At 47.4% G+C, this 62,849-nt stretch overlaps 1 protein-coding gene and 1 pseudogene across 2 annotated transcripts; both read left to right on the forward strand.

The window, feature by feature from the left end:
• The first annotated feature begins 4,330 nt into the window (after positions 1-4,330).
• Positions 4,331-44,117, forward strand: LOC129564048 (melanoma-associated antigen 10-like; annotated as a pseudogene). The gene is made up of 5 exons (XR_016036979.1): positions 4,331-4,480; positions 7,983-8,049; positions 21,469-21,528; positions 23,443-30,132; positions 43,459-44,117. The product of XR_016036979.1 is annotated as a melanoma-associated antigen 10-like (transcript).
• A 5,437-nt stretch (positions 44,118-49,554) lies between these two features.
• On the forward strand, positions 49,555-50,349 carry LOC148773503 (melanoma-associated antigen 8-like). The gene has a single exon (XM_088834135.1). The coding sequence runs from the start codon at positions 49,555-49,557 to the stop codon at positions 50,347-50,349; it is 795 nt and encodes a 264-aa protein (XP_088690261.1).
• The last annotated feature ends 12,500 nt before the right edge of the window (positions 50,350-62,849 follow it).

Genomic DNA, 62,849 nt, shown 5'->3' on the forward strand with positions numbered 1-62,849 from the left:
GGACTAGATGTGATAGACAAGAGTGCCTGATGAACTATGGAAGGAGGTTTGTGACATTATACAGGTGACAGGGATCAAGACCATCCCCAAGAAAAAGAAATGCAAAAAGCAAAATCGCTGTCTGAGGAGGCCTTACAAATAGCTGTGAAAAGAGGAGAAGTGAAAAGCAAAGGAGAAAAGGAAAGATATAAGCAACTGGATGCAGAGTTCCAAAGAATAGCAAGGAGAGATAAGAAAACCTTCCTCAGTGATCAGTGCAAAGAAATAGAGGAAAAAAACAGAATAGGAAAGACAAGAGATCTCTTGAAGAAAATCAGAGATTCCAAGGGAACATTTCATGCAAAGATGGGCTCAATAAAGGACAGAAATGGTATGGACCTAACAGAAGCAGAAGATATTAAGAAGAGGTGGCAAGAATACACAGAAGAACTATATAAAAAAGATCTTCATGATCCAGATTATCATGATGGTGTGATCACTCACCTAGAGCCAGACATCCTGGAATGAGAAGTCAAGTGGGCCTTAGGAAGTATCACTACGCACAAAGTTAGTGGAGGTGATGGAATTCCAGTTGAGCTATTTCAAATCCTAAAAGATGATGCTTTGAAAGCGCTGCACTCAAAGTGCCAGCAAATTTGGAAAACTCAGCAGTGGCCACAGGACTGGAAAAGGTCCGTTTTCATTCCAATCCCAAAGAAAGGCAATGCCAAAGAATGCTCAAACTACCGCACAGTTGCACTCATCTCACACGCTAGTAAATTAATGCTCAAAATTCTCCAAGCCAGGCTTCAGTAATACGTGAACTGTGAACTTCCAGATGTTCAAGCTGGTTTTAGAAAAGGCAGAGGAACCAAAGATCAAATTTCCAACATATGCTGGATCGTTGAAAAAGCAAGAGAGTTCCAGAAAAACAACTATTTCTGCTTCATCGACTATGCCAAAGCCTTTGACTGTGTGGATCACAATAAACTGTGGAAAATTCTGAAAGAGATGGGAATCCCCGACCACCTGACGTGCCTCTTGAGAATCCTGTATGCAGGTCAGGAAGCAACAGTTAGAACTGGGCATGGAACAACAGACTGGTTCCAAATAGGAAAAGGAGTATGTCAAGGCTGTGTATTGTCACCCTGCTTACTTATATGCAGAGTACATCATGAGAAATGCTCGGCTGGATGAAACACAAGCTGGAACCAAGATTGCTGGGATAAATATCAATAACCTCAGATATGCAGATGACACCACCCTTATGGCAGAAAGTGAAGAACTAAAGAGCCTCTTGATGAAAGTGAAAGATTAGAGTGAAAAAGTTGGCTTAAAGCTCTACATTCAGAAAACTAAGATCATGGCATCTGTTCCCATCACTTTATGGCAAATAGATGGGGAAACAGTGAAAACAGTGGCAGACTTTATTTTTCTGGGCTCCAAAATCAGTGCAGATGGTTATTGCAGCCATGAAATTAAAAGACGCTTACTCCTTGGAAGGAAAGTTATGACCAACCCAGACAGGATATTATAAAGCAGAGACCTTACTTTGTCCGTCTAGTCAAGGCTATGGTTTTTCCAGTCGTCATGTATGGATGTGAGTTGGACTGTAAAGAAAGCTGAGCGCCGAAGAATCTGTGGTGTTGAAGAAGACTCTTGAGAGCCCCTTGCACTGCAAGGAGATCCAACCAGTCCATCCTAAATGAGATCAGTCCTGGGTGTTCAGTGGAAGCACTGATGTTGAAGGTGAAACTCCAATACTGTGGCCACCTGATGTGAAGAGCGGACTCATTTGAAGAGACCCTGCTGTTGGGAAAGATTGACGGCAGGAGGAGAAGGGGACAACAGAGCATGACACGGTTAGATGGCATCACTGGCTCGATGGACATGAATTCGGGTAAACTCCGGGAGTTGGTGATTGACAGGGAGCCCTGGCGTGCTGCAGTTCATGGGGTCGCAAAGAGTCGGACAAGACTGAGTGACTTACCTGAACTGAACTGAATGTATTCAGAGAACTTGCTGTGTGCCTGGACTGTTCTAATGTTGAGGTTTATTCATCAGTTACATATACATAATCCCTGTTCTCCTGAAAATTATTCTCAAAGGAAGAAAACAGGTATTATTCATTTGGAAAGATGTGTAATTGTTAAATGTTAGGTGACATAAAGAAAAAGTATAAAAGGATAAGCTTCTGTAAGAAAGTGATATTTGAGCTGAAATCTGAAACATGAATAAGAAGTGCATGTCGTTTATTCTTGAGTTGCTTGTCTAAAAGACACATGAAAGGGATGGTATTAAATTTCTTTTTCTTTTTTTGACAAATGGTGCCAACCATGTCTTACTGTGAATGGCTTTGCTTTTGTCTAGAAGCTGAGTTGGATCAGAACTGGTAGACTGGCTTCTGTCCTTTCATCCAATGTAGATCTATGCCAATAGGGGTCTGGCAGCTCTTGCTGGACATGGGAATTCTGTCATCAGGTTAGTATTTTGTGTTCTCAGGGCACAGAATCCTGAAGCTCTTAAGCTGCCTGACCAAAATGTGTTTGATTTTCTAGATTATATTGTAATCTAGATGGAAATTGTTTTTGCTGGTAAATATTTGTGTTCTCTTATAAGTGAGAGTGGTAGGTCATCTTTTGTTATTTCTTACACCTTTTGGTACTTGCTGATTCATTAACTACAACCTGTAAGAGTCTTTCCCTTACCCCATCTCTTCTCTACTCAGAATGATGCTCACATTTTTAAAAAAAGATCAGTGGACATCTTTAGTTGCTCTAAATGTGTGATTTGTCTTGCTATCCTTAGAATACTTATCAGAAACTGACTATATGAATAGAAGGTGTATGCCGGTTTAATTGTGTAAGGAATCATGAACAGCTAGAAATAGGATCTATGAAAATAAACTGTTTAAATAGAAAATTGATGTTAACTAGACACTAAAATTGGAGAAGGAAATGGCAGCCCACTCCAATATTCTTGCCTGGAGAATCTCATGGACAGATGAGCTTGGCGGTCTGCAGTCCATGGGGTCGTAAAGAGTCAGACACGACTGAAGTGACTTAGCACAGACACTAAAATAGATGGCGAATATCTCTTTTCTTTGTTGAGTCCAGGGAATTGAAGAATTAGAAGTTTAGCAGCCTGGATTCTTTATTTAGCTCTACCACACAGGTGCTGGGTCACTGGGAAGCTCTTTTCTTCTCTAGGTTATACATATTGAGGGTCAGAGAACAAAGTAAGTTGCAGAAAGGCATACCCAAGTCCTGCTGTGGGAAAGTGGTACAGATGGGGATGTGGGTATCATCTTAGTTGGTCATACCTAGCACCTGATGCTCTTATTTAGAAAAGCGGTTAACTGCCTTTGCTGCTGCTGCTGCTGCTAAGTCGCTTCAGTCGTGTCCGACTCTGTGCGACCCCATAGATGGCAGCCAACAGGCTCCGCCGTCCCTGGGATTCTCCAGGCAAGAACACTGGAGTGGGTTGCCATTTCCTTCTGCAATGCATGAAAGTGAAAAGTGAAAGTGAAGTCGCTCAGTGTCTGACTCGTCACGACCCCATGGACTACAGCCTACAGTAGGCTCCTCCGTCCATGGGATTTTCCAGGCAGGAGTACTGGAGTGGGTTGCCATTGCCTTCTCCGAACTGCCTTTGAGGATTATAATTATCAGCTTGCTTGTGAGGTTCAGGTTTCTGGTTTGCAAAACATTTTATATTAGTATTTTTAGGAAACGTCTCCACTTCTTGATCCCAGCCTTGGTAGTGTTGGTAGTTTCTGCCAGATAATTGTTAGTTGTGGGGGCGGGGGGCTGTCTTGTACATGATAGGATGTTTAGTAGCATCCCTTTCTTCCAGTCTCCAATGCCAGTAACACCTAGTTTTGGCAACTCAGAATGTCACCAGACGTTGTTAAATGTCCTTAGGGAGGGGAACAGTTGCCCCTTGTTGAGAACCACCTATCTGAAACGTGGCATAGTTTTATATTGTGTACCATTTAAGTAATGAAATGTACTGCTTTGGGACACTAAAGAAAACAGAAAGAAATTGCTTATACTTCCCTGGGATTGCTATTGATTTCACCTGTCCCTGAAGCAGAAGAGTTGTAAACTCCATGTGAATGTGCTGACTGAAGTTTCAAATAATAAAAATAGCTTGGTCAGTAAGTCCCTTTTCATTCAGTGTGATTGTGAGCATGAATGGACTTCATTATGGTCCTATCCCTAGCTTCTCCCTAGTAATTAGTAGGCCTTTCAATTTATTACTTGGTTTATGACTCTCTAAATAATATGCTTTAGAAAACTGATCCTCACCTTTTTTGCTTCCAACAGTGGGCCAGCATTTATACTTTCAGGACACTTATGTTTTCTAGCCGTTTTCGTCTGGTGAGTGTAGCTACTCGTACTGGGAGTTTGAAGGAGAAGAGGCGTGCCAGACCGGTGTCAGACTCTTACTGCCGCTTGTTTGTGCCTCTCATTCCCAGTCAAGCTGGCATCTGTGAACTGTAAGTAGATGCTGTTTTGTTCCATCGTAAAATTATTCTCACTTCGAGAACTGTGCTCTGCTTTTTAAGACCATCTCATTTAAAAAGTAATTGTTTTATTTCCATTTCTCAGATGTCGGTTCAGAAAGGTAAAGTGATGAAAATTCAATCCAGCTAGTAAATGACTGTTCAGTGTTCAAACCCCAGAAGTCCACACCCTGCCAGCTGCACCATACTGCTGCTAAGTTAATCATTGCTGTATGAGTAGATGATCCAAGTTGGGAATAAACATGATTTAGCTGAAGTTGCAATAAAATAATAACCAACATCTTATCCTGTAGCTAGGTCATGACTTTCCTAAGAAAGAGCTCAACAGACATTTCTGCAAATAATCTAGAAGCAACATTTGGCAAATTAAAACCCATGAACCATTATCACATGAAGATGCTGAGTCACTATATGATTAAAATGAATTCATCAGAGGAGGTTTGGGAACAGGACCTGAGTCATGATATGATGAATCTGACATGCCTTTGTTTATCGACAGCATTCATGACAAGCTTATTTCAGTATAATCAATCTCAGATTAAAATTTTATTTAGTAACTTTTGTATATTCAGTTTCTAGAATACATTGAGATTAGAGGGCAAGAGGTATTATCCTCATGAGTAAGAAAGATAGGTTCAGGGAGAAACACCTACAACCATGGCAAAGATGAATTACTCTTGATTCAAAAAAACAATATTGAACAGTTAATACAGGCTTTTAGAAAAGTTAGAAATATCAGGATAAGACACTAACAGGTTGATTGTAGAGAATATACTTTGTGTCAGGAACTATGCAACATGCTTTATATTTGTTATTTCATCTTCAGATGACTTGTATAAAGCAGTTTCTGTTATTTTAAAGTGAGGAAACTGAGGCATACAGATCAGGTAACCTATCTAAGGTCACACACGTGGTGTGTGGCATGTCCCATGTCTGTCTGGCTGTCACACCCATGCTGTTAACACCTGCTAGAGTGTTTGCCTAGGAGTTATGGGGGTCATTCTAGCTTCCCTTCTGAGATGTGATAATCAGAAGCTATAAAAATGTTAGACTGACTCTGAAATGGTTATGAATTCAGTGCCTCTGGCACCGCTGCTTTTCATAGAGGACCTTGTCATGGTAAAGCAAATTCAAATAGAACGCGTCATTCGACTAAGTAGGGAAAATGTCCCCTAATGAAATATACTTTTCATATATGCCACAACTTTCCCAGGAAAAGTCAAAGAGCATTTCAGTAAACTTTAAAAAGCTTTCTGAGTAAGCTAGAGGTGGCTGTGACTTTCTGTGAGTCCATGGACTGGCATTCTCTGGCAGCTTTTCTTAACCATTTCCTTTCCTGAACTCAGAAGTGTGTGCAGTCCTGATGGGTGTACCCAGAGTAATGGGGGCATAAGGGGGTCTGCAGTAAACTTGCAAGCAGTCCTCATGGTTTTAGCTCCACTCCTTTCTCCCCTACGCAGGAAGCAGATTGGAATGCCAGTGAGAGGACCTTGTTACAGGGAAACCCTAGGTCTGATGCAGGTTCTAAAAATGAAACTCTTTGAAAAAATTTGGTTCCTAATATTAACTGCATATTACATGCAGTCTTTTGTCACTCCAGTCACCGTACATAGTGCCATGCCTTGGAGTTGACAGTCACTGTAGCGTGCCTTGTCAGCACATTCTTTCTCTCTCGGTGTGATTGTGCACATTTGGGAGTGACAGTTCCTCTGGGAAAACTGGCAGTGGGGAGCTATAGACCTGTTTAATCCCATAGCATAAGTACAAACTATGAAAAGACAGAATGACTGAACGCACTGCAAGTCTCTTCTGGAGAGAATATATCTTTTTTTTTTTTCCCTCTGTACTAGAGTTATAAACAAACTTCTAAGCTCTGGTAAAATGTGTTGGGCCAAATTTTTTTAACGTAATCTTTCCAGATGTGGAATCAGCTATGGTCAGAGAAAAGGAAGGTGTCCAGGAACATCATCCTCTTCCAGTTGTGTTGTCACAGCCCTTCCTACGGTTCAGTGCACATGATCCCATCATAACTTCTGTTCTAATCTGGTGATGTCCGTTCGTTGTAGCCTGAACCCCACAGCTGTTTATTCCCTCATGTCCTTGTGAGGTTCTGCGGTTTCCTTGTCTGGTCAGGTTCTTCCCACCCCTCAAGGGGGAGCCCAAGTCCTGCCTTGACCAGAGAGCTTCCGTGATGTCTGCAGTCTGTGGCAGCCTCGTGTAGTGTAGTGTGTGCGTCAGTCACTCAGTCGTGTCCGACTCTTTCTGACCTCATGGACTGTAGCCCACCAGCCCCTCTGTCTGTGGAATTCTCCAGGCAAGAATATTGGAGTGGGTTGCCATGCCCTTCTCCAGGGGATCTTCTTGACCCAGGGATGGAACCTGAGTCTCCCACATTGTAGGCAGATTCGTTACCATCTGAGCCAACAGGAAAGTCCTCACTTTTAGTACTTTACTGCTCTCGCTGTTTGTATCAAATTATTTTTTCCCATTCAGTATAGTGTAGTATCCATTACACTACATTATCCATTCATTTTTACCCATTCTAGTGAAATGTCCTCTAAAGTCCTCTTGACTCATTAACTCACATTGTCTGTTCACAAGCTGAAAACCCAGTCCTGTGGTTCTTTTAATAACTTTTTTGATATCTGAAGGCTGCGAAGTTCTGCCTGTGTAGTTCCACACTGGAGTCTAATTTGCTGTCTTCTCTCTAATCCCTTTAACACTATGTGAGGAGACTACCTCCTGTCTCTTTGTAAATACGATTCTGTTCTTTAAGGATGCATTTTTAAAAAGAAAAAAAAACAGATTTTTTTCCATTTAAAATAAAATGTTTAAATCAGGAAGGAAAATGGAACTCTTGCAGGATTTTAGGCTTATGTGAAGAAACAAAATTCCTCTTCTATACAAAATAACTCTTGTATCTAAGCTGAGTAGATCATTTGGAAGAAGTGAGTGCATTGGTTATCAAGGGTAATCTCTGGGGAAAGAAAGAACAACTGTGGTAATTATTCAAACTGAAAGCCAAATCAAGTAATCCAGAATGTACTTTTTTATAACTCTTTTTTTATTGGTGTGGGGGGAGGAAAAGTGAGTGGGGAGCTTAGGAATACTGAAGTCACAGTGTAGGGAAAGGCAGCCTAATAATTCCTTCAGGACAATTAAGACATGTTTCTCTCTTAACACTGACTTGTTGCAGAATTTAGGCTGTGTGGGATCTTGGCTGTTTGAATTCAACCACCTGTGTTACAACCCTCCCAGCTTGCCCAGAGGAGGGAGTGGTGGTGCTCTGAATAACTGAGTCTGTGAATCATGGTACATAAAACTGTATTCTACCAATTACAGGGCAGCTAACATTTATGCTGCTGTTAAAAGAGTCACAGAGGACTGCTAAAATTTAAATCATGCTGCACTCAGGCAGGTAAAGATAAATGTAACTTTGTTTTTCTCTAAGCGGTCTGTTGTTTGTTCCCCACAGGAGCCTCCGTCCTGCTGGATCACCAGAAAGAAAGAAAAGTGAATCCCCATAATTTTAACCTAATCGAGTAAGTAAAATTATTCTAGCAAGGGAATTTTAAAACATTTCTTTGATTAGCTCCAGAGCATAGTTTGTTAAAATGTTCAGTCTGTCTATGCCCTCTCCTTGCTCCTCAGCAAGACAGCCTTTGGGGATATGGTGGGTGCTGTGGGCCCTTGACCCTGTGATCTCCTGTCAGGGTGGCCCTTTCCCATGCCCACTGATCTTGCCTAGTGACCCTGGAGTGTAACTTGGGTAAGCTGTTATTGTGGAGCCAGGGCCTGGCATTGGGTCTGTCTCTCTGGGCTTTATCAGTGCCCCATGGTCCTGGCCAATGTGCCCTCCTGGATGTGTGCTGGCATTCTGGTGCTCCTGAGGCCCACAGACCTCCATTCATTCACCTACCCTCTGCTCTCTATCCCTGACCTTCCCTCTGTCCTGTTTAAAAAACCATGCCTGTTCATTGTTGTTCCTGTTAGTGAGCAGAGCACTTAATTGGATGGCACCTTCAATTCCTCACTAACCAACTGTAGGGAAAGCTCAGGCCAGTGGGTTAAGAGGATTTTGTCGATATTCATGACTCCATGTTCTAAATATGAAGCAGATGGGTGGGTGTTTGAGGTAGATGGTACAGTTAGGAGAGCAGGAAGTCAGGAAGATGGGTGGCATGTTGAGACAATCCAAGGCAGCTTGATATGTCTGGAGCGGTTGGTCACAACCAGTGGAACTCAGAACCTTAAGAGGAGTGGGGATCAGACTCAGATTGGTTACAGGGGTCTGAAAATCTACAGGGAAGCCAAGCATTATCTTTGTATTGAATAAAGAGAATGACTTAACTGTATATAGATGCTGCTGATAAAAGTAAGATACAATTTACTTGAATACATGGTAATATTTTGGTCGTATATTTGCTCAACAGGTACAGAGTTTATGTGTCTTTGATCTATTTCTATGCTAAAGGGGACCCCCCACACACACACTCTAATAAGATGGACTTCCCATCTTAGTGCTTCAGTGATAAAGAATCCGCCTGCCAGGGCAGGAGCCACAGGAGATATTGGTTCGATCCCTGGGTGAAAAAGATCCCCTGGAGAAGGGAATGGCAAGCCACTCCAGTATTGCTGCCTGGAGAATCCCACAGAGGAGTCTGGTGAGCTACAGTCCATAGGGTCACAAAGAGTCAGACACATCTGAGCGACTGAGCACAGCACACAACTACTTAAAAATGGGAAACAAATGGCTTGGGCTAACCTAACCTCCGTTCAGTCGCTCAGTCGTGTCCAACTCTTTGCGACCCCATGGACTGTAGCCTACCAGGCTTCTCCGTCCATGGGATTCTCCAGGCAAGAATACTGGAGTGGGTTACCATTTCCTTCTCCAGGGGATCTTCCCGACCCAGGGATCAAACCCGGGTCTCCCGCATTGGAGGCAGACGCTTTAACCTCTGAGCCACCAGGGAAGCGGTGACAATAATAATAAAATAGCAGTAATACTTAACACTTACATGTACTTACCACATTCTGAGCATTTTACGTGTGACTCATTTAATGCTCACAACGTTTGGAGCTGTTCTGATTTTACAGACGAGGAATTATTAATATTGTGTAACTTGCCCAAAGGGCAGACCTCTGTACTTGGTGGCAGCAACGTGAACTGAAGGCAGAAAGCAAACCATGGTTTGCAACCATGATACCGTAAAAATTAAGCAGATATAACCTGAGATCTACTGAATCGAGTTTGGGTTAGAGAGATAAGACAAGGATGTCAGTACTTTTTTTTTTTTTTTTAAGAAGAGGCTGAGGCACACCAAGGTTGAAATCCATTGTTCTATGACATTAGTCCTAAAGAAAGAGCTCCGCTAAATGGCAGGGGATGTGAAGGTTAATTAAATCACAGTCTCACAACAACAACAAATAAATAAATAAATCACAGTCTCAAAATATTATGTAAAGAAGCCAGATTAATTTTATCAGGACATAAAGATTTTTATTGAGCATGATACCTGTCATAGTTGGCTGACACTTCTGAAATTCTGTAAATTTAGCTTCATAAACATTTATATCTGGAAAGGGACTTTCTAGGTAACTGAATTTGCTCCTCTTAGTTTTCAGGTAGGGAAAAGGGACAGGAAATAGAGAGTCTAAGAGAAGACACCCCCTTGTCACAAAGACTTTCCACTGAGTGACTTACTTAACAGCATTTATGTACCTTCAGGTTTGTGTTAATAACTGTGCTAAAGCCTTGTAAGAAATGTGACCACATATATGTAAGTAATGGAAGGCCTTTTATGAGATCAGTGTTATTATGACAAAGTTAAGAAAAGGAAACTGAGTGTAAACATGAAAACTGTAACAAATATTACTGAATGGGATCTGGCAATATATAAAAATGATAATACATCATAAAATGATATTATCCCAGGAATATAAGGGTGATTCAACATCTAAAAATCACAGTATAATCCACCATATTCAGTCCAAAAAAGAAAACCAAAAGTATATGACAAACTCTGCAGATGCACGAAAGCATTTTTAAAAATTCAACATTAATGATAAAAAATTTTCAGTAAACCAAGAATGTAAGAGAATTTCTTCAATCTGGTATAACCTTACGTAAAACATATAGCTTACATCATACTTAACAGCAGAAGACTGAATACTTTTCCACTAAGATTGCGAACCAGGCTAATATATTGCCTTTTATCGCTGTTTCCAACATGAGCCAGTGCAATAAGGCCAGACAAAGAAAGAAAAGGTATACAGATTAGAAGGAAAAAAATAAAGCCATCTTTCTTTGTAGATGACCTAATTATAAACATAAATTATATACAGAGACGATCCCAAGGAATCCGTGAGAAACCCACTAGACCTAATAAATGGTTTAGCAAGATCACAGGCTGCACGATCAATGTACAGAATCCCATTTCTCTGTACTGGTGCAGAAAAGAACCTGTGAAATGCTTAGGTGCAAGTCTTATGAAAGTGTATGTCACACGCTTCATAAGCCTGATTGTAAAAAATCAGGAATTAAGTAGGGGATCTATTCATGTTCATGGATTGGAAGATTCAATATTGTTTAGATATTAATTCTCCCCATATTGACCAATCACTTCTATGGCTGTCATCTCCTGCCCTGTTGCCCTCGCTATACCTGCATAATATAAAACCCATGTTTAGAAACATTGACCTCTAAGCAGGGAGTGTCTGGAGCTCAGTCTTCTTTTTTCTGCTCTCTCTCTGGATGCACCGTCACTCAGTCATGTTTTTAATATCAGCTCCACAGTGATGACTCCCATAAGTCAGATCCCTGTCTTCTCTGAGGACTGTATATACAATAATAGCATCACCACCAACTCCTGCATCACCTCTGACCCCTTTATTCTCCTTATCCTGCCCAACTTGTCCTTTTTTATCTGACATGTTTAAGCACCATGAGAAATCCATTGGCATCCTTAATTTCTGAGATGGTGCCAGATTAACCCCTTCTAACTGGAAAGATCAACTGCAAGTCTGCATTCCTGCTTCCCCAAACTGCACTTTGTATTCTTGACTTTTTCTGGTTAGGCTCTCATTTTATGATCCTTTGAGAGGACGAAATACTGGATGAGTAAACAAACCTTTTCTGAGTATCTCTCAAAATTTTTTTCATGATGAAACTTGGCATAAGTTTTGTATTAGGGTCATCAGTTCAGTTCAGTCGCTCAGTCGTGTCCGACTCTCCGCGACCCCATGAATCACAGCACGCCAGGCCTCCCTGTCCATCACCAACTCCCGGAGTTCACTCAAACTCATGTCCATCGAGTCGGTGATGCCATCCAGCCATCTCGTTCTCTGTCGTCCCCATCTCCTCCCGCCTCCAATCCCTCCCAGCATCAGAGTCTTTTACAGTGAGTCCACTCGTCGCATGAGGTGGCCAAAGTATTGCAGTTTCAGCTTTAGCATCAGTCCTTCCAATGAACACCCAGGATCGATCTCCCTTAGAATGGACTGGTTGGATCTCCTTGCGGTACAGGGGACTCTCAAGAGTCTTCTCCAACACCACAGTTGAAAAGCATCAATTCTTCGGCGATCAGCTTTCTTCACAGTCCAACTCTCACATCCATACATGACCACGGGAAAAACCATAGCCTTGACTAGACGGACCTTTGTTGGCAAAGTAATGTCTCTGCTTTTTAATATATTATCAAGGTTGATCATAACTTTCCTTCCAAGGAGTAAGCGTCTTTTAATTTCCTGGTTGCAATCAGCATCAGCATCTGCAGTGAATTAGGGTCATAGGTGAAGAAAAATTTCCATTTATCCCTAAATTGTTTGCATAAAAAATCTTATGAAATCAGCCGATTTCAGTCTTTGTTATTACTCATCACTCCGTCTCCTAAGGAAAAACCAAGTCCTCCAGAATTTCCGTTGTTTACAGATGAGACTTGCTCCAGGTGTGGAAACAGGCTGCTTATCTCTATCAGAGTACATCAGTTTAGGAACAGTACAGGTATTTTAACAGGTATTTAAAAATTAAACTTTTAGGCTTGCTTGGGCCGGCATTTGAAATGTAGCTCTTTAATTAAATAGTAAACATTAGTTCTCAAATCTTCAGTGTGAAAAAGTGACATCAGTGATATTTTATTCAGTTTTAGGGGAATGTGTATCTATATGTCCTGGACCCTTAATGAAACCTGTCACATTCACAACTTTCTCCTGTTTGGTAAATTTCCTCTATAAGCATAACTAGTAGCCTGTTGCTATGAAACGTCACCTTCTCTTGAGAAGTTTGAACAGGTTTTTGTATTCATGATATCAGTGATTTCAAATAAATAAAATCCAATTGTCACGCAACCACCATCCCCCCCTTTTCTTTTTATTATAGGAATTTGCTTTGTTAAGCAAAATAAACCTATCTGGTTATAGGTGTTACGGGAAGATCTAGGTGGGATAGTACTTGAGTGTCAGATATCCTCTTGGGGGCCGTAGGTGTTGGATGTGGTAGAGATTGACTGTGTGCCCCTTGAAGAACATTCTGTCGTGGTGTCGAGGACTTGGTGGCAATGGTTTCTTAGGAAAAAAAACTAAACTGGCCCAGGAAACATTTCTGGAAAAAAAAAAAAAAGGTCCCTAGTGCTTTTCGTTGCCTGACATTCAACAAGGATGGAATGGACTCTGGGTTGCTCAGGAGAAGTTGGATTCTGGCGTTGTCCGCTGACCTGTCATTTCTTCCTGACGTGAAAGGGACGAGTCCCTTCTTCTGCTCCAGACTCACTCTTCTGCCTGGGCTGCAGGTTCTGCCCCTCCTTGGTGACTTCCCGTGCCTGCTTTCTCAGTTCCTCACCCTGTCAGTATTCTCCTTACTTTCGCTTCTATCCTGTTCGCTTTCAGCCAAACGCCTCAGCATAACACCCAAACTCATTAGCAGTAGCAGACGTGCCCTGACTGTCCTGGCCTTGGCTTTGCCTCTCGCCATTTCCCACTTCCCTGTGCTGGTCATCCTGCGAAGTTCCAGGGCCACTTCTTTTCCATCAGAACCTCACCTTGGATATCACTTCTCCCAAGACACCTCTGAATCACAGATCAGGCTAAGTGACTTTTGCTCGTTTTGGCAGAGTATTTCAACGATGGGTTTTTCTAAGCCAACTCAATAGTCTGTAGGTTTTGCTTTTCATATATGTGTGTGCTGTGCATCTTCTGTTTGTTGTGCAGTCATGTTTGAAAGATTCCTGTATAGTTTGTCTTGGTTCTGGTTTGTTCCATGCCCTAGAATTTCACCAGCCTCTCGCTGGGGTCGTTGAAGATTCGACCTGAAAGCGCGCTTTTCCTCAGCTCTTTCCAAACAGGGCAGGGCAGTGGCAGCCTGGCTCTGGGTGGGAGATAGGGACAGGCTTGCCCCAATTCCCTAGGCACACCGTCTTCCTGACAGAATTCTGATTTGGAGACAGATGTGTGCACCACCTTCACTAAGTCCCAGTCTAGATTGTTTAAGGGGAAGGTTGATGTGTACTGTGTGTGTAAGAAGCACTCAGAAGCTAATGACAGGCCCTGGGGTGGCACTAATGGCAGCTTAACATAGAAACTGACTGAGGCCACGTCTCACATTGTTAGCGCCCTCTGTGGGGTGCAGCGCGCCCATGCCCAAGATAGTGCTGGCTCACGTGTGCATGGAAGGCCATGTGTGGCACCTCCACTGGATTGGCATGCGCCAGTTATTCATGGTCTACACCTCTTGAACCACTAGACTCCAAACCTTTGTCTATTTTATGGCTGTTGGATGCATTTAACACATTTTCTGCTAGGAACCGTGTTATGTGTGGAGAGGTAGCTCCTGGCAGCTCGGTGAACATGCTATGCATGTTCATGAGAGAGATGTAGATAAGATTTGTGCATTTTTAAAGTTATATCAATATACAAATGTAAATTGGTATTACTTGGAAAATATTTCTGTAAGAAATACTTCCAGTTTACATCCTGAAATTCCAGGAAACCTCTTCCACTGTTGAAAAGAAAGTAGAGTTTTCCAACTCCAAGATGATACTGGTTGCTCTTGAACCTTGAGGCACAAGTATTTTGGAGAAAACCTCAGTAAAGTATGTGGGTTTTCTCTCTTATATGGAAGATTTATGGTAGCTTCATTTTGAAAGACTTCATTTGAAAAGACTTAATTGGAAACCCATTACGCTAATTCTCATGAAGGAATTTTCACTAAGAGAGTTCTGGGAACCTCTGTAGGGATAGCAGTTAAACTCTAGTTTCTAGAAATTGTGCTAAACCTAACTGGTGTAAAACAAAGTCTATTATCCAGGTAACGTCTCTTGTGCCTTGCTGCCTAAGGCTTTTTGTTGAAACTAAACACCACTGACTGTTTAGCCCTCTCAGGGCTGAGAGTCTCCGTTGGGAGATCTCTTGGGGTGGGGAATTTTCTACTTCTCTGCTGCAGCATGAATTGTGTAGATGATTGTCAAACAGTTGGCCAGGTTGAAAACTGTCACCAGGTCTTTACTCATAATTTCTTAGGGGAAGATGAGGAGTGGTTGTGACCATTGGTTATTTTATTTAAGATATTTGCAAAGTCACCAGCTCTTTAGTGTTTGATATGAGAAAGTTATTCGTGTTGGATTTTAGTGACAAGGGGGTAAGAGGAGGGACTGCTGCAGGAAGCTCGGAGGATGATGGAAGAGTTGAGGGGAGTAGCTCTAGAGTATAAGCAGGGTCCCTTAGTTGAGCTGACTGCAAAGAACAAGTTGAAGTCTTGTGCAGCAGTCATCTGGCGAGGTTGGCATAGTACTCCCTGAAATTTAAGGTCCTGAGTTAATTTCTTCTACAAAGATCTATTGAATGCTTCCTATGGACGATGTTGTGCTCTAAGTTTAAGGACTGTTGGTGGTGGTGTTCAGTTGCTCAGTCATATTTGACTCTTTGCGACCCCATGGACGGCAGATGCCAGATTTCCCTGTCTTTCACCATCTCCCATAGCTTGCTCAAACTCATGTCCATTGAGTCAGTGATGCCATCCAACTATCTGGTCCTCTGTCGTCCCCTTTTCCCACCTTCAATCTCTCCCAGCATCAGGATCTTTTCCAGTGAGTCAGCTCTTCACATCAAGTGGCCAAAGTATCAGAGCTTCAACTTGAGCATCAGCCCTTCTAATAAATATTCAGGATTGATTTCCTTTAGGATTGACTGGTTTGACCTCCTTGCAGTCCAAGGGACTCTCAAGAGTCTTCTCCAACACAACAGTTCAAAAGCATCACTTCTTCCATGTTCAGCCTTCTTTATGGTCCAGCTCTCACATCCATACATGACTACTGGAAAAACCATAGCTCTGAATAGACAGACCTTTTTTGGCAAAGTAAGGTCTCTGCTTTTTAATATGCTGTCTAGGTTGGTCATAACTTTTCTTCAGAGGAGCAAGCGTCTTTATTTCATGGCTGCAGTCATCATCTGCAGTGACTTTGGGGCCCCCAAAAATAAAGTCTCTCACTGTTTCCATTGTTTCCCCATCTATTTGCCATGAAGAGATGGGACCGGATGCCATGATCTTTGTTTATTGAATATTGAGTTTTAAACCAGCTTTTTCACTCTCACTGTCATCAAGAGGCTCTGTAGTTCTTCTTCACTTTCTGCCATAAGGATGGTGTCATCTGCATATCTGAGGTTATTGATATTCCAGTTTGTGCTTCATCCAGCCCAGCATTTCACATGATGTACTCTGCATATAAGTTAAATAAGCAAGATGATAAGTAGAGCCTTGGCATACTCTTTTCCCTATTTGGAACCAGTCTGTTGTTCCATGTTCGGTTCTAAGTGTTGCTTCTTGACCTGCATGCGGGTTTCTCAAGAGGCAGGTAAGGTGGCCTTGTATTCCCATCTCTTGAAGAATTTTCCACTCTTTATTATTATTTCCACACAGTCAAAGTCTTTAGCGTAGTCAGTGAAACACAGTAAATGTTTTTCTGGAATTCTCTTGCTTTTTCTGTGATCCAGTGGGTGTTGGCAATTTGATCTCTGGTTGCTCTGCCTTTTCTAAATCCAGCTTGAACATCTGGAAGTTTTCTGTTCACAAACCGGTAAAGCCTATCTTGAAATATTTTGAGTATTACCTTGTTCGCATGTGAAATGAACACAATTATGTGGTAGTGTGAACATTCTTTGGCATTGCCTTTCTTTGGGATTGGAATGGAAACTGACTTTTTCCAACCTGTGGCCACTGCTGAGTTTTCCATATTTGCTGGCATATTGAGTGCAGCACTTTCACAGCATTTTAGGGTTTGAAATAGTTCAGCTGGAATTCCATCACCTCCACTAGCTTTGTTCATAATGATGCTTCCAAAGACCCACTTGTCTGGCACTCCAAAATGTCTGGCTCTAGGTGGGTGAACACACTATCATTGTTATCTGGGTCATTAAGATCTATTTTGTGTAATTCTTCTGTGTATTCTTGCCTCCTCTTCTTAATAACTTCTTCCTCTGTTAGGTCCATACCATTTCTGTCCTTTATTGTGCTCATCTTTGCATGACATGGAACCTTGGTATCTCTAATTTTCTTGAAGAGCTCTCTAGTCTTTCCCATTCTGTGGTTTTCCTCTATTACTTTGCATTATCCACTTAGGAAGGCTTTCTTATCTCCCCTTGATATTCTTTGGAAGTCTGCTGTAACCAGGAACAAAAGAGGCAGAAATCTCCATTCCGATGTATAGGAGGGAAGGACAATTTCATAAACAGACTGATGTCAGTTAGCAGTGGAAAACTTTATACAGATAACGTAGGAAATGAGCAGTAGAGAGATGGGTCAGGAAAGGACTCTCCAAGAGGTTGATGTGAGGAAAGAGGCAATGTGCAGTGTGGGGGGAAAGTGTTCTAGGGTTGAGGACAGTCAGGGCACGGCCCAGGACGGGAGCATTGAAGGCAGGGCCAGAGAGACTGAAATGGAGTAAAGACAGTGAGAGATGGCAGCACTGTGGAGACTCTGACTTCATTCCGAGGATGCTGGGGAGTCATTTGAGGGTTTTGAGCAGAGGAGGACCATGATCTAACTTCCATGTTAACAAGACCACTCTGGCTGCAGGTAAGAGATCTTGTGGCTGGGGCAGCAGTGGTTGGATTAGAGGTGGTGAGAAGTGTTCCAAAGGGAGCGATGCCTCAAAGACGGAGCTGATAGGATTCAGGGATGGATACAGTGAAGAGACCATAAGGAGGAGGTGATCAAAGGTGACTTCTAAATAGAGGGGTGGAATTCCCTGTAATTAAGGTAGAGAAACCTATAGAGAGGGCAGGCGTTTGTTTTGTTTTTACTGTGGATGGAGTGGAAGGATAACGTGTCCTGTTGGATGGTTAGAGGGACAAGGGTAGAGGAGCACTGGCTTTTGACATTCCTGTGTCCTGACAAGGCACCCTTAGATATCGAAGACCTCTCAAACTTAGAGACATCTGCCCGTTGCACTTTTGTTGTTGTTCGGTCACTAAGTCACGTTCGAGTCTTTGCAATGCCATGGACCGCAGCACACCAGGCTTCCCTGTGATTCACTGTCTCCTGGAGTTTGCTCAAACTCATGTCCATTGAGTCAGTGATGCCGTCTAACTGTCTCATCCTCTGATGACCCTTCTCCTTTTGCCTTCAGTCTTTCCCAGCAGCAGCGTCTTTTTCAATGTGTTGGCTTTTCATATCAGGTGGCCAAAGTATGGAAGCTTCAGCTTTAGCATCAGTCCTTCAGTGAATATTCAGAGTTGATTTCCATTGTATATATGTACTGCAACTACTTAATCTATTCATCTGTCACTGGCCATCTAGGTTGCTTCCACGTCCTCCTGCTGCCTCTTTTTAATCTTTTCTGCTTCTGTTCGGTCCTCACCGTATCTGTCCTTTATCGTGCCCATCCTTGCATGTAATGTTCCCTTGACATCTCCAGTTTTCTTGAAGAGGTCTCTAGTCTTTGCCATTGTATTGTTTTGCCCAGAGCACTAGGATTTGGCATTTCCCTTGGAGGATCATGGGATCAGGCTTGCCCTGTTGCCAGGCAGAGACCTTGAGAAGCAGCCTTAGGAAATAAAACAAAAGGACTCCAGTTGGGCCAGAGCTTCCTGCTGGCATAGACCCTCAGGGATGGGTCTTCCTTCCTAGGGTCACTTCCTTTTCTCTTTCATCACCTCGTCACTGCCATTACTGCTGAGTCCAACCAGGCTTTCTCTGGTGCCCTCTCTCTCCAGAGTTTCTCTCTTCCTCCCTTGTTTGCTGAGCAGCACAGCGCCCTTAAGATGCAAGTACAGCTTTCCCTTGGTACAGGTGTTTCTTTCTTTATTCGTGTTACAGGTGGTTCTTTATTCTCCCATGCCCCTTCTGTTTCATCTCTGTTTTGATTCGATATGTGAGAACTTTACCATCACTGGGTTGCACAAATGGCTATTTACATTGTAAAATCATCAGAATTTATCTTATTTTGCAAAAATACACTTACTAGGGAAAAGGAGTCTGGTTATTTCTGGGCCTTTTGGCATCAAGCTGGGCAGGGGCGCTAGTGGTGAGGAGGGAAGCCGAGTGGGGGAGCATCGCCCTTCTCTCTTCCATCCCCCCTCTCACGCTCCTCACCGTTTGCCTGTCTCCCACGTCACTCCTCTGCGCCAGGTGCCATGCAGGTCCTTGTGGGAGCAGGGTGGACCTGGGGCTCCTCAGCAGACAGGAAGTCTTCCGAATTCTCAGGTAGGCAGTGGGAGAGTCCCTGAAGGTGTGGTTCTGGAGAAGGGCAGGACCAGATTGGGGTTGTAGAAGGAGAACCCTGGCATCAACGGAAGATCAGATACTGGAGGAGAAGCAGAGACAAGCTGGTTAGAAGCTGGTTAAAGTACATTGTGGGGGTGAGAGCGTCCCAGAGAGGCTTGTGGGGAGGAAAGCAGAGCAGAGGAGGATGTGGTGACTGGAAAGCCAGGGAACAGCCACAGGGTGATGTGAAGCCGAGTGGAAAGAGACACTGGAGTACCGCTGAGGGCAGGAGGCAGGAGAAGGTCACCGGAAGTTATGTCGAGTCTGAGGGCCTCGTAAGATCCCTACGTGAGCGAAACAGTGTTCTGAGATTACCACCTAGAGCCATGTTGAAGGCAGATGGAAGCACAGGGTGAGCTCAGGGAAGATTCGGGGGCTAGAGAAAAACTTGAGAGTTCTGGGTATAGATTGTGGTGATTGAGGGGGTAAAATCGGGACATGGGCTGGAGGACGGCTCTCAGGTGTCTGCTGGGGGCTGAGCAAGAGGCGACACCACCAGGTGCACTTCACTACAGATACCGACAGGGCCTTGAAAATCCTTGGTGGTGCTCTTATGTCTAACATTCTCAGCTTCTAATTTCCTCTCAGATCTGTTCTGTCGCCCCAGCATAATCTTATAAACCTTTTTTGGTGGCTTAGGTTACACAGGTTTCCAGTCTCTTCTCAGTGTAACTTCATCTGCATGGAAACCTTGTAAGTAGATCATTTTAATAATAAAGCTTATTCTTTGAAATGTTCATTATCAAGGTCATGTTTCAGAGGCTTTGCTGCACCAAGAATTAAGTTATTGGACAGCATTCCCACACTGCTCCATACCTGTGACATGCAATTCTTGTAAAGGTGGTAGTTAGTAATTCATTCCTCTGACCTGAAGGGTGGGACATTTTTCCTTTGAAAGGGTTTAGTAACATTTACAGAAACTGGAAGCCAGTGCCAGAACTGATCCGACTGCTTTTCCTTTCTCAAAGAGCCTCTTGCTAGCTCTCCTAGGAGCCAGGAGAAGCCCTTCTGCCCCTCGTGGCTTGGGCTCAGGGTGGCCCACTGCAGTTTCTGAGATTGAAATCCATCAGCGGACTGTGGCGCTGTGGTGCTGCTCTGCAGAGCAATTACCACCAACCCCTCCCAATCCACAGAAGGTCCCCAAAGGAATCGCTTGTGGAAATTGATCTGGGAGACAATTCCATATATTCAGTTGGCATTAGTCAGTGGTTTTTCCCTTTGACCAAGTCAGGAAAAAGAAATGTAATTTTTATAAGGTTTGTTTGAAGTAGATTTTATGGGTTAGTAATGTACATTTGCAGAGAAGGCAATGGCAAGCCACTCCAGTACTCTTGCCTAGAAAATCGCATGGACGGAGGAGCCTGGTGGGCTGCAGTCCATGGGGTCGCTACTAGTTGGACACGACTGAGCGACTTCACTTTCACGCATTGGGGAAGGAAATGGCAACCCACTCCAGTGTTCTTGCCTGGAGAATCCCAGGGACGGGGGAGCCTGGTGGGCTGCTGTCTATGGGGTCGCGCAGAGTCGGACACGACTGAAGCGACTTAGCAGCAGCAGCAGCAATATACATTTGTGTGGTGAAAATTTTTCATAAGTTACATTAGGAAGGTGATTTTTTGAACAAACTGATAACACGCTGTGTAAATGTTGTTTGACTTCTTAGTTATTTAACACATGCATAGTTTTCTTCTCAGTTGGGCTGTGGTCTCAAAAAAGAGCAAAGTGCTTCTGCTATTGTGATCCATATAATACCTGTCACAGGACAAACTTATAATAGACTATTTCCTAAGAAATCTGTTTTGCCTGGAACTCAGATATAGTAGAAGTTCATGTTTCATATTTTCAGAATCTGAATTTACTTTAGACTCACCAGGAATTTCATTACTTAACCACATTATATTCACCCTCTGTTTATTCTCTGTGCATACCCAGGTTAGGAAATATTCTTCAATTCATTTGAAGAACAGTAACAGTCCTCAGGATTTAATTGATGTGTGGGGAAGAGGTTCTTGCTGATTGATTTTGAAGAAATCGTTGGGCTGCCACAGATTGTGTTCCTATGGTATTATTGTCACCATGTTACTCACACAGGTCACTTTCACTAATGTATGAAGCAATAATGCTACTATTTACCCTGTATTCCCCATAACTCAGTGAATAAATTTGAGCAGCCAAAGCTAAAGTGTAATTTATTCTTTGTTTTTCAAAGATCTCATCAGAAAATTGAAGACTCAGAAGAGAGCAGTGATGAAATTCTTGCTTGTCTGTGGTAAGGTCATGCGATTTGCCTGCCCAGGAGTGTAGAAATAATGAGGGGTCTTGGAAGGGAGGCATTGTGGGTAGTGATGTAGAGAGACATTTGCTCTGTGGCTGCTCGTCATTGTGGGAGGCCCAAGACAGGACAAAAGGAGACAGTGGCATTAACTTGCTCTGCTCTCAGGCAGCCTCTCCTGCAAGATTACAGATACTGTTAATGGAAAGTTCTGGAACCTTAGAGGAGGACTTTAAAAAATAATGTATGACTTAACCTAGGGAAAACTCTGACCTACTGCACAAAGGAGAAAAGACTGCATGTTTCATTAGGGAAAAAAAAGGATCACCTCAACCAACAGATCAGTACTGGATTACAACATTTTCATTATGTCTTTTACAGCCATTAATTAATTAACCTGTTGGTTGAGGAGAAGCTTATCCCCTTCTTCCCAGAAGAAGCTGGCCATGGTCACTAATCATTAAGCTCTGGTTGCTGACAGGCTGTAGCAATCCTATCTTACAAACTCTAGCTTTCCCAAAGATTCTTGAGTGCTTCTTTAACTGTATTTAAGAAATGGTGGTTGCTGAAAATCATGCTGGATTGGGTTATGTATGTGAAGTGAAACTGATCTTGTATAGTTTCACACCCCAAGTTTTGGCATCTGGGCACAGCTTGAAAGTTAAAAGTTGTCTTTCCTACTCTTCTAGAATGTAGCTTAGAAAATGAATTTTTGGCTAAATATAGTGATGAGTAGTATAAAACTTCACATGCAATGGAATCTTGACAGTGTGTTAAGAAAAAATATTTAACATGAACTTTGCAGTTTAAAGGGCTTCCCTAGTGGCTCAGACAGTAAAGAATCTGCCTGCAATGAGGAGACCGGGGTTTGATCCCTAGGTCAGGAAGATCCCTGGGAGAAGGGAATGGCAACACATTCCAGTATTCTTGCTGGGAAATCCCATGGACAGAGGAGGCTGGTGGGCTGCAGTCCATGGGTTTGGAAAGAGTTGGACATAACTGAGTGGCTGGGACTTCACTTCACTTGCAGTTTAAAATACTGACCAAAGAGGAGTACCTATGGGGTGCAAGGTCATTAATAGCCATCTATTAAAAAAAAAAAAAAACCTACTCACTGTGTACCAAATACTGTGTTAAACATTGTGTGTTTCTATGTGTGTGTTTACATACCCATGTACACATTATACTTCACTACAGCCTTGTGAAATAGGTGGCATAATCTTTGCCTTATAGACATGAAAGCTTCTAGAGGTTAAGTAACTTGCCCAAGGTCACCCACCTAAAAAGGAACAGAGCCAGGATCTAAACTCAGGATTTTCTACTTCTCAGTCATATTCTCCTAATCACTGGGCCTCATCTTTTTTTTTTTTTTTTAATTTACTGTTTTTTTTTTCTATTGGAGGCTAATTATTTTACAATATTATATTGGTTGGTTTTGACATGAATCCACCCCGGGTGTACATGAGTGCCCCCTCCTGAACTCCCCTCCCACCTCCATCCTCTCTTTATCCTCCCTCTGGGTCATCCCCGCACACCAGCCCCGAGCATCCTGTTACATGCATCGACCCTGAACTGGCGATTCGTTTCACATATGACAACAGACATGTTTCAATGCCATTCTCCCAAATCATCCCACCCTCACCCTCTCCCACAGAGTCCCAAAGACTGTTCTATACATCTGTGTCTCTTTTGCTGTCTCTTATACAGGGTTATCATTTCCATCTTTCTAAATTCCATATATATGCATTAGTATACTGTATTGGTGTTTTTCTTTCTGGCTTTCTTCACTCTGTATAATAGGATCCAGTTTCACCCACCTCATTAGAACTGATTCAAATGTATTCTTTTTAATGGCTAAGTAATACTCCATTGTGTATATGTACCAAAGCTTTCTTATCCATTCTTCTGCAGATGGACATCTAGGTTGCTAAATAATGTAATAAAGATATAAGCATCTGAATGCAGAGTTCCAAAGAATAGCAAGCAGAGATAAGAAAGCCTTCCTCAACGATCAATGCAAAGAAATAGAGGAAAAACAACAGAATGGGAAAGACTAGAGATCTCTTCAAGAAAATTAGAGATACCAAGGGAACATTTCATGCAAAGATGGGCTCGATAAAGGACAGAAATGGTATGGACCTAACAGAAGCAGAAGATATTAAGAAGAGGTGGCAAGAATACACAGAAGAACCATACAAAAAAAGATCTTCACGACCCAGATAATCACGATTGTGTGATCACTCACCTAGAGCCAGATATCTTGGAATGTGAAGTCAAGTGGGCCTTAGAAAGCATCACTACGAACAAAGCTAGTGGGTGATGGAATTCCAATTGAGCTATTTCAAATCCTGAAAGATGATGCTGTGAAAGTGCTACACTCAGTAGGCCAGCAAATTGGGAAAACTCAGCAGTGGCCACAGGACTGGAAAAGGTCAGTCTTCATTCCAATCCCAAAGAAAGGCAATGCCAAAGAATGCTCAAACTACCACACAGTTGCACTCATCTCACACGCTAGTAAAGTCATGCTCAAAATTCTCCAAGCCAGGCTTCAGCAATATGTGAACCGTGAACTTCCAGATGTTCAAGCTGGCTTTAGAAAAGGCAGAGGAACCAGAGATCAAATTGCCAACATCTGCTGGATCATGGAAAAAGCAAGAGAGTTCTAGAAAAACATCTGTTTCTGCTTCCTTGACTATGCCAAAGCCTTTGACTGTGTGGATCACAATAAACTGTGGAAAATTCTGAAAGAGATGGGAATCCCAGACCACCTGACCTGTCTCTTGAGAAACCTGTATGCAGCTCAGAAAGCAACAGTTAGAACTGGGCATGGAACAACAGACTGGTTCCAAATAGGAAAAGGAGTACGTCAAGGCTGTATATTGTCACCCTGCTTATTTAACTTATATGCAGTGTATGTCATGAGGAACGCTGGACTGGAAGATGCACAAGCTGGAATCAGGATTGGCGGGAGAAATATCAATAACCTCAGATATGCAGATGACACCACCCTTATGGCAGAAAGTGAAGAGGAACTAAAAAATCTCTTGATGGAAGTGAAAGAGGAGAGTGAAAAAGTTGGCTTAAAGCTCAACATTCAGAAAACTTAACATTCAGAAAAATCATGGCATCTGTTCCCATCACTTCATGGGAAATAGCTGGGGAAACTGTGGAAACAGTGTCAGACTTTATTTTTGGTGGCTCCACAATCACTGCAAATGGTGATTGCAACCATGAAATTAAAAGACGCTTGCTCCTTGGAAGTAGAGTTATGACCAACCTAGATGCCATATTAAAAAGCAGAGACATTACTTTGCCAACAAAGTTCCGTCTAGTCAAGGCTATGGTTTTTCCAGTGGTCATGTATGGATGTGAGTGTTGGACTGTGAAGAAACCTGAGCACCGAAGAATTGATGCCTTTGAACAATGGTGCTGGAGAAGACTCTTGAGAGTCCCTTGGACTGCAAGGAGATCCAACCAGTCCATCCTAGGGGAAATCAGTCTTGGGTATTTATTGGAAGGACTGATGCTAAGTAGCGTGGACCAGCCTCTATTACTCCATGTCCACCAAAGAATTCATCTCTGGTGCACCCTTTAATCTCCAGGGTCATGCTCAGCCGCAGCATGCTCAGCAACTTCTCTGTGGGACTGAACCTCATCTGAGGCAACTCAGGACACAGGAATGACGTGTCAAATGATGATTTGCTTGCTGGTGTATACGCTCAAGCAACCCTGGAGTTCTACTTGTGGGAGGGATGATGCCAGGAACAAGCAGCGCAGTGTGGAAAGCCTACCGGGTGAGGATGGGGTTGGGGACAGGAGGCCCGTGGCCACCAGAAGTCCCCCCACTGGCCTTCAGTCACCTGCTGCTCAGACGCAAAACCCAACAGTAGAGTGGGAGGGGGCAGTGAAGTGGGCCTGGGCACCTGCCAGGAGCTAGAAAGGGGAGCAGGTACTGGGGGTGGGGACAGGAGTTGGTGGGGGCAGAATCCAGAGAAGGGCAAAGGACCCCAGGAAGAGCACAAGCTTGGGAGGAGGCCCAGGCGTCCTGGGAAGGTCATGAGAGAGGGGGGTTCTGGGCCTGGGGAGGGATGAGGAGTGGAGTGCTGGCCGGTGGCCTATGGGTTTCTGAAGCAAGACACTGGGTTTCTCCAGGGTCTGCAGAAAGCTGCAGAGTGTGGGGTCAGAAGAGGATGCAGGGCTGTGGTGGGGAGTGGGGGCAATAAGCAGATTTCAGAGATGGGGAGAGGGCCTCGGGGCTTGGGGGAAGGGAGAGTGCTCCAAGGAAGAGATGGGGCGTCCAGGGAGAGGGCTCAGGATCACAGATCAGGATGGAGCCACAGGGTCTTGGGAAGAACATGGAATCCTGGGGATTTCCGAGAGGACTCTGGGGGTCTGGGGAGGGCAACTGGGTGCAGGGAAGAGCTGTCCAGCTTCAGAGAGGGCGCTAGGGTCCTGGGAAGGGGCATGGGGTCCAGGGGAGGGGCGTGTGGGTTGAGAGGTGGGGCTTGGGATTGGATCGCGGGCAAGGAATCTGGGGAGAGGTGCCGGGTCCAGGGAAGGAATTTGGAAACAAGGGTGGGGCAAGTGGTTTCAGGAAGAGGCTCGGGGTCTGAGATGGGAGCACCCAGAGTACGGGGAGGGATGCGAGACTGGGAGAGGACTTGGGGTCCCGGGGATCAACAGAGAATCCATAGGAGGAGCGCGGGGTCATGGTAAGAGATGCGGATTCCAGGGACTAACCAGGGTCGCGGGGCGGGAGCCTCAGAGGGCTGAGGCAGCACTTTACCTGCTTCGGATGGAGTCGTCCTACAGGTCCCGGCAAATGTACCACAGGATCACGCAGAGGATGAGCAGGATAGTGAAGAGGAACAGAGCCACGAAGATGGCCTTGGTCACCGGGGAGACCAGGGCATGCATGGTCTCACTGAGGGGGCGCCGCGGGGTCCTGAAGGAGGGACAGCGACGAGAGTGGTGCGGCCTGCCACCTGCACCCGTGGAGAGATGCCCTGACAGGGAAGAATCTTCTGCGGGCCAGCATCCCACGGGTGCCTGTGCCCTTGGGGCCAAGGGCATGCCCGGTCTGGTGGAGACACCAGGTCCCCTGGACCCCCAACCCACGACTCCTTCACCGTGGTGCAGCCGGGAGGCTCTGCCCTTGGACGGTGGGAATCAAAGAATCTTAAGGCTGAGGGAGAACTGTCAGGCACTGCGGGGCACCTCCAGAGTGGACCCGGGGTCTCCTTGAGGAGAGAGACTGGGGAGAGGTGTGGGGGTCTCCCCTATGTTCCCCGGGGCATCCCTAAAAGACCATCCCTCTCATCTCTGTGGCACTTCGGGAAAGGGCGTGTTGGGGAGGTCATACGCTAGTCCCAGCCCATCCCATCCCGTGCCCAGCACTACACACTGACATTTTCCTGCACACAGTGACCGGTTCCAGGGCCGTCACCATCCTTTGGTGGATCTTTAAGGAAAAGTGAAAGTCACTCAGTTGTGTCCAACTCTGTCAGTCTCCTCTGTCCGTGGAAATCTTAAGGCTACACTGGAATGGGTTGCCATTCCCTTCTCCAGGGGATTTTCCTGACCCCAGAATCGAACCCTGGTCTCCTGCACTGCAGGCAGGTGCCTTACCACGATTCTGAGACACCAGAAAATAGACTCTTGAGAGTCCCTTGGACTGACTGCAAGGAGGTCCAACCAGTCCATTCTAAAGGAGATCAATCCTGGGTGTTCATTGGAAGGACTGATGCTAAAGCTGAAACTCCGATACTTTGGCCACCTCATGCGACACGTTGACTCACTGGAAAAGAGTCTGAGGCTAGGAGGGATTCGGGGTGGGAGGAGACGGGGACGACAGAGAATGAGATGGCTGGATGGCATCACCGACTCGATGGACATGAGTGAACTCCGGGAGTTGGTGATGGACAGGGAGGCCTGGCGTGCTGTGATTCATGGGGTCGCAAAGAGTCGGACACGACTGAGCGACTGAACTGAACTGAACTGAAGAAGAGAGGAGCCAAAAGTAGCCGCTATGGGCCAGGGCTGTTTGAACAAATCCCGAGCCTTCTCAAGGTCCAAAAGGGTGCATCCACCTGTGCCTGGGGTGAGCCAAGGCCCACTCTGGCTGCTTTGTCTCCATTGCAACCCACCCTCCCCACCCCCACCCCAACTTCTGCCCTCTGCAGCCCACCAGTGGTTCTGGACCAGCAGCATCCCCATCACCTGGGTGCAGAGAAGAGAACTGAGATCTTAGGCTCCACGCAACTACACAGCGAGGATCTGCATATTAACGAGATCCCCAGGAGGGGAGGGGCTTCCCTGGTGGCTCAGATGGTAAAGCATCTGCCTGCAATGCCAGAGACCCAGGTTCGATCTCTGGGTCTGGAAGATCCCCTGGAGAAGGGAATGGCAACCCCAGGATTTCATGGACAGAGGAGACTGGTGGCTTCCTTGGGTTCGCAGAGTCAGACACGACTGAGAGACTCACACTTTCACTTTCAGGATGGGGAGGGGGCAAGTCACCACGTGTTCACTGCCACTTGTGCTGTGGTCCTCTGCCTTGTATAGTCTGTGAATGCAGGGTCATGGTGTCTCTCATAGTCAGGAAAGGCTTCCCCATTGGCTCCTGCGTGCCTGCCAAGTCGCTTCAGTTCTGTCCTGGGTTGGCAAGCGGTTCTTTAACCCCTACCGCCACCCAGTGGTGAGTAATTCGCCTGCAATGCAGGAGCTGCAGGAGAGGAGGGTTGGATCTCTGGGTCTGGAAAATTCCTTGCAGGAGGAAATGGCAACCCACTCCAGAATTCCTGCCTGGGAAATTCCGTGGACAGAGGAGCCTGGTGGGCTACAGTCCATGAACAACTTAGCACGCACGCATATTCAGAAGTAATCGAGCCTGATTTCTTCAGTGGAGACTTTCTGGAAGCTCCAGTTAGTTACTCACCTAGCAAGAGTTGGTCTCAGTTCCTTAGGAGCGTGATTTCATTCATTCTGGAGAAGAAATTTTTTCATGAACTGAAGAGCAAGGACTATGAAGAAAAAATTTGATCTTAATGATGTAAAGGAAAACAGAAGTTAGGTTTTCTCTTCCCAGCCCACCCACCTCCAAACCTCTGTTCTTGGTTTTCTCCTACTGTCTCAGGTGGAGACAGGCGGTAAATAGTGATTTCTGTGCTCTGCATGTCACCCCTGCAGTCTAGCCTGTTCTAGTGAGAGGGAGAAGTAGCGCTTTGCCCATGGGGTTGTCAGAAAACATGATTGTCAGACTTGCAAGCACTGACTGCACAGACCAGATCACATTTCACTCCCTCAGCTGCCAACATGCCACACGTGAGCCACTGTCAGAAGAGCATTGCTGTTGGAAGGAGTGAGGCCACTTGCAGTTTGGGTGAGATCCTGCATGCTCAGTCGGTCAGTTGTGTTCTACTCTTTGCGACCCCATGGACCGCAGCCTACCAGGTGGTTCTGTCCATGGGATTTCCCAGGCAAGAATACCAGAGTGGGTTGTCATTTCCTCCTCCAGAGGCTCTTCCTGACCCAGGGATCGAACCCTCATCTCCTGCATCGCAGGCAGATTATTTACCACTGAGCCACGTTGTGAAATATCTCTGAATTGGAATATCTCTGAACAGACTTAGGTCCGTTCAAGCAAGAAGTGTTTCCCCATGGTCTTTGCTGCTAAATTCCTTAAATTGTCACTGCTCTGAGTTAGTGTACCATGATTTTCTGTGCTGAATCTTTTCCTATGATGATAGCAACTTTCCTTCCTCAGCATCAGGCCAGGCCAGCAGGACCATCCAATCTGTAAAATATTAGGCACCTGCTGTGTACCGGGTATCTAGGGGGTACAGCAGTGAAGGCAGCAATCAGTAAGACAGAACCCAGGATGAGAGTCTAGTGGAGGCCCTAGAACAGCATGCAGATACCTAGGGCAGAGGCAGGTGTGGGGTTTGCCTACTCAGATCTGAGCAAGGTTCAGAAGAGAGACTGAAGAGTGAGGTCAGATAAGAATAGCGGAACAGGAGGAGGCTTCATGAAGAGCTCGCAATAGGAGAGAGAGGGGAAGGTCACTGCATGCACTGCTAACCCAGAGATGTGAAGTGCAGTCCTATGTGAGAAGTCGCAATAGGGTTATTCTGTGGCCAGAACAGAAGGTTGTGGCACAGGACAAGACAAAAGGAACACGCAAATGCAGATGCTGGTGGGGTCTCGGTGGCTGAAAAAAATGATTGAAGCTGCCCAGCTGCAGGAGAAACACCAACCCAGCACAGGGGCCAAGTGTTGTCAGTGCTTCCCCTCTTTTTCAAATTGAGCTTTAAATCCAGATTTTGATGTTGCCTCTCCGAATTTTAAGTGGCTGGCAACCACTGTGGAAAAGCTAAAAGCATCCTTTCTCTCATACTGACATGTCTCCCAGCCCCATTCCCCTACATATGACTCCCTCTGCTTTTCTCTGCTCTCCTTTCCCAGGGTCACACAGCACCCAGCCAAGATGGTACCTGTGGAAACAGGCAGTGGGTAGGAAAGGGTGAAGGGAAGAGAAAGTGCCATGGTGATGGAAGCTACCAAGCTCCGTTACTCTCCAGAGAGGCAAGCCATAAGTTCCTGGTAGGTGCTTTTTCTCTCTACCAATCAGAAATAGCACCCGTGAGACCAAGACGAACAAGTGATCTACCAATTTTATTGACATATGTTCTACATACCAGAGAATTCACTCTTCACTCATTTTCAGTGTATCATTGAATGCATCTTGGTATTCAGTGTGATGCTTACTGTAAGGTTTTCGTTGAGGAATTATGCTTCTATTCTTAGCTCATTGAATAGTTTTTATTAAAAAAGGCTGTTGGATTTCACTAAATGCTTTTCCTGTATATATTGAGGTAATCCTGTGGTTTTTGTCCTTTGTTCTATTAATGTGATACATGACACTAATTGATTTTCACATGTTAAAACAACTGCATATCTGGGATAAACCCAACTTGGTTATGGTGTATCGTCCCTCTTATGTGGTGCGGGATCCAGTTGATTAGCATATTGTTAAGCATTTTGTACATTTGTCATGATCTATCATTGTCTTTCTTTGTGATGACTTTATTCAGTTTGGCATATAATACTGGCTGTGTAAAATGAGTTGGGAAGTGTTCCCCCTCTCTTTAACATTTTGGTACAGTGTGTGAGGATCAGTGTTCATTCTTTTACTGTTTGGTAGAATCCAAAATTAAAGCCATCTGAACCTGGGCTTTTTTTTTTTTTTTTTTGCAGAAATAATTTTTACATAATTCGAAACTCTTACTTTTTAAAAAATTGTATTTCTTTTATTTTTGGCTGTGCTGGGTCTTTGTTGCTGCATGCAATCTTTCTCTAGCTGCAGCTGCTGGAGACCACTCTCTTGTGGAGCACGGGCTCTAGGATGCACGGGCTTCAGTAGTTGTGGCTCATGGGCCCACTTGCTGCCTGGCACATGAAATCCTCCAAGACCAGAGATGAAACCCGTGTTCCCCGCTGTGGCAGGCAGATTCCTAACCATTGGACCACCAGGGAAGTCCCCGAAATCCTGACTTTTAAGTTTTATTTAGATATTCTACTTCTTCTTTTTAAATATTCTTTGAACTATATCTATTGATACAAATTCATACAGCACAGAATTCATCCATTTAAAGTGTAAAATGCAATCATTGTTAGTGTGTTTGGAGAGTCAGACAAGCATAACCACAGTCCGTTTTAGAACATTTCCAGCACACCACTGAGATCCAAAGTGGATGAACATTCACAGACACTGTATCCACCACCACCTCCCCCCAGCTCACCCCAGCCTTAGGGTGTGTGTGTGTGTGTTCAGTCGCTCAGTCATGTCTGTCTCTTTGCAACCCCATGGGCTGAAGCCTGCCAGGCCCTTCTGTCCATAGGGTTTCCCAGGCAAGAATACTGGAGTGGGTAGCCATTTCCTTCTCCAGGGGATCTTCGCAAGCCAGGGATCGAACCCGCATCTCCTGCGTCTCCTGCATTGGCAGGCGGATTCTATACCACTGCGCCATGTGGGAAGCCCCCAGCCTTCAGTTCAGTTCAGTCGCTCAGTCGTGTCCGACTCTTTGCAACCCCATGAATCACAGCACGCCAGGCCTCCCTGTCCACCACCAACTCCCGGAGTTCACTCAAACTCATGTCCACAGAGTCGGCGATGCCATCCAGCCATCTCATTCTCTGTCTTCCCCTTCTCCTGCCGCCCCCAACCTTTCCCAGCATCAGAGTCTTTTCCAGTGAGTCAACTCGTCGCATGAGGTGGCCAAAGTATTGCAGTTTCAGCCTTAGGTAACCATTAATTCTCTTTCTTCATCTGTAGATTTCCCTGTCCTGGGTATTTCATATAAATGGAATCATAACATGTGGTCTTTGGTGGCTGGCTTCCTTCACCTAGCATGATGTTTTCAAGGTTCACCTACATTGTCTTTTTACATTTTGTGTTTCAAGCATTTGGTGTCACATCTAAGCATCCATTTCTGAAATCCAACGTCTTAAAAATGTACCTCTGCATTTTCTTCTGAGAGTTTTAATGGCTCAAGTCTGGGAACTGAACAAAAGGCTGTGACTCTCTGTTTTTGTGATTCAGAGTAGACTTTTGTTCATTTGACCTGTGACATCTCTGCTTAAACAGACCAACTAAGAACTGACTGGGCTTCCTAACTCTTTTACTTCTAGGAAGATCATGAGCAACTAGATAAAACCATAGAGCTGCCCAAGCCAGACTGTTCCGATTGGTGCTTTGACTCTTCTCTCCATTCCTGTAAGCAGGCCCACCTGGCCCTTGGTGGTTGTGTGCTCCCGCTTGGCTCCTGCCATCTGGGGATCTAAATACTCCCACTGCATTTAGGTTTCCCAGTTCAGCGACTGCAGTTCCTACTGTGAGTTCTGGCCTGCAGAGAAGGGCAATCACAGAGTTCTTCAAGGGTGCTGGGGCTCCCCTCACAGTCTTGGTGAAAGGCGTGTCTTCAGGACTCTCCCAGTATGGATGAGTGTGTCTTCAATGACAAATCCACACTAACAGTCAAATCTCCGTAACCCCCTGAATGCCTTCCTCTGTATTAAACCAAGCAGGTCTGACAATTCCAACTCACTCACTGTGGGCCCAGTTTTGGTCCATAGTTCAGCCTACCAGACAAACTTAGAAGAGCCCTTTCTCACTCCCTGAGTTGCGATACTAAATGCAGAATGTATACTTAGTGAATCATTTTGGCCTGATCTAGCTTTATGTGGGAAGGCTGATCCCACTGGGGGTCAGGAGGCTGCTCCCAACTGAGGATGGGGAGGATTCTTCTCCTAGAAAGGATGACTCACCAGACTTGATGGGCTCAGTGTCCCCAGCTTCATCAGGGTCTCCCCACACAGCTCTATCACAATGTACAGAATCCCATTCTTTCCAAGTCAGCGCCCTCATTTTAAAAGGAAACACCTTAGTGACAGAATATAACTGCTAGTCTAATTCAACCAGTTGCAGGATGAGCGTTCGCATGTGATCATTAGAAATCTCAACCCTGAATCTACAGGAGATAAGTGTCTCCTTATGGGTACACATAGAATCTTTTAGGTCTTTTACTGTAGACTGAGCTACTCCTTTTCTTTCACCACTCTTTCTAACTATATTGGGAGCAACCAGAAAGCTCGTTATATCTATCAGTGTTCCAGAAATGTTCAAAAGTATCATATATACAGTCACAGAACACCTTGCACCCAGCACTTCTTTTAAGTGGTTCATCAGGCATATCCAAAGCAGATATTTTGCATTTCTCTCTTGCCATAGACTATCGGTGCTGTCTTTACTGTGGAGTCATTAGCAGTTTTAACCCTAATCAAATTACAGAGCTAATTCTAGAAACCCCAGAACCAATTGAGAAAACTCATTTTTTAAATTGAAGTGGCTATACAGAACTATTTGCTACAGATGTACACTATAGTGATTTGCAGTTTTAAAGGTTATACTCCATTTATAGCTATTACAAAATATTGGCTATATTCCCCATGTTTTGCAATATATCCTTGTAACTTATTTGATACGTACTGGTTTGTACCTCTTCCTCCCCTGTCCCTAACCTGCCCCTTCCTCCTTCCGTCTCCCAACTGGTAACCACTAGTTTGTTCTCTGTGTCTGTGAGTCAGCTACTTCTGTGTTAATATTCAGTTGTTCAGTTGCTCAGTCCTGTCCCACTCTTTGTGACTGACCCCACAGAAGAGCAGGCTTTCCAGTCCTTCACCATCTCCCGGAACCTGCTCGAACTCACGCCCATCGAGTTGGTAATGCTGTCCAACCATCTCACCCTTTGTTCTCCCCTTCTTTTCCTGCCTCAGTCTTTCCCCAAATCAGGGTCTTTTCTAAGGAGCCAGTTCTTCCCATCAGATGGCCAAAGTATTGGAGGTTTAGGTTTAGCATCAGTCCTTCAAATGAATATTTAGGACTGATTTCCTTTAGGATGGACTGGTTGGATCTCCTTGCAGTCCAAGGGACTCTCCAGAGTCTTCTCTAACACCATAGTTCAAAAGCATCAATTCTTCAGTGCTCAGCCTTCTTTACGGTCCAACTCTCACATCCATACATGACTACTGGAAAAACCATAGCTTTGACTAGTTGGACCTTTGTCAGCAAAGAAATGTCTCTGTTTTTTAATATGCTATCAAAGATGGTCATAACTTTCCTTCCAAGGTGTAAGCGTCTTTTAATTTCATGGCTGCAATCAGCATCCGCAGTGATTTTGGAGCCCAAAAAAATAAAGTCCGACACTGTTTCTACTGTTTGCCCATCTATTTCCCATGAAGTGATGGGACCAGATGCCATGATCTTAGTTTTCTGAATGTTGAGCTTCAAGCCAACTTTTTCACTCTCCTCTTTCACTTTCATCAAGAAGCTTTGTAGTTCCTCTTCACTTTCTGCCATAAGGGTGGTGTCATCTGCATATCTGAGGTTATTGATATTTCTCCCGGCAATCTCGATTCCAGCTTGTGCTTCTTCCAGCCCAGCGTTCCTCATGATGTACTCTGCATATAAGTTAAATAAACAGGGTGACAATATACAGCCTTGACGTACTCCTTTTCCTATTTGGAACCAGTCTGTTGTTCCATGCCCAGTTCTAACTGTTGCTTTCTGACCTGCATACAGGTTTCTCAAGAGGCCTGTCAGGTGGTCTGGGATTCCCATCTCTTTCAGAATCTTCCACAGTTTGTTGTGATCCACACAGTCAAAGGCTTTGGCATAGTCAAGGAAGCAAGAAATAGATGTTTTTCTGGAACTCTCTTGCTTTTTCCATGATCCAGCAGATGTTGGCAATTTGATCTCTGGTTCCTCTGCCTTTCTAAAACCAGCTTGGACATCTGGAAGTTCATGGTTCACATATTGCTGAAGCCTGGCTTGGGGAATTTTGAGCATGACTTTGCTAGCTTGTGAGATGAGTGCAATTGTGCGGTAGTCTGAGCATTCTTTGGCATTGCCTTTCTTTGGGATTGGGATGAAGACTGACCTTTTCCAGTCCTGTGGCCACTGCTGAGTTTTCCAAATTTGCTGGCATATTGAGTGCAGCACTTTCACAGCATCATCTTTCAGGATTTGAAATAGCTCAACTGGAATTCCATCACCTCCACTAGCTTTGTTCGTAGTGCTGCTTTCTAAGGCCCACTTGACTTCACGTAGTGGCAAATGGGATAATATCCTGAAGTTCTCTTTCTGCTGGTTGCTGTTAGTGTACAGAAATGCGAATAGATTTTTATATATTAATGTCATATACTGCAACTTCACTGAATTCATCAGTGAGCTCTAGTAGTTTTCTGGACCAGGACACTGGGAGTTCTTTTGGCCAGAGCAAAAAGGAACCTCAAGCTGCCATGCACAGCCGAGTGGAGAAGGGGTGGGTGAGCGTCTCTCAGGAGTATGCTGGGGCAGCTAGAATATAGAGAGGAAGTGGGGGGATTCAGCGGTTGACAGGGAGCACCCTGCCACAATCCTGACAGCTGAGGAGGCAGCCGAGAGTGTTTGCGGGGTCCCAGACAGTCTAAAATGGAACTTGGCTTCTCAGGGGTCCAAGGCATCCCCGGGTCATGTGGGAGGGCACTTAGTAGTGCCCTGTCTGTCTATGGGAAACACTGGGCAATTCTGTCTAGCTCGCCCAAGCTGTGTCTAGAGACATTTAATTCAGGTGGTGTTTCAGCGCCCAGTTTGCAAGAATTGACAAGGAAGCCCACCCCTCACTGGTGATGGGAGGCTTGCAGCATGGAGCCAAGATCCACCGGGAGATCAGTGCTTATGCACCTTAGATGCAGACTTGCTGTGAGACACAGCATGCTTCCCCTTAACCATGTGGCAGACTTAAGTGTCAGGACCCTCGCCACCTCCTGTACCTCCCCCAAGTTCTCGGGACCCCATGAGGCAGGTGCCCCTAGGATTACCTGTGTGGGGAAACAGAGGCTCAGAGTGGGTGAGCCAGGCAGCTGGGCATCAGCTGGGAATCAACAAGGCAGCAGTGCCCCCCTTGGCATCTCCTCACCCAAGCCCTCTCTCTCACCCACTGGGCTGGGCTCCTGGGCCCCGGATGGCTGACACCTCAAGGTCAGAGACGTTTCTGATTCTGGAAATCTCCAGAAGATTCTCAACCCCAGGAGCAGAGTTGGGGTAAGGGGCATTATTGGGGCGGGCCACTAATGTGGGCCACCCTGCATGGCCACCTCTTTGATGCTAGAGCACCAGGCCCCAGAGCAGAATGGCAGCTTTCATGGCTTGGACACAGAGCCAGATGGAGGTCCCGTGGATGGCAGTCACAGAAAAGGGAGCCACACTGTGTGTGAAGGCCCAGGGAGACTGCCCCCTCCTGCATGCCTGGGACCTCGATGTGTGTAGCAAGGCCTTCCTGGGGTGGACAGGTTGTGGAGCCCAGAGGATGGCGGCCTGTCCTCCTTCTGTGCCCGCATAACTCCCTTGTGGCTCAGACCAGAAAGAATCAACCTGCAATGTGGGAGACCTGAGGTCGATTCCCATGTTGGGAAGATCTCCTGTGGCGGGGGGAGAGCATGGCAACCCACTGCAGTATTCTTGCCGGGAGAATCCCCATGGACAGAGGAGCCTGGCAGGCTATTGTCCATGGGGTCGCAAAGAGTCGCACATGACTGAGCAGCTAAGCACATGACTCCCAAAGCTGTGGAACAGAAGTTTAGTGCAGGGAAGCACAGGTCTTTTCCTGAGAAGTGTCCTGGTCAGCCGAGGAAGTGCAGGCCAGGGGTCGACCCCTGCATAGAAAGCAGAGAAGCTTCTGCACATGCCAAGTCCCCTCTCTGGGCCTTGTACAGACACTCTTGGGCCACTCTGAGTCATTTTCCAAGGGCGAGAGGCCATGGTGAGTTAGTGAGTGTCGAGGATGGCCAAGCTGGGGCACTGCCTCCTGTGGGACAGGGACCTGCAAAGAAGCCTAGCGATGGCTGGGTGAGGGCACCCAGGGGCCCAGCCAGGAGGGTGCTGGTTTCATAAGCCTTTTGAGACTCGGACTTTGCTATTCTCTCTCTCTCTTGGTGAGCCCCAGTTACAGTTCTGGTGCAGTCCCCTGTTTAAGAGAGACGGCCCACACCTCCTGGGGAAGATGAAGAGGAGAGGGGCCGTTAAGTCTGCGTCTCGGCAGGTGGAGGGCAGGCCGGCAGCCCTGGGTGTCCCTCCTGCGCCCTTCACCACACAGCCACAGGACGGCCTGTCATCCTGCCCTGAGGATGCTCAGGAGACCGCGAGCCACCTGGAACTCACCTCCGTCACCGCCCTGGCCAGGACCTATGCTCCCTGTTGCTGGTCCAGGGACAGCAGCCCTGCCCGCCTTGATGGGTCCTGACGCCTGGCAGCCCAAAGGCATGTAGCTGCCAGTCTCCCTAGTCCCTGTCCTGATAAGGTGGCCCTGCCCATCGAGAGCCCGAGGCTCTGCTTCACCTGGCCTCCTGCCCAGATGGTTCCTCCCGTGGTGGTGGTGGGCCCCACCGCTGTGCCCACCCAGATCTTCAGGCTGGCCCCTGGGCAGCTCCCAGTAGCCACCCTGGTGCCTCTGTGCACCATGTGGATGCCAGTCGTGGCTGCCGGGCCAGACCACAACCTGACCTTGACCTCTCAGGCCCAGAACCCGTTCTATTACTGTTCAGGCAGCCCCTCTTTCTCATAATCTCCGGCCATTCTTTCCCGTAATCCCCAAACCCCTTCAGGTGGGCCCCCAGAGGACCCCAAACATGCACCCTCTTCAGACAGATAAAGGTGGCCCTGTGGTCAGAACACTGCAGGGTGATAAAGAGGCTGAAAACACGAGGGATCTCCCGCCCAGCACACGTCTTCAGCGCCTCTGTCCTGGTCCTGGCTGAGCATTTTAGTCCCCTCAGGCAGCTGCTTGCTCACGAAGGCAGGACAGATGGCCGCCCACCCTGGCACAATGCGGGCACCTCGTACACACCTGGGGAAGACCCTCAGACACCCCGCACCCACTCATTGAGAAGACCTGTCAAAGGCTGGACAAGAGCCTGGTGGAGTGGCTTCATGGGCACAGGGACACTGTCCAGCAGGCTCCTCACTTGACAGATGAGGAGAAGTTAGGCCTACCCTTGTCAGGGGCCCCAAAAGAGCTTTTGTTGTCCTGAGACGCACAGGGCTGGAGCCCGTGGTCCCTGCTTGAGGCCTACAGCTGTTCAGTTTGGGGGCTCGCTGGTGTCTGGACAGCAGGCCCAAGGTTTGGTTTCATTGCAGGGCCTATATCTGGTAACATTTTCTTGTTTCTCTTTTCTTTTCCTTTTCCAACTGAGCACTCTGAGGGTGTCACACCTCAGCACCCTCTGCTCACTGGGGTGTCCAGTTTATACTGTGCTTTCTCTTAAAAGTGTTTGTCCTGAGGAGCATAGCAAATACCCCTCCAGGGTCTCGCTGCAGAGACAAGCTCTCCGAGATCAGGTGAGGGGAGAGCGCACACACCGGTCCTCTGGAACTAGAAGGCTGGGTCTCTCTTGTTGGTAGTCTGGCGCAGGCAGAGGAGGCCCCTGAGAAAGGCCTTGGGGCGGTGCAGGCCAGGCCTCTGTCAGCCCCGGCACTGAGCTGCTGTGACGCCCAACTAGGCTGCTGACTTCCAAGCCAAAATGCAGCCCCTTATGAAGGTTCGCTGCCTGATCAACACCTTACCTTTTGAGAAGTTTTCATTCGTCTTTTTGACTTGACTTCCATATGCCTCTTGACCTGGAATCACATGCAGATGCTTCTATTTAAAAATCACGCCTGGAAACCTCAGCATGTGTGGCACCTGCTTACCTGTAAATCTATAGAGAAAGCGGAGATGTGCAGATTGCAATCTCAAGTCATCTGCTTGTCACAAAAGGCACCTTTTATTTACAAAGTCAAGGCTGCCTGACATCAAAAGAGACTCATGTGGTACATTTTTCAGTCCGCGGTAGATTTTGACTGATGTCTGCAGAGTGAAGTGGCTAAGCACGCGTTCTCCTGGGCCAGGCAGAGGTGGCAGCCTAAGGTCACACAACAGTGGAGGGAGGGAGCATGGCCTTGATGGGCTGGCCCTGGACAGTCAAACTGTCTTGAGCCCCACGCGTGCCCAGGTCACCAGAGGAGAGGCCAGGCGGCTTCAGAGGCCCAGGATTAGTTCTGTCCCCGGGGCCACACAGGCGACAGTGTCTAGGAGACTGGAAATGCAATTCAAGCAGACAGGGTGTCTCAGAGAGGGGGCCTGCCTCACAAGTGCTCCAACTAGGTAAGGGTGACCCTGGAGGCCCAAACGGGCAGACCTGGGGGAGCCAGTGATCCATAGCCAACTCATTTCCCACCAGCTTCGCCCGAGCCTCCCTCGGTCCATTGCTCATTTTGGGTCCTCAGTGGCACCTGGGCTTCCACGGTCTGTCCCTTCACAAAGGGAGGTGCCATGGCCAAACAGGGATGAGGTGGGGAGGTTGGAAAAGGCTGATTTCTGGATGACAGAAACAAGGCTTAGCCTGCGGTGAGCAAAGCTGGCAGTGCTCTGGAGTGCCAGCTCTCTGCAGGAGGAACTGCCTGGGACTCCGTGGGAACTGTCATGAGGAAAGACCTTGGGATGGATCGAGCTACAAACTTGGAGGGGAGGCTGACGAGACACCACAGCCTGGGGCTTGTCCACGCCCGACTCCACAAGCAAGACCCGTGACCAGGCAGCAAGGTGCTCAGCCGTCCACTGAGCCTCTGGAAAGGGAGGGAGGGTCCCCATCTCCAGGGTCTGATGTCCCAACCAGGGGCCACCCAAGGCCCTGTGCAAACCCCCCAGACAACGAACTCTGCACACCCCCACCCTCAGCAAACCTGGGGATGCCGAAGCCTCGCTCAGGCAGCACCTCCGGCCTCCGAGCAGTGCTCTGAGGAGTTGTAGGGGGGCTGGGGTGCAGCCAGGCCATCGTGGGGCCTGGGCTGGAGTGTGCAGTGAGGCTGAGTCCTTGGTCCTCAGGGGTCCCAGGGGCAGGTCAGCCACCCACCCTCCTCCTGAATGTCTCTCCTTTCTGGGGGAAGAGTCTAAATTCACCCAACCAGTGGGGCTTAGAACCCACAACTCATGAGTTCTTGGCCCACAAGAGCCCCCCTGGCCACTCTGCACAAAAAGGGCCAATGGGGGGACATCCATGCAGATCAGTGGAAGAGAGCCACCGGGAGATGACCTTGGGGATAACCCAGAGAGCAGGAGTGTGAAGTTACTGTGAGCAGCCAAGACCATCTACAGGCTGCTGAGTTCTTACTAACTCACTTGCCGCTGCTTACCCTCTTCAGCTTCTGTATCATTTATGCAAAAGCTTCTGAAGTCTGGTGATGCTAAGGGGCCCCCATGGAAAGGCGAGCGATTCCCTGTGCTCCCCCCCCAAGGTCATGGGCACAGCAGTCCCCATCCAATATCTGAGCTAGGACACCAGCTTTCTCTCAAGGCTTAAGGAGGCCCCTGAAACAGAGGATCCTATGCAATACAACTCCACCCTGACTGGGACTCCTGGGGGCCCCAGTCCGGGTGGTCAGGCTGAGACCCCTCACCCCCTCACTTCCTCAGTGAACTCGGGGAGTCAGAGGCTTTGTCTTTGGGACACAGTCTCAGGTAGGCAAGAGGGAGGGGCCCAAGTCCTGTGGAGACTCAAGGTGAGGACCAGAGGAGACTGAGGGTCCCCAGAGGATGCATGTGCAGCCCTCCTAACAGCCCTGGGGGACCAGGGGGCATTGCATTCAGATGTGACATCACTGATCCTGATGGGAGGGGAGAAGTGAGGGCCTGGGTCAGGTGCCCGGTTCAGGTCAGCAGAGTGAAGGAGCCCAGCTGTGCTAGGAGTCAAGGGAGAAACTTGAGGGGGGCTGTGGGACCCCAGGCCATCCAGGTCGTCAATGCTCTCAGCCCTGGGAGACCCCGGCAGGGTTGTAGGAATGAGCTCCTACTCCTGCTTGCCTCTCAGCAGTCCTGGCTGGGGAGGGCCTGGTTCTAAGGGGAGCAAAGTCAGTGACAGACAGTGGTGCTCAGATCTGCTGCGAGTCAAAGTGAAGAGCAGGAGGAGGGTTGAGGAACTCAGGGGTCATCGTCTCAGCTCTGGGAAGCCCTGGGCTTGAAGCCCTGATGTCATGCCCACAGACTTCCCTTTGGGGTCCCAGTGAAGTGATGGCCTTGGTGTGAGGGCCCTGTCTCCAGTCTACACAAGGGGCATCCCGGACCTGCCAGGCCTCAAGATGACGACCTTGAGGGAGGACACAGGGAACCCCACAGGTCCTGGAACCTGCTTTCTGACCGAGGCAACTCTGTTGGCTGCATGAGCACAGGGTCTCAGGGACACTGGAGACTTGATATAAGGGGCGGGGCCTCAGAGATTGGGGGAGAGATTCTTAGGTTTTGAAGGAGTTTAGGTGAGGACCCTGAGGGGGGACTGAGGGGACCCTGAGCCCCAGTCAGAGGAGAATTAAGAGGAGTCGGTCCCTGCTGTTGGTCCTTGGCATCCCTGGGGTAGGATGAGTGCAGCAGACATGGTCAGACTTCCTGATATCTGGGTCCCAGACTGAGACCTCGCATATGGGGTGGGGACTCAGCAGGGCAGATTCCCAGGTCCTGCGAGGTGTCAAGTTGAGGACCCCGAGGAGGGAATAGGGGGCCGTGGACCCCAGTCAGAGGAGACCTCAGAGAAGCCTGTCTCTGTTGTCAGTCCAGGGCGACCGTGGAGTAGAATGAGTGAAACAGGCATGGTCTGACTTCCTGACATCTGCATCTTTGAGATATTGTGGCCCTGGTGTAAGGGGCAAGGCCTCAGCTAGGGAGAAGCGAGAATCCATGTCCTGCCTTGGGGCAAGGCGAGGTCCCTGAGGAGGACTGAGTGGGCCCCGAGGGAGGATTGACGAAACCCCACAGATCCCCGCCCCTGTCTTTGGCCCCGGGAGCCCTTGGGGTGAGAAGAGCACACTAGGCCTGTCTGCCTTCCTCACATGCGGGTCTCAGAGAGACTGGGGACCTCGTGAAAGTGGCGGGGTCTCAAAATGGTGGACGGGAGAATTCCCGGTCCTGTCTGGGGTCCAGGCCCCATGCGAAGAAGAACTGAAGTGGTTAGACCCCAACAGGGAGGGATCTTGGCCCTTGTGGGGACTCTTGGAGTGCCCAGAGCAGGGTGAAGAGGGTGAGCAGTTTCTTGACTGGACCTCGGGACCACAGGTGATCAGGTGGAGGAGGGCTGAGGCTTCAGGTCCACAGACGGTGGACTCCCCAGACCCTGAGGGAGGACTGAGCAGACCCCCGCTCCTGTGGTCAGTGCTAGGAGGCCAGTCAGGATGTGAGGTGGAGCTGAGGACCAAGCATCTCCCTAGCCTAGCACCCGCGGGCCACTTAGCACTTTCTGTTCAGGCTTGCATCTTGTTCTGAGTTTCCATGCAGGCCCCCAGAGTGGAGGGACCAGGTCGTGCCAGGGGAAATGTAAACACTACAAGGGGACCTCCCACCACACAACTGGGGGACCTCACAGAGTCCACCCTTCCTACCATCGGAGAAGGCTCAGGGCTGTGCCACATATACCCCTGAGCCACCCACCTCCATTTCTCTCACAGGAGCTGCAGGAACCAGGAGGCAAAGGCAGAGCTCTGAGGTCCATGTCCTGAGGTCAGAGAGCAGAGGAGCTCCAGGCAGTACCAGGAGTCAAGCTGAGGAGGGTGCCCTGAGTGTGCGCCAGGGGCTGCCCATCCCAGAACAGAGGGGAACCCACAAGGGCCTAATTCCCACACCTTGTCACCCTGGAAATCTCGAGCTGTGCTGTTTGCACCTCAGTGAGCCACCTCTGAAGGAGTCTTTGGGCCTAGAAAAGAAAACAACAGTCTCAAAGGCCCTTGCTGAATCATCTAACTTCAGAGAAAACAAAACCGAACTTTAGGTCCCTCCCTGATACTCCAGGCCGGTTGTATCTATCTGGGACTTATCATAGCCTGTCCAGAAGACTTCCACCCCCTACACCTGCCCAGAAGACTTATCACCCCCTGCCCAACTACAAATGCCATCTCTACCCAAAATATCCCGCCTGATTAACGTTTCCCTTATCGTTTCTACAAACCCCCTATAAATATGGAGCCTCCCTGATCTCTCTTGGCAGTCAGCCTGGTCGTTGGGCCGACTGTCGCCCCTCCTTGCCTGAATAAAGGTAACCTACTTCCGTTGAGGTTGTCTCTCCTTTTCTGCCTCGGCCTGAACTATACCTTACAACCTCACTTCCTCCTTCAGGTAGCCAGGGGACTGGCCACTCCGGAGGCACGCCCCTGTGAGATCTGAGAGCACCCCTCAAGGGGAGAACTGTAAGTGGCCTGTGTCAGACTGCCCAGGGTGCATTTCTCAGCCGAGGCTGCTCACACCCTGACTCTCCCCAAGATGGGTGGTCCCCATCGGTCCCCCTGCCTCACTCCTGTCTGTGGTTTGATCCCAGGCACCGTGCTTGTGGTCGAGATGAGTGAGCTGAGCAAGCCCGAGGAAGACCTTCAGGACAGAGGCGAGGCCCAGGGCCGGGTAGAGGCGCAGCTCTTGGGGGCTGAGGCAGGAGAGGCTGCATCCCCCTCAGCCTTGTCCCCTCAGTCTCCTGCTCCACCCCTGGGGAGGCCTTGCCCCAGGAAGCTCTTAATGAGATGGTGGCAGGAGCCTGGTGAAGTTCCCGTTCCTCAAGTATCAAGCCAAAGAACTGACCTCCCAGGCGGAAATGCTGAAGAAGGTCTTCAGGGATAACCAGGAGCACTTCCCGGTGGTCTTCAGCCAAGCCTCGGAGTGCCTGCAGCTGGCCTTTGGGGTGGAGGTGAAGGAGGTGGACCTCAGGGAGCACACCTACATCAAGGTCCCCACCCTGGGCCTCACCTGCGATGCGATGCAGAGCGGTGGGCAGGGCCTGCCCAAGGCCGGCCTCCTCATCCTGATCATGTGGAATGGAGACCCCGCCCCTGAGGAGGCGGTCTGGGGAGCACTTGGCAAATGGGGGTGTGTGTCGGGAGGGAGCATTGTGTCTTTGGGGAGCCCAGGGAGCTGCTGACCCAAGTGTGGGTGCAGGAGGGATACCTGGAGTACCGGCAGGTGCCTGACAACGACCCCACTCGATAAGAGTTCCTGTAGAGTACCTGGGCCTATGCGGAGACGAGCAAGTAGGAAGTCACGGAGTAACTGCTCAGAGACCATCAAAGGTTTTCCAGGGCCTTCTCACCCCCATCGGCAGAGGCTGTGAGGGAGGGGGAAGAGGATCCCTGACCCAGAAAAGTAGCCAAGTTGATCCTTCCCTCTGTTATTGAAGAGGGAGCGGTGAGCCTTCTCAGTAGTGATGGCCTGGGCCACTTGGGGGAGCCCGGGCTGTAGCATCTTTCTCTGTGATGACATGGAAATTCATCTGTTTTTTAGGAATTTTTCAAATGTGTTTTTTCAGCTTAAGCCTTAATAAACTTCAGTATCTAACTTTGTGAATGACATTGATCACACATGTATTTGTAATTAACCAGTTTAAGGACCAGAGTTTTGCTGTTTTGTAAAAGAGATTGGGCGGAGAAGGCAATGGCGAGCCACTCCAGTGTTCTTGCCTAGAAAATCGCATGGAGAGAGGAGCCTGGTGGGCTGCAGTCCATGGGGTCGCTACTAGTCGGACACGACTGAGCGACTTCACTTTCACTTTTCACTTTCACACATTGGAGAAGGAAATGGCAACCCACTCCAGTGTTCTTGCCTGGAGAATCCCAGGGACGGCGGAGCCTGGTCGGCTGCCATCTATGGGGTCGCACAGAGTCGGACACGACTGAAGTGACTTAGCAGCAGCAGCAGCAGCAGCAAAAGAGATTGGGAACTCTCCCATTTTATTTTGTGACCCTGAGCAAGATCACATGGAATTGGAATTACAACTATTTTGGATATGTGAACTTACTTAGCAGTATATAGTTGGTGGAAGAATTGGAAAATAAAAAACGATTGTAGTGAATTCTTCTTTTAGGTTTTGTCAGTCCTTTTCTACAGCTAATCCACGTCTGTTTACTTGGATTTTGCGAGGTTATTATTTAAGAAAGTAGGAGAAAATTGATGAGATTAATAAGCCCCCTTCTCACTGAATCATTTATTCCACAGTACTTCAAGCCTCCGTGAAAGGCCATGTTAGCAGTGGGGACACTAGGAGAAGCAGGACACCTCCACGCCTAGAGCGATGGTATAGGAGCCACAGTCACACAAGGTGGAGAGATGCCTAGTTCCACAGAAAAAAATACGGGGCAGGGCGGTGGGGCTCCAGGAGGAGCCCTCGAGTGTTGGTGTCTGAGCCAGGGCGGTTTGGGGCCTTGGGAAGCTGGGTTCCTTCTGTGGGAAATGATGGTAACAAACCTGAGTGGTGGCAACAGCCAGACTATAGACGGGGTCTTATGTGTGAGAGGAAGATCTGGAATCAGACATGCACTTTAGAAGTTCATCTTCTCTCTAATAAATCTCCTGGATCTGAAAAAGAAAATGCACTTTGGTCAGAGCAGATAGACATGTGGTTTTTCTGCCTGAGTCTAAATACACTCGAAAGTTTCCAAATGGGAAATGAGCGAATTTTGTTTGGCACACAGTCTATTCAGTCTCGGGGCATATAGTTGAAGACATTTCGATTACCACAATCAGTCTTCTGCTAAGATATTAATGGGGTTCTTCTTTGAAACTGGCAGTTGGACACTTCAACTGATGGGTCAGCTTTCCTAGGTGGTTAGACCCCAAAGTCATAAAAACTGCACTGAACTTGAATTCACACACCTCAGAATCCTCCTTGGAGGTGAATGCAGATTCATATCCTAGCCGGATTTTATAAGAAAACTCCCACTGTCCTTGTCCTCTCACCGCCCCTTGTCTGATACCTGCCCCTCATGAAGGTCATGACTGTCGGGGAGCCTGTGGGCACCTGTGCAGATGCTCAGGCAAGTTCAATCATGTGGAGGCAGCCGGGACTCCCAGGGGGAGACTGTGTCTGGCATCAGGAGGCAGGGGCACATCCTCAGCTCGCTGAGACTGTGGGCAGCATCACTGCAGAGGGAAGGGCAGAAAGAGCACTGGAGGGAGCCGGGGGGGCCCTTCCTGACATTCCCAAGAGCCTTGGAAGCTAAATCAGATCTTGCATTTGCAAGTGCCGATGATACAGAGTGGTGACTAGAAATGGAGATTCAAGGCACGTTTGGCCTTCTCAGAAACTCCTTAACACACGACGGGAATTGTGTTCATCACAAGCTATACCCTGGCTGCTGTCTGCTGAGCCCCGAGTACACTGCAGGCAGGGGAGAGACTCCAGGTCCTTGTTCTCATCTCTTCTCCCTCTGCTTCCTGGAAGCTGCCTACAGGGAACCTGGGATCCTTATGTAAACCTACAACAATTTGGAAATAAATACATGATTAATTCACCGATTTTAATACAAAGACAGGAAAAAAAACCGGTTAATCTAAATAACAATAGCATGTTGTTTGGGGAAAAAGCATCCCGTTTGTGTTGATGCCTGGGGTGGCATGGAAAGGTATTTTGGATGCAGGTGGTGCCACATCCGTGGGGCTGAGCTCCCAAGAAGCAGGAAAGGCTCCTGCCTGACTGATGGAAGCTCTGTCCAGGCGCCATCCATTCAGGGCCAACGGTGAGGACCTGAGGGACTGAGGAGGGTGGAGAGCCCTGGGAGCAAGGGGCAGGGATGCAGCCTAGGAGTCTGGAGCTGAGCTTCAAGCCAGAACCACATGAGAACCACACAGACCTCGCCCTCTGCCCTCCTTCTGGAGTCCATCCTTCTCTGCCTGTCCCTTCGTCACATGGCAGGTCCGGGTCAGGAGAAGAGGAGACATGTGGATGGGGAACTGGTGCCTGAACCTCTACGGAGAGGAGCACAAAGTGCCAGGTGGGAACCATGGCTCATAGGTCAGTAGGGCTGTTATGATATCTCCTGGGGGAACCATCTTCCTTTGGGAAGAGCATGTCCTGTCACCACCATTAATAGAGTAACCAGTAGCCACATGAGGCTGGGTAGTGTGAACTCAAATGCGCGTAGTGTGTCCCAGGGCCTGGCCTTCTACTTTAATATAATGGCAATCCACTCCAGTACTATTGCCTGGAAAATCCCATGGACAGAGGAGCCTGGTAGGCTACAGTCTATGGGGTCGCAAAGAGTCGGACACGACTGAGCGACTTCTCTCTCTTCTTCTCTTCTAAAGTCAATGTAAATAGCTAGAAGTGGCTAACGGCTAGATAGCCACGCTGAGGAACTGCAGAACCTACACAGGGGATCAGAAGCACAACTTCCCTTGTGGGTCACTGGGAGTGGTGGTAGGTGGGGTCACTGTTCCCTCTGGTTCCACGATCATGTATCTTACTTAATGAGGGAACTAATGATGCCAAATGTGGAGTTTGTCCAGTCCCTGGAGGGTGAAATCCCAGCACCACGGGCTCTCGTATCCCAGTGTGCACCTCACATGTGCTTCGTAGAGGCCATTCCTCTGCTCCAGGAAACCAGCAGCTCTGGAAGCTGTGGTCTCAGGGCAATGAGGGCTTTGGTGTGAAGGCCCAGCCTTGGGTTGACTCAGGGCCATCCTGTACCTTCCGGAGCTCAAGATGAGGACCCTGAGGAGGACACAAGTACCCCTTAGGTCCCACCCCTGCTGTCAGCCCTAGGCATCCCTGGTGGCGGCATGAGCACTTGGCAGCGTGTCCTACCTTTGGCATCCCTGTCTCTGACAGGTTGGGGACCCGATATAAGGGGCGGGCCTTAGAAGGAGAAGGGGAGGATCGTAGGTTCTGAAGAGATCTGGGTGCGGACCCTGAGGAAAGACTGAGGGGAACCTGGACCCCATCACAGAGTGGGCTCAGGGAGCACATAGGGTGGGATGAGCACACGCCGCATCCCCTGACATCCGGGTCTCAGCGAGACTGGGGACCCTGTATAGGCAGCGGGGCCTCAGGTGGGCAGAGAGGAGAATTCCGGGTCCTGTGCGGTATCAAGTTGAGGCCCCTGAGCGGGGACTAGGCGACCCTTGACCTCAAAGAAAGCTGTCTCTGTTGTCGGTCCTTGGCGACCGTGAGGTAGGATGAGAACAACGGGCATGGTCTGGCGTCCTGACATCCGGGTCTCAGAGAGACTGGGAACCTGGTATAAGGGGCGGGGCCTCAGCTGGGGAGAGGAGAGAATCTGAACTTCTACTCGGAGACAAGGTAAGGCCCTGAGGGAGGACTGAGGGGACCCTCAGGGAGAATTGATGGGGCCCCACAGATCCCTGCCCCTGTCATCAGTCCTGGGAGACCCTGGGGTGAGAAGAGCACCCTACGCCTGTCCTGACTTTCTCACATCCGGGTCTCAAGAGAGACTGGGGACCTCGTGTGAGGAGCCGGGCCTCAAACTGGGGGAGGACGGAGCCCCGGTCCTACCAAGAGTCACGGTGAGGACCCTGAGGGAGGAGTGAGGGGAGCTGGACCCCGAACAGAGGGGACCCTGGTAGTCCCCAGGCAGGACGACCTCGTGCCGCATTTCCTGACATTGGGTCTCAGAGAGTCTGGGGACCGAGAGAGAGGGGCGGGGCCTCAAAATGGAGGACGGGCCAATTCCAGGTCCTGCCTGGAATCCAGGCTCCAGTCGGGGAAGGACTGAGGTAGTTAGACCCCAACACAAGGAGGGATCCTTGCCTTTGATGGGGGTCTTAGAGGTCCCAGAGTGGGTTGAGCAGGATGAGCTGTTTGTCGACCTCTGGCTTAGGGGCCTCGGGAGATGAGGTGTTCAGGATGAGGATGGAGGCTTCAGAACCACAGAGGGTAGCCTCCCTGGACACAACTGAACCCACCCTTCTGGTCAGTGCTAGGAGTCCAGGCTGGACGTGAGGTGAGGACCGAGCATCTCCCCAGCCTAGGTAGGACCCTCAGGAGGCCCTAGGCAGGTGCGACCACATGTAGGGCCCCTTAGCACTTTCCCTTCAGACTCAGGTCTTGTTCTGAGGCGCTCTGCAGGCCCCCAAAGGGCAGGGTCCATGCCCTGGCAGGGGACAGTCGGGCACTACAAGGAGCTACAAGGGGACCACTATTCCCACAACTGGGGTGGGACCTCAGAGTCCAGGGCTGTGCCACCATCTACCCCTGAGGGGCCCCCCACCATTTTTCTCATAGGGGCTTCAGGAACCAGGAGGCAAGGGCAGAGGTCCGAGGCCTGTGTCCAGAGGTCAGAGAACAGAGGAGGTCCAGGCAGTAACAGGAGTCAAGGTGAGGAGGGTGCCATGAATGAGCACCAGGGGCTCCCCATCCCAGAACAGAGGGGACCCCACAAAGCCATAATCCCCCCATCGTCTCAGCCCCAGAAACTCTGGCTGTGCTGGCTGCACCCAGGGGAGCCACTGCCCTTCTTCCTTCGGGTAGCCAGGGGGAGGGCCCCTGTGAGGCCGAGAGCACCCCTCAGGAGACCTGTAAGTGACCTGTGTCGACCACCCAGGGTGCATTTCCCAGCCGAGGCTCATGGTCCCCAATGTCCCCTGCCTCACTCCTGTCTGTGGTTTGATCCCAAGCATCGTGCTCGTGGTCGAGATGAGTGAGCTGAGCAAGCCCGAGGAAGACCTTCAGGAGCCAGGCAAGGCCCAGGGCCTGGAGGAGGCACAGCTCCTGGGGGCTGAGGGGGGGGAGGCTGCAACCCTCTTGGCCTCCTCACCCCCAGTCTCCTCATCCACCCCTGAGGGGGCCTTGCCCCAGGAAGCTCTGAATAAAATGGTGGCTAACATGGTGAAGTTCTTGCTCCGCAAGTATTGGACCAAGGAGCCAACATCCGATGACGAATTGCTGAATACGGTCCTCAGGGATAACCAGGAGCACTACCCGGTGGTCTTCCGCCAAGCGGTTGAGTGCGTTCTGCTGGTCTTTGGCGTAGATGTGAGGGAGGTGGACCCCAGGAAGCACATCTACATCATGGTCCCCTCCCTGGGCCTCACCTGTGATGCGACACAGAGAGGTGGGCAGGGCCTGCCCAAGGCCGGCCTCCTGGTGGTGGTCCTCAGCCTGATCCTCCAGAATAGGGATCGCGGCCCCGAGGAGGAGATCTGGAGAGCACTCAGCAGGATGGGGGTGTGTGTTGGGAGGGAGCACTCCATCTTTGGGGAGCCCAGGGAGCTGCTGACCCAAGTGTGGGTGCGGGAGGGGTACCTGGAGTACCGGCAGGTGCCTGACAGTCACCCTGCTCGCTACGAGTTCCTGTGGGGTCCCCGGGCCTTTGCGGAGACCAGCAAGGAGAAATTCACAGAGTATCTGCTCAGGGTCAACGAAAGGGCTTTTAGGTCCTTCCAACTCCCTTCTGCAGAGGCTGTGAGGGAGGAGGAAGGGGAGTCCTGAGCCAGAGCGGCAGCCAGGCTGATCCTTCCCTCTGTGATTGAAGAAGGAGCGGTCAGCCTTCTCAGGAGTGATGGCCTCGCCACTTGGGGAACCCGGTGTGTAGAATTTTTAGGTTCCTGTTCTCTGCAATGGCATGGAGATTGATCTATGTTTTCTTTAGGAATTTTTCAAATGTGTATTTCAGCTTAAGGCTTAATAAATTTCAGTATCTAACTTCGTGAATGACATTGCTCGCACATGTATTTGTGCTTACCCAGTTTAAGGACAAGAGTTTTGCTGGTTTTTAAAAGAGATTGGGAACTCTCCCATTTTATTTTGTGACCCTGAACATGGTAACGTGAGATTGGATTTATAACTATTTTGGGAATGTGAACTTACTTAGCAGTAATGTACTTGGTGAAAGAATTGGAAAATAAAATGTGATTATAGCGAAATCTTGCTTCTTATACTTTTTGTCTGTCTTTTTATATAGCTAAGCTATCTCAGTTTATTTGGATTTTCCCAGGTTATTATTTAAGAAAGTAAGAGAAAACTAATCCAACTAAATAAGGCCCTGCTCCCTGGCTCATTTATTCCACAGAACTTCACAGAACCCGTGCTCTGTGACAGGCCTTGTTAGCAATGGTGACACTAGGGGAAGCAGGACACCCCTACACCTAGAGTGATGATCTAAGAGCTGAAGCCACATGAGGAAGGTGGAGAGATGTCCCCTAGTCCCACACAACAAGGCAACATGGGGCAGGGTGGTGGGGTTCCAGGAGGATCCTTTGAGTGTTGGTGCCTGAGCCAGGGCGGTTTGGGGCTTTGGAAAGCTGGGTTCCTTCTGTAGGAGGTGATCGTGATAAGGCTTGGTGGTGGCAGCAACCAGACCTCTCAATGGTGTCTTATGGGTGAGAAGAAAATTTGAAATGGGACACGTCCATTAGAAGTTCCTCTTTACTCAGAGATGAATCTCCTGGGTCCAAAAGAGAAAGTCTGCTTTGATCAGGATCAGGTAGACACCTGGTTTTTCTGCCTGAGTGTAAATACACTCGAAAGGATCCAAATGAGACGTGAGTGAATTGGGGTTGGCACATAGTCTTCTGAGTCTCGGAGTATATAGTTGAAGACATTTTAGTTACCACTCTCAGTCTCCCTGTAGGATTTTAATGGGGATCTTCTTTGAAAGAAGTTGGACTCTTAAACGGATGGAGTGGCTTTCCTAGGTGGTTAGACCCCAAAGTCATAAAAACCGCACTGAACTTGAATTCACACACCTCAGAATCCTCCTTGGAGGTGAAGGGTGGTGCACTGTGCATATCCTAGCCAGATTTTATAAAGAAACCCCCCACTGTCCTTGTCCTCCCACTGTCTCTTGTCTGATACCTGCCCTTCACGAAGGTCACAGCCATCAGGGAGCCCAAGGGCACCTGTGCAGGCGTTCAGGCAAGTTCCATCATGTTGCTGGCCCAAATCTTGGCCTTCTCTGCCCACCGAAGGTAAACGAAAAATACAGAGACAGAGTGGGCAGGCGAAAGAAAGGTCGTTTTAATTCTCAGCCCGCAGAGTTGGGGACAAAGTAGGGAATCTAGGGGCTGATATAAGATGAGGGCTCCCAGTCAGGAGTCAGTGATGAGGAACAAAGGTGTTAGGATCTTGATTCCTTTCTCTTGCATTGTTTCAAAGTCAGTCATAGACTGGCTCAGTAACCCATTAATTGAGCCTGGCAATTCAGTGACTCAGTGACCTTCTTTCTGATATGTAACTACAAGGGGAAAGGTGTTGTAAGGGTAATCACCAGATACGGGATGTACTTAGCATAGAATCGAAGAAAACTAGGTGTGAAGTGTAGCTCCTGTAGAGTTAGGGGGCAGAAAAGCAAACAGTTACAGACATGCAGAGTTCGGAGCAGTTAAAGTGAAAAGAAACTAGGAACGTTCAGGCCTGCTCACTGTTCTCTTTATCTTCTTTGTTCTCAGGAAAGGGATAGAGAAAAACTCATTTTTATTTTTTTCCTTTTCACTGCAACAAACTCCCGCCTGTCATTTTATTTCCTCCTTATTAATGGATGAGGGAAATAGTTGTCATTCTTGTCTGACGGAGGAACAAAGTTCAGTTTTCCTCCACTTGACAATTACCAGCTGTTCAGCCCAGGGGCCCATCTATCTCCTACTTCAAATCTTCCTTGAGAGACATGAACCCCAGAAATCTTTATTGGGGGAATGAGGGACAGATCTTCAGTCTTCCGTATCCTCTTTAATGCTGATACAGGACTTGTAGACTCTGCCTAGTTGGGGTCACACAGCTTTTGCCTTGTTTTATAAAGGGGCCCTAAGGTGACATTTTTGGTTATTCCCACATGATCTTTTCGAAGGAGTGGCTGTAATCTCTCTGGGGGCGTGGGTTTTCTCTCCATATCATCATTACTTTTTTTTTTTAAGCATTTTTTTTTATTTTTTTTTTGGTCAAAGTAATTTATTTTTTAATTTATTTAATTGGAAGCTAATTACTTTACATTATTGTATTGGTTTTGCCATATATTGACATGAGCCTCCACATCATCATTATCTTGATATAAATATGTTGTCATCTGGAGGAGACAAAACTTAACAGTTTTTTTTTTTTTTTTAAAGAAAAACAGAGACCATAGATCAGTAAAAGCATTATTGCAAATGGGGGTCAATGAAAGAGTAAGAACCAAGTTATATTTGATGACAATTTTGATTCAGGTCCTGGTAGGGTCAGTGCTTGGGTCATCCTGTCCAAAGGAATCGAGCTATTTGGACTCAGAAGTAGTTGGAGGAATGGCAACCTGGACATTAATAGACAAAATAGAAAATGTTAAGCCTGAATCCTAGTTGAGATTTAACACTTGCACCCAGGTAGCCTGGCTAGTTGTCTGTTGTTGTTCAGTCGTGTCCAACTCCTTCCAACCCCATGAACTGCAGCACATAAGGCTTCCGTGTCCTTCACTACCTCCTGGAGTGTGCTCAAACTCATGTCCATTGAGTTGGTGATGCCATCCAACCATCTCATTCTCTGTCATATCCTTCTCCTCCTGCCTTCTATCTTTCCCAGCTTCAGGGGCTTTTCTACTGAGTTGGCTCTTTGCATCAGGTGGCCAAAGTATTGGAACTTCAGCTTCATTTATTTGTCTAGGTTTATCTAAGTAAATCTTAACCTTTAATGTGGCTATCGCTCATTACACATGCTTTTTTTTTTTCAACATATGGTCCAGAGCAATTTCATTGTCTAAACATACAACAGTTACAACAAAAGACCTTTAAAAATAAGATTGCTGTCACCTGCTGTTGGCATATTTTGTTTTTAGAATGGCTGATGGCATTCTAAGTCTGACACAGCTCAGAAAACTCACATTCTTAACAATACAAGGACTTGTCTGAAATCACACCATACTGTCACCTAGTTATTTCCATAGCTACTTTATTTTGTTTGTACCAGAAGTCCTCTTGCAGGAGGTCACCATTAACCCCACTATAGGGCTGCCAGGTGGGTGATCCACAAACTGGAGAACAATTACACCAAAGAAGTTCTGGCACTGTTGAGAAAGCTCTAGCCCCACAACAGACTTCCCAACCTGGGAATCTGACAAAGGGATTGAGAATCTTCAGGGAAACTGACTTTGAAGATCAGTGGGATTTGATTACAGAACTTCCACAGGACTGGGGAAACAGAGACTCTCGGGGGGCAGAAACAAAACCTTGGGTGCACCAGGACCCAGGAGAAAGGAGCAGTGGACCTACAAGAGACTGAACCAGACTTGCCTGTGAGTGTTTGGGAGTCTCCAGTGGAGGCCTGGGTCAACAGTGACCCACCGTGGGGTTAGGGCCACTGACAGCAGCAGTCCTGGGAGGCGCAGCATGCTGGCATAATTCCTCTTGAAGGAGGTTGCCATTATCCCAATCATAGTTTGGTCCCAGGTCAAACTACAGGGAGGGAACACAGCCCCGCAGAAACACCAAGCAGTGTGGATGTGTCTGCTGGTGAAAGTAAAGTTCGATGCTCTAAAGAATAATATTGTATAGGAATCTGGAAAGTTAGGTCCATGAATCAAGGTAAATTGGAAGTGGTCAAACAGGAGATGGCTAGCGTGAATATAGACTTTTCAGGAATCCGTGAACTAAAATGGATGGGAATGGACGACTTTAATTCAGATGATTATGATATCTATTACTGTGAGGAAGTATCTCTTAGAAGAAATGGAGTAGCCCTCATTGTCACTATGAGTCTGAAATGCAGTACTTGAGTGCAATCTCAAAAATGACAGAATGATCTTGGGTCATTTCCAAGGCAAACCATTCAATATCACAGTAATCTAAGACTATGCCCCAACCACTGATGCCAAAGAAGCTAAAGTTGAACAGTTCTATGAAGACCTAAAGACCTTCTAGAACTAACACCAAAAAAGATGTCCTTTTCATCACAAGGAATTGGTATTCAAAAGTAGGATGTCAAGAGATACCTGGTGTACAGGCAAGTTTGGCCTTGGAGTCCAAAATGAATCAGGACAAAGGCTAACAGAGTTTTGTCAAGACAATGCACTGGTCATAGAAAACACCGTCTCCCAACAAAACAAGAGATGACTCTGCACATGGACTTCACCAGATGGTCAATACTGAAATCAGATTGATTATACTCTTTGCAGCCGAAAATGGAGAAACTCTATACAGTCAGCAAAAACAAGACCAGGAGCTGACTGTTGCTCAGCTAATGAACTCCCTAGTGCAAAATTCAGACTTAAATGGAAGAAAGTAGGGAAAAGCACTAGATCATTCAGGTATGACCCAAATCAAATCCATAATGATGATACAGTGGAAGTAACAAATAGATTCAAAGAATTAGATCTGAAAGACAGAGTGCCTGAAGAGCTATGGACCGAGATTTGTAACACTGTACAGGAGACAGTGACCAAAACCATCCCAAGAAAAATAAACGCACATGTTTGCCTATCTTTACAAATAGCTGAGAAGAGAAGAGAAAGGCAAAGGAGAAAAGGAAAGATATACCCATCTGAATGCAGAATTCCAAGGAAGAGCAAGGAGAAATAAGAAGGCCTTCTTAAGGGAACAGTGCAAAGAAATAGAGGAAAACAATAGAGTGGGAAAGACTAGAGATCTCTTCAAGAAAATCGGAGATACCAAGGGAACAATTCATGCAACGATGGGCACAATAAAGGAAAGAAATGGTATGGACCTAACAGAAGCAGAAGAGATTAAGAAGAGGTGGCAAGAATACAGAAAAGAACTGTACAAAAAAGGTCTTCATGACCCAGATAACCACAATGGTGTGATCACTCACCTAGAGCCAGATGTTCTGAGGTGTGAGGTCAAGTGGGCCTTAGGAAGCTTTACTGTGAACAAAGCTAGTGGATGTGACAGAATTCCAGCTGAGCTATTTCAAATCCTAAGTGATGGTACTGTGAAAGTGCTGCACTCAACATGCCAGCAAATTTGGAAAACTCAGCAGTGGCCACAGGACTGGAAAAGGTCCGTTTTCATTCCAATCCCAAAGAAGGGCAATGCTCAAGAATGTTCAAACTGCCGCACATTTCCACTCATTTCATATGCTAGCAAGGTCATGCTCAAAATCCTCCAACCTCAGCTTCAACAGTATGTGAACTGAGAAATTCAGGATGTACAAGCTGGATTTAGAAAACAGAGAGCAACCAGAGATCGAATTGCCAAACTCTGTTGGAGCATAGAAAAAGCAAAAGCATTCCTGAAAAACATCTACTTCTGCTTCGTTGACTACGATAATGTCTTTGCCTGTGTGGATCACAACAAACTGTGGAAAATTCTGAAAGAGATGAGAATACCAGACCACCAAAATTGCCTCTTGAGAAACCTTTATGCAGATTAAAAAGCAACAGTCAAAACTGGATGTGGAACAACGTACTGGTTCCAAATTGAGAAAGGAGAACGTCAAAGCTGTATATTGTCACCCTGCTTGTTTAACATATGCAGAGTACATCACGCAAAGTGCTGGGCTGGATGCAACTCAGGCTGGAATCAAGATTGCTGGGAGAAATATCAATAAACTCAGATATACAAATGAGGCCTTCTATGGTGGCTCGGATGGTAAAGATTCCGCCTGCAATGGGGCAAACGTGGGTTCAGTTCCTGGTTTGGGAAGGTCCCCTGGAGGATGGCATGGCAAACCACTCCAGCATTCTTGCCTGGAGATTCCCCATGGCCAGAGGAGCCAGGTGGGTTGCAGTCCATAGGGTTGCAAAGAGTCAGAGATGACTGAGTGACTAAGTACAGCACAGCATGGAAATGACACCACTCTAAGGGCAGAAAGCGAGGAGGAACTAAAGAGCCTCTTGATGAAGGTGAAAGAGGAGAATGAACAAGCTGACCTAAACCTCAACATTCAAAAAACTAAGATCATGGCATCCAGTCCCATCACTTCTTGGCAAATCTATGGGGAAACAATGTAAGCAGTGACAGCATTTATTTTCTTGGACTCCAAAATCACTGTGGACGGTGACTGTGGCCATGAAATTGAAAGACACTTGCTCCTTGAGAGAAAGCTATGACAAACCTAGACAGCCTATTAAAAAGAAGAGATATCAGTTTGCTGGTCTGTCTAGTCAAAGCTTTGTTTTTTCCAGTAGTCGTGTATGGATGTGAGAGTTGGACCATAAAGAAGGCTGAGCACCAAAGAATTAATGCTTTTGAACTGTGGTGCTGGAGAAGACTGCTGAGAGTCCCCTGGACTGCAATGAGATCAAACCAGTCAATCCTAAAGGAAATCAACCCTGAATATTAATTGGAAAAACTGATGCTGAAGCTGAAACTCCAATACTTTGGCCACCTGATTCGAAGAGGCAGCTCATTGGAAAAGACCATGATGCTCATAAAGATTGAGGGCAGGTGGAAAATGGGGGTGACAGGATGAGACGGTTGGGTGGCATCATCAAGACAATGGACATGAGTTTGAGCCAACTCCAGGAGAGCATGAAGGATAGGGAAGCCTGGTCTACTGCAGTCCATGGGGTAACAAAGAGTCAGACACAACTGAGCCACTGAACAACAACAGCTACTCTATTTTGACTTTAATCATAATTTTCCCTTAATAGCCTAAGTGACTGTCACCTTCAATGATGTCAGTATTTCTCTAGGTATGAGAATGTGCAAGAATCAAGGCTCATAAAAATCTCCTGAAAGTGTCTATCTGAAAGCCTCTTCTTCCAGTTTTTCCAGAGCACAGAGTGCCTCGTTCCTAATTTCCACACTGAATTGCTTTCAGGGGGTTTTGATGATCAGCAGCTTCAGTGGACATGATTTAATCTTTTGTAGAGATAGATCGAAAGTGCCAGCTTCCAACTGGCAGAGTCCCTTAAGAGTCATGAATCTGACCATGGGTTTGGGGCACTACATGACCGTATTTCCCCATGGTGCTAGGAATGCTCATTCCCAGGTCTTGTGAAGATGATGTTAACAGGCAATGTGTTGTTACTGAATTAGGCACAGTTCAAAACAGTATTCAAAATTCAGAACAGTTCAAAACAGTATTTAAAATTCACTGAAATGCCTGTACTTATTAGCCTCTTGGTCCACAAAAATATTCCCTTTTGTTTTCTTCCCCATATCTACAGTTACACCTTTGCAATCACTGATTTCACGTGAACATGTATACTATCATTTTATCAGTGCTCAGTCACACACTTGTAATGTAAGGGGCAACAATTTTTTAAACAGTCAATATAGAAAACAATATAGCTGGCAGTAATGGTAAGGTCATGGGCTTCCCTTGTGTCTCAGATGGTAAAGAATCTGCTTGCAATGCACGAGACCCGGCTTCAATCCCTGGGTTGGGAAGATCCCCTGGAGAAGGGAATGGCTACTCACTTCAGTATTCTTACCTTGAGAATTCCATGGACAAAGGAGCCCAGCAGGCTATAGTGCATGGGGACGGAAAGAGTCAGACACGACTGAGCAACTAACACTTTCAATTTTCAATAGTAAGATCATTAGTAAGAACTTAAGTCAAGAACCTCCATTAGTTGTAGCCCAGTATGTACCTAAGTCATCTGACTTAGACTGTTCTGTACCAATCCTTCTTTCTTAGGGAAACTATATATTGGCATTGTCCATAAGGCACCCAGCCTGTTTTCTAGTGTTACTAGACTGATTATCTTTAGTATGATTTAGTCGTTCCCAGCATAGAGGAATAGAGGAGACTTTAAATTACCATAGCCTGATGTTAACTACATAAATCCATCCCGTAGTTGTGAGAGGTTTTATTCTTTGGTTGAAATTTTGTTTGTTGCTCTGATTGAACTTGCGCAATAGAGGAAAATTTATATTTAACACCAAGGTCAGAGCTGGCATTATTAACTGATAAGGTGACGGGGTCTTATAATATCAATAGTAGCCTGAACATGACTATATATATTTTTTCATTTGAGATAGATTTCCCAAGAGTCAACCAATTAAAGCCTTGGAGAGGATAAACCCACCAAAGTAACCCAGAAATGCGAGACACAGATAACTGACACAAACCCAATAATTGGATTGATTTTTAAAACTAGCATGTAGTCATGTTTATGATATAAAAACATCTGATTCACATACAAAGGTCCAAGAAGTCAAGAAAACAGTATGAGACCCATACAAAGCAGGTCGAGGATATTGGGTAAGTTGTCCACTTCTGATGTCATCTTTTTTTTTTTTTTCTCATGTGAGTGTAGTTTTTCCTCTGAGCACTGTTTTAAGGTGATTTTGAGATCAGCAGTCCTCTCTATAGGCCAATCCATTGCAGGGAATCTTTGTGATTTTAAATTAATTGAAGAGTTAATTCCCTTGAGTTATACTGTGCATGAGCTTATTAAGAGCACCTTAAGTTAAGAGGACCTTGATAAGGCTCTGTCTGTCCAGGTCGGTGATAGTCTTTTGAATGATGTCTTTTTCAGAATTCTCTGGTTGCAGGTCACAGGGCATCTGATCTTTATCCAAAGATAGATTAATGAGTTAAGCTTTAGGAACAAACTTAGAGTGTCTGTTAATAGCTCAATTAAACTTTTTGACAATGTAACACAACAGCAAGGAATGAACTGGGAAGTGAGCCTTGGCCAACACAGACCTTAATTAACAAAGCTACAATTTAATATCTAGTGAAACAAATTTTTTTCTTCATTGTGAGGGCACTAACCTCAAAATCAGGGAAGGCTTTATACTATCAAATAAAAATGAGGTTTGTCAGGGTGCTAGGAAAAGCCAAGCAGCCGTCCACCCCTACTGTGGACCCCTTGCCCCCAATGTCCCCAACCTGGCCTCACTCTCTGCATCTCGGGGCTCTACTCTTCCTGTCCCTGTCCGGACAACCTCCCAGCCCAAGATGGGCGTAGTGTTGGCATTCCCTTGCAAGTCGGTGTGTGAAGGTCCCGAGATGATAGTCCCCTGTCACAATTATTGTGATTCAGATAAGTGGACAGTTGAGGTCGCTTTTGGAGAGTGTCATGGTGTCTAGTAAATAACAACTCTGTGCAATGTAAATAATGACAAAAGGTTATGATTATGGATGACTATTCAAATGATTCCTTAATTCCCAATCTTTGATGAAAATGATCAGTGAGTCTGGGTGGTAGAAGATGGTCCTTTCTGAGGTTTAGCCAGAAGAGCGTTGCCGGGATAGTGTGTCAGCCACCACAGAGCCAGAGAGGACCTCAGTGTCCACAAACAGACAGGTGGAGCAGATGAAAGGCTGTAGCAGATGACAGGTGTGGTCACCAGCCTGCTCCCCACCCCATCATCCCCAGACTCAAATGAGGATGGGAAGTAGCTGGCTTCATCACAGTGTTATTCTTCCACATGTGGGTCTCGGGCGTTTCCTCACTGGAGCGGTAAAGGAACCCTGGCATTTGAAATACAGAGTGCAGTGCTTGTTCATACTCCTCCGCATTACTGTGTGATGTACAAATATTCCAATCATGATAGCAATGGGAAATGCTTACTAGTTCTGTTCCGTTCATTCACTTGGTCAAGAAGATGATCTGACTTGCCAAAATAACCATCAGGGCACAGAAGTCTTGAGATACAGCTTTGTGATTAGGTCCAACACAAATACTTGGGAGTCATACTCCTGGAACTTCTGACAGGGCACAGGGATCCCCCTGCCCATGACTTCAACCTCCAAAGGCTAAGGCTCTATATCTAACTTGCATTTCTTTCTGTTGTTCACCTCTGGTGCCATTTCAGAGCACAGTGGTCATAGTAATTTTCAGAAAGTCAAGAACCTACAGAGATCAACCTAATCAAGGTGAGGGGGTCAGGCTGCTGTATCCCGCCCACACTGATCCCATGAGTAGTCTCTCACAACGAGCTGCCCCCAGGGAGGCAGCCCCTCCAGTGGAGGGTAACTTTTGCTCTGAGTCCTCATCCACCAACACCGGTGGCCCTGGGCAAATGAGTGGGCTAGTGACAAAGAGGAGATCTGGGTGGCACCACAGCATCCACTATAATCCACCCCTCCCAACACTGACATACACTCCCTTCATCTGGAGAGATGGCCTCATCTGAGGACAGCTCCTTGAGGATTCTTGTTGGTCTCCTACCCTCCTAAAGAAGCTCAGAGAGAAAGACCAGACAAATGCTGAGCCCTCATAGTTGCAGCAGGTGTTGCACCACAAATGACCATCACTCTCTCTTGCCTGAGATCCATTCTAAATCCCCTGCACTCTCAGTCAGGACCTCGGCCATTTCCAGTGGCTTCCCTGGTGAGGTTATACAGACTGTGTCCCTCAGGGTTCTGAAGCCCTGGGCCCGATGCCCTTCTCAGACCCTTGTTCTTGGACTTGTCAATTCACCACAGAAATGGGGCAGGAATCCAAGACACATCACCTGGCTGTTAGAGATGTTTCCTCGCTGTTCCCCCTGTGCCAGAGTAACCCGCACACTCCTTGGGATCAAGGTCAGCTCTGCCTGCCAGGACGGGAACAGTTCTCTGTGTGTGCTGGTCCCCTAGCAGGAGGAGCCCAAAGTGCCCAGATGGGAACCATGGCTCATGGGTCAGTAGGACTGTTATCGTGTCTCCTGGGGGAACCTTCTTGCTTTGGGAACAGCCTGTCGTGTGTCACCACCAGCAGTAGGGTAACCAGTAGCCACATGAGCCTGGGTATTGTGAACTCAAGTGTGCTTAGTGTGTCCCAGGGCCTGGCCTTCTACTTAACATAATGTGAAGTCAAATGTAAATTGCTAGATGTGGCTAATGTGGATTTCCCTGCTGTGGAACTATAGAACTTACTCTTAAGAACAGGAAGCACAACTTCCCTTGTGGGTCACTGGGAGTGGTTGAAGGTGGGGTCATGGGTCAGTGGAAGTGGTAATCAGTGGGGTCACTCTACCCTCTGGTTCAAGGACCATGCATCTTACCTCATGGGGAACTAAGGATGACAGATGTGGAGCATGTCCAGTCCCTGGAGGGTGACACCCCAGTACCATGGGCTCTCATATCACAGTGTGCACGCTACATGTGTTCTTTAGAGGCCAATCCACTGTTCCAGAAGATCAGCAGCTTCTGGATGGTGGGGGCTGAGATAGCGACTTTAGATCCCATGACCACTTGCCCTCTGAGCCCCTGGTGTGCTGTTAGAGGGTCTCTCTGTCTTGGATGGTTTTGTGAAATATCCTGTGTCAGTCAGTTCTGCTTTCTGTGAGCCCTCAAATAGTGGTGCCAGACAAGGTGCTGCAAGCAGGAAAGCGAAACCCACATCTAGAACGTGTACCTATCGATTTCAGTGAAAATAAACTTCTCCTCCTTCAAGGATGGAAGTGAGATGTAGTGATCAACTCACCATTAGTGGCTCAATGACCTTCTGGAGGGACGGTGCCACTGAGGGGTCAGCATCACTCTCTGTCCATGGCAGGGCAAACACCTGGTAGGTGCCATAGTTCATCTGGCCTGCAGGTGGCGCCTGTGCTGCTGAGCCCAGATGCAGCCTCATCCTCGGCCCCATGGCTCCTCCACACATGAGAGCACTGTGCAGCCCTGAGGGACCACTGACAGAGGCTGGGCGCTCTCAGTTCTTCAGGCATTGGGTCTTTGTCGACGTTCCTCGCCTCTTGAGTGCTGCATGCTTTTGTGAGTAGTAAGAGGCAATGCAAATATCTTCCTTTTTGGTGTCCCTTCCTATAGGTTCGTTGATGTACCCCTTCTCCAAACCTACTAGTGGTAACCTACCAAAATTTCTCATTCTAAGTACCTGACCTACTGTCCAGTCCATTTTCCATCGTCTTTAAGCCCATGTTTATTCTTGGCTTGGGCCATTTTCTTTATCCATATATAGTGGATCCCTAGAGGCATCATCTGAAGTTGCTTCCACTGGGAGCGGATATCTGCTCACCACTGTCTCTATGGCCACATGTGGTGGAGGTGCTTTGCAGCAGGAGTCCATTTCCACCTGCACTTTCAGTTCATCAAAACCATCCCTCATCTATGCTCAGCATTTCTACACCCCAAGCAGCTGGTCAGGAAAGAGCTTCCTGGTCCATTAATCT

Source organism: Moschus berezovskii, chromosome X, assembly GCF_049115385.1.
Source record: "Moschus berezovskii isolate FMDL1 chromosome X, NW_MosBer_1.0, whole genome shotgun sequence".
NCBI classification, from domain to species: Eukaryota; Metazoa; Chordata; class Mammalia; order Artiodactyla; family Moschidae; genus Moschus; species Moschus berezovskii.

Bases quoted from the DNA above. Each gene is read 5' to 3' on its own strand.
- LOC148773503 (XM_088834135.1), top strand. From the start codon at position 49,555: ATGAGTGAGCTGAGCAAGCCCGAGGAAGACCTTCAGGAGCCAGGCAAG.